Consider the following 72,089-nt stretch of genomic DNA (forward strand, 5'->3'; position numbering starts at 1 on the left):
CCCACCCAACAGGTTCCTCTCCCAGGCCACTGGATCTGGAGAGTGGGGGGCGCTGAGACCCTGCCTTCCAACAGCGAGTGGGATATGCGGGAGTCTAGGAGCCAGCATCTAACCCACTCAAATCTTGAGCCAGGCACCCTCCAGCTGGGAATCCCCAGCAAGACAGCACCAAGGGGCCCCCCACAGTCACAGACTCTTGGCTAAAATGGTGGAAACACAGCAGGGAACTGGAGGGCAGACCAGTAGCCAAGCTAACTTTCTGAGAATCAGAAAGGCTCGGCTCCACCCTTGGAGCCCACGTCTTCGGCTGAACCCCGCCCCTGGGAACAGAGCAGAAACCAGTTGGTCCAGCTGGGAGCTCTTGGAACTTTCAATCTCCAGACTCTTGCCCGGGGGCCCGCCCCTGGAAACAGCGCAGGAAAACCAACCATCCACCCAGCGTGCTGAGACTGAAGTGCGCAGGCCCATCCCATGGCCATGTGAGACCACTGGTTGGGCTGAGAGGTAGTCGTGCAGCAGCACACAGCCTCTGGAAACAGGCTGAACACCTGCAAAAACGGTAAACTCTGACCTAGTAGCAGAGCAATCAATTTGGCCGAGAACTGTTGGGGACCGACTGTAGGGTCAGTGACATTGGACCTGCACAACTGAGTACACAAGGAAGTAAGCTCTTATCATGATTTTGGGCTGTGTCAATAGCTTCTCATTTAACCTGTTTGGGACTTGATAGCTTCTCATTCAACCTATTTGAGACTTGATACTGTTTGTACGAATGTGGCCCCTGGCAGTTCCCTAGTTTAAAGAAGTGTATTTAAGGTCAGAACTGGAAATAAACTGGGCTACAGTCTTGGGCTACAGGCTTCTTAAGCTGAGGCTCCTGATTTGGGCTATAGCCCTCCCGAACCCCATCTGTTTGTCTCTCTTTTATTTTTCCTAGTCCCTGCCCCCTATTTCAGGAATCTCAATTTGTGAACCCTGGTTCACTGTCAGCTGGCCCCGGCAAGTGACGCCCGAACAGGGACCCTGAAAATCTGCGATGATGGTGGAGGACCCCGCTGTGATGAGTGATGGATCATAGGACTCTTAAGAGAGGATCTTAAGAGAGTGAGAGAGCGGGAGGCTTTATAATCAGGAGTAAACAATTATGGGTCAAGACAGCCACAGGCTCTATGTGCAGGTCCTTAGGGACATACTTCAAGCCCGTGGAACATGGGTGGGACAAGGGCAGCTTGAGAGCTTCCTACAGTTTATCGAGGAAGCATGCCTGTGGTTTCCAGAGGAGGGAACCCTAAATTTAGAAACCTGGCTAAGGGTAGGGAAAGGAATTCAAGATTATTTTTGTATAAATGGCCCTGAAAAGACCCCTGCAGAGGCTATTACTTTATGGAATTTAGTAAATGAATGTTTAGATCTTCGACATGAGAGTGCCAAACTTAATCTTGAATTAAAGAACCCTTCTGAGAAAAAACCTGAGGCTGAGCCATATGCCACAGCCTGAGAGAATTTAAGTGAGATTGTGAAAAGGGAACAACAGCCAGCAGATATTGAGTATATGAATTAAGATTTGAGGGGCCGGGAGTTTGGCCTAGTGGTAGAGTGCTTGCCTAGCATGCATGAAGACCCGGGTTCGATTCCTCGGTACCACATACATAGCAAAAAGCCGGAAGTGGTGCTGAGGCTCAAGTGGTAGAGTGCTAGCCTTGAGAAAATCCAAGGACAGTGCTCAAGCCCTGAGCCCAAGCCCAGGACTGGCAAAAAAAAAAAAAAAAGAATTATTCAGATTTGAATAGCAAAGAGGAAAGATATGATGAGCCATCGGAGGACTGGCCGGCTAAGGTGGAGGAGATGTTTAAAGAAATCCTCCACCTACTATCTAAGACGGGGATAGAGCAGAGAGCCCCCCCAGAAGTAGGAAATAAATATGACCCTCCGGCCACTATTGTGTCCGATTCTAATCCTTACCCTTCACTCCAACTGCCTCCAGCTGCAGCCTTACAGCCCCAACCCCCTTTTCAACCTTTAGGCATGCCTGAAGGCCCTAGCAACAAGTCTCTCTTAACAGGCACTATGACCAGGCACAGTGCGTCGCAACTAAACCTGGCTCAGGCTGCTAAAAAGGGGGAAGATGTCTCCGGGTCTCGATGCTTCCCTATTTTAGTTGATCATGATGAACAAGTATACCACCAACCTGTTCCTGTTAAACTATTACGGGACTTAAAGAGTGCCTGCTCCCAATATGGACCAACTGCCCCTTTTACTCGAGTAACATTGGAGCCCATGTGTACTGACATTTTATGCCCAAATGACTGGAAGCAGCTTGCCAGAGCATGCCTTAGTGGGGAGATTACTTATTATGGACAACAGCGTTTACTGAACAGTGTCAAGCTATAGTTGAAACAAAAGGGGCTGAGAACCTGCCTTATACTTTTGGCCAATTGGTAGGAGAGGGAACCTATAGAAATACCAAAGATCAATTGGGCTATTCAAAGGAAGCCTATATACAAATAAATGCAGTGGCGAAAGAGGCTTGGAAAAAATTACCAAATTCTAACCGTACTGAAAATCTTGTTGAAATCAGACAGGGACCTGATGAACCTTATCAAGAATTTTTGTCTCGATTAATGGAGACTGCAGACCGCCTAGTACAAGATGAGAATACAAGCAGGGCTATAGTTAAACAAATAGCCTATGCAAATGCCAATGCCACCTGTCAGGCAGCTATCAGACCCCATAGGAATAAGGGAGGAATCACAGACTATATTAGACTGTGTGCTGATATAGGACCCTCCCATATACTAGGCGTCACATTAGCCGCCGCTCCTCAAGGAAAGACTGTTAGTGAAAATATAAAATATAGAGGCCAGCGGCATTCTCGGGCTGCTGGACTCCCAGGGAGTTGCTTTTCTTGTGGACAAATGGGACATTGGATGGCGCAATGCCCACGCCAGGCCAAGTTAGAGAGAGAAACCTCACCTGGCACATGTCCACGCTGTGGTAAAGGGAAGCACTGGGCTAAAAATTGCAAGTCAGTAACTGACAGAAATGGCTGCCCATTTTCGGGAAACTGGAAAAGGGTCCAGCCCCTGGCCCCTCAAAATTATGGGGCAGTCCCTCCCTCTTCTCAGCCACAAGTTCATCTTCTAACACCCCCACAAAATCAGTCTCTGACGTCTTCCGTGCCACCCCAGGCAGCACAGGACTGGACCTCTGTTCCTCCACCTACACAGTATTGACACCAGAAATGGGAATAGGAGCTCTCCCCATGGGGGTCTTTGGCCCCCTCCCCTCAAGAACAGTTGGATTGCTGCTAGGGCGTAGCAGCTCAGCCCTTAAAGGCATTCAGATAACACCTGGTGTGATTGACCAGGATTATACAGGTGAAATCAAGGTCATGGACAGTTTAAATTATCTAGAGAAGCAGCACAACAAATAGTTAAAACTTGCTCCAACTGTGTGCCTTTCTCACCAGCTCCTCATACAGGTGTAAATCCACGGGAACTGCTTTCTAATCACATTTGGCAGATGGATGTCATGCACATTCCATCATTTGGCCAGTTAAAATATGTTCATGTTACAGTAGATACTTATTCTAATTTTATCCTGGCCACCCCCCTTGCTGGGGAAGCTACTAAACATTGTATTTCCCACTGAGTTCGCTGTTTTGCTGTGATGGGGATTCCTTCACAAATTAAAACAGATAGTGGCCCTGGTTATGCAGGCCGTGCATTTCAATCCTTCTGCCATTCTTATAATATCACTCATATTACAGGCATTCCTTATAATCCCCAAGGTCAAGGTATTGTGAAGCGAGCTATTGGATTACTAAAACATCAAATTGTTAAAATACAGAAGGGGAAGTTGTATCCCGCTACCCCTGTGAATATACTTAATCATGCTTTATTTGTTTTAAATTTTTTGAATTTGGACTTAAATAATTTATCTGCAGCTCAGCAATTCTGGGAAAAAAGAGCAGCGTGCTTTTGCTTTAGTAAAGTGGAAGGATCCCCTAACTGGTGCTTGGCACGGACCCGATCCCGTTCTAACATGTGTTTTTCCACAGGAAGAAAATGATGTCCACTGGCTGCCTGAACACTGTGTTCAGATTGTGGAGAGTGACAGTTGCCATCCAAGCAGTGACTCATTCGACCTACATCCCTGACCCTCCAGTGGAGCATCCTGCGATGTGGGAAGGACCTGAGTTATATCCGCATGTCAACCGATCAGCATTTGGGACAATGACTCCATCCCAGGATGTGCTGAGATGCAGTCTATCAATAACTGCATATGGGTGCCAGATCAAAAGCAACCTTATCACCAATATTACTGGGACATCCTCACAGCTACTATACCGGTCAGGAGCCAATTCTACCCAGCTCCTCCTATCAAAGGAACATTATGAGCTTTGTTTCTCTTCCTTGTGCTATTATGTATGGACCTTTTAACATATCTATTGATTCTACACAATTTAATGTAACATGTGAGAATTGTTCTTTTACAAATTGTATGGATCAGCTACCTCTGTTATTATTGTTAAACAACCACCTTATATTATGTTACCTGTGAATATGTCTGTACCCTGCTATGAAGTTTCTGGTATCTTGGCTTTACAACTATTGAAAGACCTAATGCGCCCTAGGAGGTTTATTAGATTAATATTAGCAGGTATGTTGCTTTGACACAGGGCCTTCATAACCTAAAAGGCTTGCTGATGACCTTTGTTGGTCCAAGAATGTTGCCTGCCTTGTGTGGTAAAGATCTTGCAAAATTCATTGCTAAACCTTGCAGGACAACTCCACAGATCCAAGCCCCAGATGGATGAGTTCCTCCCCCCCACCCCCAGAGAGGAATCGCAGTCAAGGACGGGTAAGAGGGGATGCGCTCTGACCAACCTAAGACAGGGCCTTCAGCTTGATCTGAAGAAGTTCCCCATGATAGGTAAGGCAGAGTCAGCAATCCATCCAACCTAAGACAAGCGGGTTCCCATCTTTTAAAATAAAGACGGGGAGATGTTGGGGACCAACTGTGGGGTCAGTGACCGTGACTGTGGGGTCAGTGACCTTGGACCCACACAACTGAGTACACAAGGAAGTAAGCTCTTATCATGATTTGGGGCTGTGTCAATAGCTTCTCATTTAACCTGTTTGGGACTTGATAGCTTCTCATTTAACCTATTTGGGACCTGATCGATTCTCATTCAACCTATTTGAGACCAATGTAGCCCCTGGCAGTTCCCTAGTTTAATGAAGTGTATTTAAGGTCAGAACTAGAAATAAACTGGGCTACAGTCTTGGGCTACAGGCTTCTTAAGCCGTGGCTCCTGATTTGGGCTGTAGCCCTCCCGAACCCCATCTGTTTGTCTCTCTTTTATTTTTTCCTAGTCCCTGCCCCCTATTTCAGGAATCCCAATTTGCAAACCCTGGTTCGCTGCCGGCTGGCCCCGGCAAGAACCACAGGTATACACAGATTCCCAGAACCATCTGCCACAATCCAAATAAAGACCGCCACTTACTGACCACAGAGAGAGCTACAACAACAGTTCTTGATGCCTAGGAGAGAGCAAAGACGAATTACGACATACAGAAATAAAGTCCCACACAAAGCCCAAAAGGAAACAAAAACGAAGGGACGAGAGAGATGTCACCATCCCAAGAAATGACACCTGAAGACACATCAAATATGACTCAAATCAAGGCTGAAGTCCAAAAATATAAGCAAGAAATTTCCAAGGAACTCTTAGAATTCAAAAGAGAAGTGGAAGAAAAGTTCAATAGCTTCTCAGCAGACATGATCAGCTTAGTGTCCACAATTAGGCATTAAACAGAAGATTGACTGAGATGGAGAATAGAACATCAGGAACAGAAGATAAAACAGAAGAGCTGGAACAGAGAATCGACACCTTGGAAAAATCAGTCAGAATCCACCAGGGAGAACTACAGGACCTGGCAGATGCAGCAAAGAAGTCTAATCTTTGTATACTAGGGATTGATGAGGGTGCAGAATTTCAGGACAAAGGAATGCAACCTGTATTCACCAGAATCATAGCAGAGAACTTCCCCAACCTCAAAAGGGAAAATACATTATTGAAGGTTTCAGGACTCCAAACAGGAAGATCCTAGAAGGAACTCATCTAGACATATCATAGTAAAGACACTAGACCCGAATACCAAGGAATTGATCTTAAATGCTGCAAAAACAAAGAAAGAGCAATACTACAATGGGAAAAAATACTAATTATGCAGGTCTCTCCACGCAAACCGTAAATGCAAGAAAAGCTTGGAAAAACATCATTGATGTTCTGAAGACCAACAACTGCCAACCCAGACTGATATATTCAGCAAAACTATCATTTACATTTGAGGGAGAAACAAGAATATTTCACTCCAAAGAGAAGCTTTATGAATACGTGCACATTAAACCAGCACTGAAAAAATATTAATTAATTGAGAACAGATTGTAGAACATCAAGAACCCCCATCAAGAAGCAAATATCTATAATTCAAGAAACACAAAAGGGGGAAAAAGACAGAAAAAGAAACCTAGAAGTAAAAATAAATAATGACAATGGACACTGACCACTTCTCCATAATTTCCCTAAATGTGAATGGGTTGAACAATCCAATCAAAAGACACAGACCACAGACTGAATTAAGAAACACCACCCGTCCATGTGTTGCCTCCAAGAGACCCACCTCACTGCCAAAGACAGAAACAATTTCCAAGTGAAAGGATTGAAATGAATTTTCCACTCCAATGCACCATGCAAAAAAGCAGGAGTAGCAATCTTAATCTCCCACAAAATTAACTTCTCAGTAAAATCAGTACATAAAGATAGAGAAGGCCATTACATATTAGTAGAAGGTACAATCCATACCCACAATATTACAGTTATAAACATTTACTCCCCCAGCACAGGAGCACCCAAATTCGTCAAACAAACTCTCTTAGAATTACAGAACAACATAGATTCAAACACAACCATAGTGGGAGACCTCAATAAACCACTCTTAACAAATGACAGGTCAACTCAACAAAAGTTAAGCAAAGACACCACTGACTTAAACGACACCATAGCCCAGCTGGGCTTAACACATATACATAGAGTCTTCCACCCAATGTCGAAACTTTTTACATTTTTCTCAGCAGGACATGGAACACACTCCAAAATAGATCATATAATAGTTCATACAGAAAAACTTAAGCAGCTACAAGAGGACTGATATAATCCCATGCATTCTATCAGACCACAGTGGAGTCAGACTAATCCTGAACAATACAAAATCAAAAAACATTCAATCACTTGGAAGCTGAACAACACTCTGAATAACTCCTGGGTTACAGATCAGATCAGAAATGAAATTAAAAACTTCCTTGAGTGTAATGACAATCAAGAAACATCACAAAGGAACTTATGGAACACAGCAAAGGCAGTTCTAGAGGCAAATTTATTGCACTAGGAGCCCATATTAAAAAGACAGAAGAAGAGCATGTAAATAACCTAAAAAAACCTGAAACACCTAGAGGAGCAAGAAAAAATTAATTCTAAAACAGCTAGAAGGACAGAAATAACAAAAATAAAATCAGAAATTTCAGAGATTGAAATAAGATCCACTATACACAAAACTGATAAATCAAAACGTTGGTTCTTTGAAAGAGTCAACAAAATAGACAGACCCCTGGCAAGATTAATCAAAAAAAGGAGAGGGGAGACTCAAATAAACAAGAAAAGAGACCCCTACGGAAACAGTCACAACTGATTTCCAAGAAATTCATTCCATAATGAATAGGTACCATCAGGGCCTATATTCAAAGAATCAAGAATATCTAGTAGAAATGGATGATTTCTTAAATCATTTCTTTTTTCATTTTTTTCCATATATTTTTTATTGCATTTAATAGAAGGGTTACATTACATTTGCCAGATGGAAGGTGCATTATTTCACATACATTGATACCCTTTCTCATGTCATGGTTTCCATTTCCTTCCCCCCCCCACCCTCATCTTGTTTTCCTCCCTTTCCTATCCAATTTCAAGTAGCCAAACACGCATATATCCAATATATCAGATAATAAATACTGTAACAATATGAGATAACCAAGGGACAGCAAAAGAGATGAGAGATAACATAGTACATTAAGGACAACAATCACTCATTATATGGCTTTTGTTTCTATATCCTAGAGGTCCTTTCATTTAGCGTCATATTATATGGCCTTATGTATCTAGGTTTTGCTCTATTGTATATCTCTTCTAGAAGAATCCAAGGTTTCTACTGATTATGGCAAATGAGGGAAACCATTGAGCCTAAGTTCCTTTGAGTCTGGCTTACTTCACTTAATATGATTTTTTCTAACTCTTTCCATTTCCTTACAAATGGGGAGATGTTCTTTCTGACAGCAGCATTGAATTCGATTGTGTATATATACCACATCTTGTTGATCCTCTCATCAAATGAGGCACACCTGGGTTGGTTCCATATCTTTGTTATGGTAAATAATGCTGCAATGAACATCGTTGTGCTAGTGGATTTAGTATGCCCTTGTTTCTGGATGGTTGGGTAAATGCCAAGTAGTGGAATTGCTGGGTCATTGGGGGGCTCTATATTTAGTCTTTTGAGGAACTGCCATACTGCTTTCCATAGCAGTTGAATGAGTTTGCACTCCCACCAACAGTGTAGTAGTGATCCCTCCTGGCCACATCCCCTCCACCATCTGTTGTTATTTGTTTTCTTGATCCTGGCCATTCTAACTGGAGTGAGGTGGAATCTTAGAGTTGTTTTGATTTGCATTTCTTTTATGGCCAGAGATGTCGAGCATTTCTTCATGTGTCTATAGTCCATTTTGGTTTCTTCTTCAGAGAAGACTCTCTTTAAGTCTTTGGCCCGTCTTTTGATGGGATGGTTGTTTCTTTGGAGATTAGTTTTGGAGTGATTCAATTTATTGAGCTGTTGATATATTTTAGATATGGCGCCTTTGTCCATTGTATGGTTAGTGAAGATCTCCCACTCTGTAGGCTTCCTAATTAATTTACTAGCTATGTCCTTTGCCATACAGAAGCTCTGCAGTTTAATGCAGTCCCACTTATCCAGCCTTTCTCTGATTTGTTGTGTTTCTTGATCCTTATTGAGAAAGTTAACCTGTGCCAAGGATTCCTAGTGTGTCTCCTTTTCCTTCTTGTAAAGTTTCGATTGTGTCAGCTTTTACCTCGAGGTTTTTGATCCATTTGGAGTTAATTCTAGTACAGGGTGACAAAGAAGGATCCAACGTTAGTTTTCTGCAGGTGCTTAACCAGTTCTGCCAGCACGACTTGTTGAAGAGGCTGTCTTTCTTCCATTCTATTTTTTTTAGCTCTCTTGTCAAAGATTACATGGCCATAGGTCTGTGGTTTAATATCTGGGTCCTCAGTTCTATTCCATTGGTCTTTATGCCTGTTCTTGTGCCAGTACCAAGCTGTTTTGAGACTCTCCATATCAATGGACTTAACTCTCTAGTTAAATGGCATAGACTGTCTAGTTGGATCAAAAAGCAAGATCCATCGTTCTGCTGTCTTTCAGAGACACATCTTACACCAAAAAACAAACATTTTTTGAAAGTGAGAGGTTGGAAGAGAGTTTATCAAGCTAACAGCCCCTATAAACAGGCTGAAGTTGCCATCCTCATATCAGATAAAATAGACTTCAAACTAAAATTAGTGAGAAAATACAAAGAAGGTTACTACATACTACTAAAGGGATCTTTCCTCCAGGAGGACATAACCATCCTAAATATCTACACACCTAATCCTGGAGCTCTGAACTTCATCATGCAAACTTTACTTTCACTGAAACCATACATCGATCAAAACACAGTGATTGTTGGTGACTTTCACCTATGGACAGATCAACAAGGCAAAAACTCAACAGAGAAACCTTAGAATTGAACAACTGTATAGACCAACTAGATCTAACAGATATCTGCAGATTATTTCACCCAGCAACAACACAATATATGTTTTTTTTTTCAGCAGCACATGGAACATTTTCCAAAATAGACCACATTTTAGGGCATAAAACAAACCTGGGCAGATTCAAAAACACTGAAATCATTCCCTGCACTCTCTCGGACCACAAGGGCATCAAATTGGAGCTGAACACTACTCTCCATCAACAAAAACCCTGTAACTCATGGAGATTGAACAACACACTGTTGAATCAACAATGGGTCATTGAGGAGATCAGAACAGAAATCCAACAGTTTATGAAATTCAACAAAAATCAGCACACAAAATACCAGCTCCTATTGGACACAGCAAAGGCAGTATTCAGAGGAAATTTTACAGCTCTGAGTGCCTACAATAACAAATTGGAAAAATCGCAAACCAACAATTTAACGTGTCCCCTTAAGCGCCTGGAAGAAGACCAACAAACCAACCCTAATCCCAGTAGAAGGAAGCAAATTAAATAATTTCTGAATAATATAGGCTACCACACTGAACAACAATGAGGTAAACAAATTGAACAAAACAATCTTTTACAATGAAATTGTGGAAGCAATCAGGGAAATGCCAACCAAAAAGAACCCTGGTCCAGATGGTTTCACTGCGAAATTCTACAAGATGTTTAAAGAAGAAATAATACTTATATTCTTGAAACTTTCTGAGAAATAGAAACAGAAGGAGCAATACCAAACTCATTTTATGAAGCTAATATTACTCTCCTCCCCAAACCAGGGAAAGAACGAACAAAAAAAGAAAACTACAGACCTATTTCTCTAATGAACACAGATGCAAAACTTCTCAATAAAATATTAGCCAACAGAATCCAGAAACAAATTAAATAAATCATACACTATGATCAAGATGAAAGGCTGGTTTAACATTGGCAAATCAATCAAATACATCACATCAATAGAGCTAAGGATAAGAATCATATGATAATTTCTCTGGATGCAGAGAAGGCATTTGACAAAATACAACATCCATTCATTTTTTTTAATTAATGGGTTTATTTGGAGTTTTAGATGAAGCATTATGTTATTAACACCTTAATTTGAAACATATTACTTGCAGATCTGTGAGTCGCTACGTTTCAATGTCCTAAATAACACTTATTAATATTGCTATGTTATGTTATCTATTGGGATGATTTTATGTGTCATTGGCTACTTCAGCTGGGTATAAAGTTTGCTTCAAGGGAGGGAGATTTTGGAGTTTTGATAGCATTGCAACTTGGGAAAAGGACTTGGTCCCCCAAGCATCTCATCATTTCTTTTTTTTTTAAATTTTTTTATTGTAATTAGTAAAAGGGTTACATGATATTTGCCAGATAGAAGGTGCATTAATTCACATACATTGATACCCTTTCACATGTCTTGGTACCCATTTCCCTCCCCCCCCCACACCCCCCACCCGTCTTGGTTTTCCCCCCTTCCCTATCAAATTTCAAATATCCAAATACAAATAAATTCAATATATCAGATAACAAAGTGAGATACTATACCAATATGAGATAACCAAGGGACAGCAAAGGAGATGAGAGACAACATAGTACATTAAGGGCAACAATCATTCAAACAACATCCATTCATGTTGAAAGCACTAGAAAAAATAGAAATAAGATGTACAGTCCTCAAAATAGTTAAAGCCATATATGAAAAACCTATAGCCAGTATTATATTAAATGGTGAAAGACTGGAACCATTCACCTTAAAATCAAGAACTAGACAGGGATGCCCACTCTCTCCACTCATCTTCAATATAGTGCTAGAACACTTAGCCAGAGCAATAAGGCAAGAAAAGGACATCAAAGGGATCCACATAGGGAAAGAAGAAATTAAACTATCCCTATTCGCAGATGACATGATCCTCTACTTGAGTGACCCAACAAATTCCACTCCCAAATTTCTAGAATTAATAAACTACTTTAGTAAAGTGGCAGGATACAAAATTAACCTTCAGAAGTCAGTAGCCTTCTTGTACACTAACAATACTCAAACAGAAGGCCAAATCAAGAAAATGATCCCATTTGCAATAGCTCCCAAAAGAATAAAATACTTAGGAATATACTTAACCAAAGATGCAAAGGAATTATTCAATGAAAACTATAAAAGCCTAATGAAAGAAATTAAAGAGGACACTAGGAAATGGAAAGACATCCCATGCTCATGGCTAGGGAGAACCAACATAGTGAAAATGGTTATACTGCCAAAATTGATACAGAAATTCAATGCAATCCCCATCAAAGACATTATTTACTGAAATAGGAGATATAATCCAAAGATTCATATGGAACAAGCAAAGGCCTTGAATAGCCAAAACAATTCTAGGCAAAAAGAGCAATTCTGGTGCTATTACAATACCAGACTTCAAACTCTACTATAGAGCCATAATAACAAAAAACGCTTGGTATTGGCACAAAAACAGACCAGAAGATCAGTGTAACAGAATAGAAGACCCAGAAATAGAACCACATACCTACAGGCAACTTGTATTTGACAAAGGAGCCAAAGATATACAGTGGAACAAACACAGTCTATTCAATTATTGGTGCTGGCAAAACTGGGCAGCCACATGCAGAAAACTAAAAATTGACCCTAGCCTTTCACCATGCACGAGCATTAACTCAAAGTGGATCAAAGACCTCAACGTCAGACCGGAAACTGTGAAACTGCTACGTAATAAAGTAGGAGAGACACTGGAAGTCATAGGCACAGGCAAAAGATTCCTGAACAGAATCCCAGGGTCACAACAGATTGGAGAGAGACTTGATAAATGGGACTACTTAAAAATAAAAAGTTTCTTTACAAATAAAAACATAGTCACAAAAGTAGAGAGACAGCCAACCAACTGGGAAAAGATATTCACCAACAATACATCTGACAAATGCTTAATATCCAGCATCTACAGGGAACTCAAGAAACTAACCCCCCCCAAAAAAACCCAATAAGCCATTCACTAAATGGGCAAGGGAACTAAAGAGAGACTTATCAGAAGAAGAGATTAAAAAGCCAGAAAACCATATGAGAAAATATTCATCATCTATGGTCATAAAGGAAATGCAAATAAAAATAACCCTAAGATACTACCTTACCTCAACAAGAATGGCCAAGGTTTTGAACTCAGACAATGACAGTTGCTGGTGGGGTTGTGGAGAAAAAGGAACCTTACTACACTGCTGGTGTTAGAAAGCAGTGTGGAGGTTTCTTAATGAACTGAAAATTGACCTTCCCTATGATCCCGCCATACCACTTCTGGGCATCTATCCTGAACATCATGACCCCAAGATATTATAAGGACACCTGCTCAGCTATGTTTATCTCTGCACTATTCACAATAGCCAAGCAATGGAAACAATCCAGATGCCCTACTGCAGATGAACGGATACAGAAAATACGGTATATATACACAATGGAACATAGCCAACAGACAAGATAAAACAATGGCATTCACTGGGAAGTGGATGAATTTAGAGTGAATCATGTTGAGTGAGACAAGTCAAGACCTAAGGAACAAAAGGCACATGGTATCCTTAATATGTGGCTGTTAAATCCAAAGAGTACAAGAGCGAGGACTCAATAACTGCATACCCAATGCTATGGACATGGTAATGGAAATATAAACATAACTGTATACACACAAAAACCTATGACTCCATAGACATAATGTTTTATTTCATAAATTAATATATTTCTATGACATACAAACTGTTAGCCTAATTTTGATTAAGTTCTAAATACTAAGTCCCAGTGTTTGTAAATAGATAGTCCCTTCTTGAACACTTGTTTGTTAAACATCATTTAAAATATAATGTAATAAATTCTTTAATAAAAAAATGGATTATCAGGCCGGAGTTTGGCCTAGTGGGTAGAGTGCTTGCCTAGCATATATGAAGACTTGGGTTCGATTCCTTGGTAGCACATACATAGAAAAAGCTGGAAGTGGTGCTGAGGCTCAAGTGGTAGAGCTCTAGCCTTGAGAAAGTCCAAGGATAGTACCCAGGCCCTGAACAAGCCCAGAACTGGCAAAAATGGATTATCAACCCAGATAATACCCATTTCTGTCAGAATACAATTTTTCAACAGAAATTTTTCAGACAACGAAAATCCCAAACTACAAATTGAATTTAAATGAGTAAATCTTTTTTTCTTGAACTCAGGGCCTGGACATTCTCTGTCTTTGAGCCTTTGTTCTCAAGGCTAGCACTCTACCACTGGAGCCACAGCAGCACTTATAGCTTCTTCTGAGTAGTTTATTGGAGATGAGTGTCTCATTGAGACTTTTCTGCCTGGGCTGGCTTTGATCTGTGATCCTCAGATCTCAGCCTCCTGAGTAGGTAGGATTGTAGGCATGAGCCACAGGCACACAGCTAAGCAATTCTTAACAAAGGAACACAACAGGTATGAAAAGACATGACACCTCAAAAAAAGTCAACAGTCACACAAAAAGGATCAGAATCACAGTGAAGTAGAGGAGGACTGAATCACTGAGCTGAAGTGATAATAGAATGAGTAATGATAATTGATCATTCTCAATGGCATCAGAGAATACTGCCCATTTGAACCTTCTCTCCTCCTCCATCTCCCCTCCCCTCAGCTGCCCCTCCTCCCTCCTCTCCCTCACTCCCTCACTCTCTTCTTCTTCCCTTAGCTTTTCTCTACCTCCCACAATTTCTCTCTGGCTTCCACCCTCTTTAGATAAGCAGACAGGAGCCACTGCTTAGAGGAGTGTCTTACATGGCACATTGTATTTCTGGAGACAGTATGCAAGCTCCATCGGTCCCTTTCTGCTGTCTGTCCTGCATCTTCTCCAGCAGTAAAAGCAGCTTGGATGGGACACTTCTCTCTTGCTCTTCTGCTCCTTTTGGCACCGCTATCCTGTCAAGTAACTATAGCCAGGAGCCTCTACACCCCCACCATTCTCCTTGTGAGGCGAGCATTACATCACCTGGAAAAATTTCCATCTCCAGGCTATGCCCCCCTCCTAAGAATTACATCTGACAGAGGATGGGGTACCTTAGGTAACTAAGGTCGAGAAGGGCCCCACGAGGGCTGTACAGAGACCCCCCCCCAGCTCCATAGTCACATTACAGTGAAGGGTAACATACATTCTCAAGGGTAGAACAGAGGGGTGGATAAAATGTGCACTCAAGTGCAAAACAGGAGCAGCAGAGTGGGAACAAGCAGAGGGGGGCAGGGACAGAGTGAAGGAGGGCAATCCAGGCAAACTGGTTTCCGTGCATATATGAAAAGAGATTAAGGAAGCCTGTTATTGTTTAAAATGAGGGAGGGCATAAGAAAAGGAATAAAAGAGGTAAATCTGACCAAAGTATATTAAGTATGGTAATGCCATAATGACACCTTTTTATACAATGAAAATACACTAATAAAAAGGTTGAAATGGCTGGGTACATGGTTCACGCCTATAATACTAGCTATTCAGGAGGCTGAGATCTGAAGACCAAGGTTCAAAGCCAGCCCAAGCACAAAAGGACCTGAGACTCAAGGGGTCGGTAGCCTTGAGCTGAACAGCTCTGAGATAACACCAAGGTCGAGTTCAAGCCCTATGACCCATGGGAATAAAAGTTTTAAATGAGAAGAAAATAAATTAAGTCATTATTTATGAATATTTGTCTTGAATATCCAGTTCTTTACAATGACTTGGAGTTTATTTTTTTAAATTTTTTCCAGTCCTGGATCTTGAACAAAGGCCCTGGGCATTGTCCGTGGGCTTTCTAAAGACTAACTCTCTACCACTTGAGCCACAGTACCACTTCCAGCTTTTTCTGTGTATGGAACCCAGGGCTTCATGCATGCTAGGCAAGCACTCTACCACTAGGCCATGTACCCAGTGACTTGAACTTTCAAAGGCCTTTCAGAAATTTCCAAGTAAAGAATCTTTTTCAGAAGATTCTGGGCCTACATGTACCGCAAGCAGCAAAAAGTTCAGCCTGAAGCACTCAGGCTAACAAAGTTAGGTTCTGGAGAGAAAGGGCAACAGAAAAGAATAACAATGTATTTGGGCAGTGGTTCATTTACTTATGGGCATCTCTTACTTCTTGATTAAGTGGAGAAAAGGAGATAGGTCAGGGCCAAAGAGAAAGACTGCTGGAATTTTTCTATGCATACGCACATTGATATCAATGACTTTCTGCAGTACTGCTCTAGTTCCAACTCCCTTTTTATGAAACCAGTGCTGAAAATTAAAGCTGTAGGTTAAAAATCCCCAACCAAGTATTTCTAAAGTACCAGTGGCTAGACATAAAAGGTGTGTCGGCCTTGGCAAACTGAGGCAGTAGGAAAGGAGGGAAGAGGGGAGGGAAAGAGAAAGGAAAGGCGCAAATGCCCAGACCCCAACCCAGGCCACGTGAACACAGACAACTGAAGATGACACCAAGCATTTGTACATTTCTGAAACACTCCTGCCAAGTGCCAGTGGCTCACAGCTGTCATCCCAGCTTCTTGAGAGGCTGAGACCTGAGAACCGTGGTTCACAGTCAATCCCAGGCAGGAAAGTCTGAGAGATTCTTAGCACCAATTAACTATCAAGAAACTAGATGGAGCAGGACCCTTGAGTGCGCGCGCGCACACACACACACACACACACACACACACACACACACACACACACAGAAAAACCACTCAAGGGCAGCACCCAGGCTCTGAGTTCCAGCTCCAAGACAGACAGACAGACAGACAGACAGACAGACACACACACACACACACACACACACACACCCTTAAGTGATTCTAATTTGTAGCCCAGAATACACAGGAAAGTATTTCCCTATTCTGGCAATTCATGACAGAAAGCTCTAAAAGTCCATGTCACTATTTAAAAAAAAAACCTAATTCACAATTTTATCACTATGAATAAAAGTCTTACCTCTTCAATATCGTTGTGAAGTCCATGTTCGTAACGGATACCTGAATCAGGGCATTAAGACAAGTCTCTCCAATGTTGTGTAAACCAAACCAACTGGGCCTGTAAAGGAGCAAGAAAATAATGCCAAAAAAGATAAAGCATTCGTCAAAAATCAGATGTTTTTCTACAGTCTACTAAGGCCATGAAATGTGAAATTCTCTCTGAGACAGAAAGAATTCACTAGGGAATCTTTAAATAATTAAGAGGGATGATATCAAGCATGAAACTTTGGAATGCTAACTGATGAGGTAAGTTTGAATAGCCTATTAGGAAAAAAAACAGATGTCACAAAAAGAGTATTATTGATTGAAAAGAAGTAGTGGTGTAAGCATTTACAGAAAGAGAAAATTTAAAAAGCAAACATTAGGGCTGGGAGTTTGGCCTAGTGGTAGAGTGCTTGCTTAGCATGCATAAAGTCCCGGGTTCAATTCCTCAGTACCACAGTACCACAACACTTCAGCACTCAGAACAATGGTCCTCACAGAACAAGTACTGGCAGTGGGGCTGAGGAGGGGAAGAGGAAGGAAAGAAGACATAGCCTGGCACATGGATTCCATGTAGTGGATGTGATTTCCTCCTCTGAAAGGCTGTGATAGGCCTTTCCTACAGTATCTAGAATATACATGGAATGAATGGTAAGAAAAACAGAGACCCCTCACAATCAAAGCCAGATCCAAAGGATATAGTTGTTAAAACATTATAGAGACTCTAATAAAGCCATTGATTTAAATGAATAGATGTCTCTGCCTAGAAGGGTCCAGTAAATACTGGAAACACATATGATCAGAATGTAAGGATTTAGGGTGACATACCCACTTTTGAGCACTAGGGGGAGCTCGTGGCCAGGCTTCCCTCTCCTCTGTCACATTGAGCTCTTTCTTTTTAAACAGATTCCACGTCTTTTTTTTTTTAATTTTTTAATATAATACCCAAAGTACTCAGTGATAAAATGAATACTTGACATACTTTTTGTATTTAACAGCTTGAAAATTAACTTCATCCCGTAAACAATTTATTCTAGTTCTCTGAAACCTGACTTATATTTTATTTTTTGTGCCTGTATTGAGGCTTGAATTCAGAGCCTGAATATTCTCCATGAGCTATTTTGCTGGAGATCTGCTACTTGTGCCACAGCTCCATTTCCAGCTCTTTGCTTATTAGTTGGAGATAAGAGTCACAGGGACTTTCTGAGAAGTCAGTGAAATCTTGGCATATTTCTCAGTAACTTGCCTCATTTGAACTTAGCCTAATGCTAAGAGAGTTTTTCAGATCCAGTGTCATGAGAGACTGTTATGTATCAGTAACTATCATTCCTTTACCAGCATTCAGTACCTTTTTAAAACCCAGACTTAAGGATTCCTAGTGTGAATGTATTTTAGCGTAGAGCCATTACTACAGAGCTAGGAGGATATAATATAGTCACAGTCCATTAGAATGTCTTGGGTAACAGAGCTCTTTGTTACCATCCTCTCCTCTACAGGCCTACCCTTAGCCATAGGCTTAGACCTCTAAATTAGTCTATTCCTTTCACTGCTTCCCATATTTCTCTTCTATGTATTCTGGGTTTGAGTATTTATAAACTTGAGATTCTCCCTTATCTATTTCCTCCTAATCCATGCTTTCTTCTTGTATTCCTCCCTGGTCAAGAATCACTGTGGCCATAGCCAGGCTGATCTCTTTCCATCAAAAGGAAATGTCTGTTCATGAGTTCAAGACCAACCTGGGTTACATTGTGCAACTCTGTCTTCAAAAACAAACAATAAGAACCACCAAAAATGTTTCTTCTAAAACAGTTGAGAATGTTTGGAATTGCCTGGGCTCCCACACAAGGGATCCACACAAGCATCCAGCCTATACTTTTTTTTTGCTAGTTGTGGGGCTTGAACTCAGGGCCTGAGCATTGTCCTTGGACTTTTCTCAAGGCTAAAGCTCTACCCTTGAGCCACAGCATCACTTCCAGCTTTTTTATGTATATGGTGCCAAGGAATCGAACCCAGGTCTTCCTGCATGCTAGGCAAGCACTCTACCACTAGGCCAAACTCCCAGCCCCCAGCCTATCCTTTTTTTGTGTTACCTCTGCTTGTCTCTGAAGCTTCGATCTAGTCTACTGCCTATACTTAACTTGTTAATTGCCTGACAGGGCAAATTCGTGTCTCTCTCTTTCTTCCCATTTGCTGTTTTTCTGTTCCCACAAAGTTGTCCACCTAGAGAACTCATTTCTCTCAAGAATTTGCTTCCATGCCATCTTTCCCATGATGCCTAGCTGCTTCATGACAAATGAGCCTGTCATTTGTTGTTTCTACCAAATGCCAGGGCTTCACCTCAAGGCCTTTGCTTGGCTTTTTCCCTTAAGGTTGATACTCTTTCAGTTGAGCCATGATCTCCACTTCTTTTATTTTTTTTGGCAGTTGTGGGGCTTGAACTCAGAGCCTGGACTCTGTCCTTGAGCTCTTAGTGCTCTCCTACATGGAGCCACTGCTCTACTTTTGGTTTTTGAGGGGTTAAATGGAAATAAGAGTCTTACTGGGGCTTTCCTGCCTGGGCTGGCATCAAGCTATGATCCCCAGATCTCAGCTTCCTGAGTAGCTAGGATTACAGGTGTGAACCATGGGTGCCTAGCTACCTATAGTTTTTCTTTTTTTTTTTTGCCAGTTGGGGCTTGGACTCAGGGCCTGAGCACTGTCCTTGGGCTTTCTCAAGGCTAGAGCTCTACCACTTGAGCCTCAGAACCACTTCTGGCTTTTTTTTATGTGGTACTGAGGAATTGAACCTGGGTCTTCATGCATGCTAGGCAAGCACTCTACCACTAGGCCAAACTCCCAGCCCCATACTTATAGTTTTTCACCTCCTCTTCATAGAACTTCAGAATTAGGTTGTGCTTGAGGTTGAAAATTCAGTCTACAGAGAGAATCAAGCTCTTCTGCATTTGCTCTGTGCTTATTCTCTCTTCCTATTCACTAGCATCTCATATTGTAGAGAAATACTGAGCCCCTGGTTCTTCTAGACCTGCAAGAGCAGAGATACAAAGGTGGTAGTGTGTCCCTGGGGGATGAGTCCTCACTGTGATGCCTCATGCACACTTACTGAAGGACTGAACCCATTTTATTTTTTAGCACAATTCTAATTTGGATAGGAAAACTGACTTTCAATTATGAAGATTCTTATGATCATCGTGATTAAAGTGACTAATTCAATATAACTTATTGTAATATATTGTAATGTAATGCCTCAATTATGGCTGAAGACATAATTGTCAGTAAGGCAAGATCTGTACTTATAATTTCAGTAGGTGATTCCATGATTCTATTCAAAGCTGTTAGATCCAGAAACCAGTTTCATCCTAGCTACTCAAGAGTCTGAGGTCTAAGGATCAAAGCCAGCCTGGAGAGGAAAGTTCATGAGACTCTTATCCAGTTAATCACCAAAGTGCCAGAAATGGAGTTGTGGCTCAAGTGATAGAGTGCCAGCCTTAAGTTAAAAAGCCAAAGTTCAGTACCTAGTCCCTGAATTCCCTCATACTGGCCAAAAGAAGGGGGGCTATTAAATTGGACTCTTTAAAGATTAGATTCTGTCGTTGAACAATGTAACTTTCCCTAACCCATAGAATCTGTCTGTCCTTGCATTAATTCAAACTTAAATGCAGGGTTACTTTTTGTCAGTCTTTGGAAGTATTCTGAGGGAGACTGGTCTATAAATACTGTGAGAGAGGCATACAGTAGCAAGGATTTGGATGCTGTTCAATGTTGTATGAGTTGGCTTTAACTCTTTTATTCTTAATCTCTTAGCTTTTCTCTTCAGTTAGATATGAGTAGCTAATGGCTTTTGAAGTAAGCCTTTGGTAAATGTTTCTTTCGAGCCCATCACTTACTGTGAAGGTCAACTTCATTACTACATTTATTTTATTAGCCAAGAATTTGTATATTGGAATGAATAGACATAATGTCAACTATGTATACCTGAATGAATAGACTTAACTGTATCCTGGAAAAAGACTCTTCTGATGCAATTGCATGCTGCATGTTTTCTGAGCCTTCCTGCAGTGGAAAGTTCTGGGTATCATAGCCTCTGTTCTGAGTCTTTACAGCAGTGAGTAGTATTAGGTGATAGAGTAAATATAAACATGTATGGCTATCATCTAAACCCAAACACCAACCCACAAGCAAATGATGGAAATTTACCTCCACTAAGCCCTGTAGGAAATGTTCCTTTAAGGTAGATCACAAATATATAGCTGGTATATTGACACCAAGCTTTTATACCCCAGATCCAAAGTCCGGGGGTCACCCTTCTAACAAATAAAGAGATGTGGTGAAAGGCAGAGAAGTATTTGTCATATGGAAAGCAGGGGAAAATATCACTTTAGTTCATCTTCAGCCATCTTCAGATTTACAGATCTCAACTTCAGGTTGAGTAGAAAGAAAAATAAGGACAGCAGGTAAGAAAGGTATACACACATGTCATCCCTTTATTACCAAGAGAGAGCAAGAACAAGTATTTGGCTTTTTCTTTCTTTCTTTTCTTTTCTTTTTTGTGTTGTTGTTGTTGGTTGTGGTCATGGGGCTTGAACTCAGGGCCTGGACTCTATCCCTGAGCTCTTTTGCTCAAAGCTAGTAGTCTATCACTTTGAGCCACAGCACCAATTCCGATTTTCTGGTGGTTAATTGGAGATAAGTCTCATGGACTTTCCTTCCCAGGCTGCCTTTGAACTGTCATCCCCAGATTTCATCCTCCTGAGTAACTAGGATGACAGGCTGAGCCTCCAGCACCCAGCTCTAGCTGGTATTAAGCAAATCAAAATTAAGACACCTACCATCCTTGCTACTTAGGAGGATGAGATCTGAGAACTGAGATTAAAAGCCAACTTGGGCAGTCTGTGAACCTCTGATTTCCAGTTAATTAAACAAAAAGCCAGAGTAGAGGTATGGCTCAAGTGGTACAATATCACCCTTGAGTGAAAAAGCTAGGCAAGAGAACAAGGCCCTAATTTCTAACCCCAATACTGGCAAGAAAAGAAAAATCAAAATAATTAAACAAATGTTTAGTAAAAAAACCTTAAATTCTATTGTCCCCTATTTAATGCACTTACTTCTTTTCTAAAATACATTTAATAGATTTCTTTTAATAGATTTAGCATACAGAAATATTAGTATCATACAAAAATATTAATACAATATAAATATGTTACCAAGTCCATTATTTTTAACACTAATATTATATCTCAAAATATTTATAGTATATGTTTTTAATATGTTTACTATGCTTGCTTCTTTTTTTTCATACTCAATATAGTCCTGGGATTACAGGTATGAGCTGTTATATGTAGCAAATGTATTTTAGAAGTATTCATTTAATCATATTCATAATTATCTTTACATAACTTTTATCTTTCTATTTTAAACAAGATAGAAAGTCTCTGCACCTTTATTCTTTGCTTGGAGTAGTTGTATCTTAAAGTTTAAACAACTCACACATGCAACAGATTCCATTTTTTTTCAAAGCATAACTGGGCTTTGCAGTGTTTGAATTGTGTTTTGACCTCCTTGTGCCATAGCTCTCAAAGTGCAAGACTGAAGTTAGTACATAATTTTTTTTCTGTAGAAAGGACATCCCATGGTCAAGGGAATATGACAAAATCATTATAATTACCTCACATAAAAATAATCTTTTGTGTGCCTTTTCTGTAGATACCTGCACTCAGCCATGCTTACATACTGAGACTTGAGGCCCCATAATGTGTTGCTCTTCACCTTGTACCCCAATGTGGCCATCATTGCAAAGATCACAGACTATGGGATCACTCAGTACTGCTGCAGGATGGGGATAAAGACCTCAGAGGGTACACCAGGTAAGACAGACATTTCCCTGCAGCTTCTCTCTTCAACCAGTGTCTTCACATGTGGGCTCAGGAGACACATATTGCGAAGAGATGGTTATTGTTTTAGTAATGGCATTGATTTGTGTGTGTGTGTGTGTGTGTGTGTGTGTGTGTGTGTGTGTGTGTGTGTGTGTGTGTGTGTGTATCGGTACTGGGGCATGAACTAAATGCTTGGGCTTTGTTCCTTAGCTTTTGTCACTCAAGGCTGGCACTACCATTTAAGCCACACCTCCACTTCCAGCTTTCTGTGGTTAACTGCAGATAGTCTCATGGGCCTTTGCCTGTAGGCTGACTTTGAACAAAAATCTTCACATCTCAGCCTCCTGAGTAGCTAGAATTACTTAAGCCTACTTGTAATTGGCTCAGCTTTTTTGTCATTGGTTGTGGGGCTCAAACTCTGGGCCTAGACGCTATCCCTGAGCTCTTCAGCTCAAGGCTACTGCCCTACCCCTGAGCCACTGCCCCACTTTCTGTTTTCTAGTGATTAGAGATTAGAGTCTCTCTTTAGTGTCCAGACTGGCTTTGAACTGGAATCCTCAGATCTCAGCCTCCTGAGTAGCTAGGAATACAGACTTGGCTCAACTTTTGACTAGTAAGAAACAGTCAGAGGCAACACTCTTTATGAATGTTTTGTTTTTGTCTGATTTCAGTTTGAGCTGAGAATGGTATTCAAGAATTGATATCTGAGGGTAGAGGAATGGGGGGAGTAAGGGTGAACAAATGTAGTCATAGAATTCAGTATATACTATGTAAAAAATGACTTGTACAACTTATGGGCAAGGATGGGATAGGGAAAGTGGAGGAAAATCCAAGGGAGGGGTACATTGTCCAAGAAGCATTGTACTCATTAGTTATGGAATCATAACTCTTTTATACAGCTCCTTAATTTTAACAAAAAAGAAATAACTTTCCCCAAACTCAGGAACAAGTACAATAAAGAACAAAAACCCAAATAAATGACCAAATAAAAAAATTAGTATAGAGCCTGGAGTTTGGCCTAGTGGTGAAGTACTTTCCTAGCATGCATGAAGAGCCCGTTTTGATTCCTCAGTACTACATACATAGAAAAGCCGGAAGTGGTGCTGTGGCTCAAGTGGTAGAGCTCTAGCCTTGAGGAAAGCCCAAGGACAGTGCTCAGGCCCTGAGTTCAAGCCCCAGGACTGGCAAAAAAAAAAAGTTGGCATTAAAAAAGGTTGATATCTCTTACAAAATTGAACAGTTATTTGTAAATAAAGTTACAGTGTCTTGATGTCATCCTGATATTTAAATACTATGTATACGGCAGAAGAAAATATATTAGAGAATATCTCAGTGTATAAAATAATTCTAGTTTGTACTCTTTTCTTCCAGGTTCCCCAGATTCCAGTGCCTGGTTTTTATCTTTGCTCCAAATATGTATTTTCCCTTTTGTCTTAAATAAATGTATCTTAGAAGTAAAATACTTCTCATAAAACTTCAGAGTAAATCTTCTGGCTGGAAATATCGCTGGATTATTCGATATTAACTAAATACTATTTCTTAGAGACTTCCTGTGTGCCAGACTCCATACTGGGAGCATTAGAGACAAAGTCTTTTCTCTCTCCATGCCATGTCTGAGAGCTGATTAGTATTTTCTCATTTGTAAAATGAAAATATTAAGCCTAGTAAGGTTGTTGCTAAACTAATAACTCAATCGAAATGAAAACTGAATCCAAAAGGATATCTAATAGGTTCTCCTCTGGGCCATATGTAACTCTGATATGTCCTGGAAGAGATTTAGATAGTCAACTTAATTACAAAACTATCAAAAGATATAAAGGAGCAATAAATAGAAACTGCTATCAACTAGAGGTTTGAAGAAGTCTTCTATGGAGATGAATTCCACAGGCCTCCTACCTAGTGTTCCACTGCATTACCCACACCTTCACTTCCAGCTTTTTGGGGGTTAGTTGGAAATAAATCTCCTCCATCTAGGAAAAAGTGGAAACAAAAGTGTGACCTTCTCTTGGAAGGCCTGCACATAAGTGCCACGTGATACTCAGGTGGGCTGACCATTCAGCTGGGTCTTGACTTTTTATTCCCTTGCATTCTCCAGTGTAGAGGCTGTGTTTACCAAATGGGCAATCTTCTGTCTGCTTAGGGGGCCTGTACATCTCTGTAGTCATGGCCTGTGTACTTCTAGATTAGAACGCTTTTTGTACCTTCACTGAGCCAGGACAGCTAGGAGTTAGCTCAGTTCATCATGCTTCAGGGCTGCAGTCTGGCAGGATGTCCATCTGTATGTCCAGGGGTAAATATTGATGGAAGATTTCCATTTTGAGTGGCTTGGAGAGTTTCAATACTCAACAGGGTAATTTCAACAGGAAATCCATTTGTAGCGATGAATTTTTAGTAATTTTTAGTGAGAGTTGTGTGGTTGACTCAAGTTGACTAGTGACTAGCTTCAGCTCTGTGGTCATCTATATAAATATAGCCATCTTTGGGTAAATACAATGTTATTCTTGCCAGATCCTGGTGACCCCATGACTGACAATAAATAAACAAACAAACAAATTGTGTGTGTGTATGTGTGTCTGTGTGTGTTTGTGTGTGCTGACACTGGACTTGAACTCACGGTCTAGGTGCTGTCCTTCAGATTTTCCACTCCAGAGTCTACCACTTGAGCCACACCTTCTCTGCTGGTAAACTAGACATAAGAGTCTCATGGACTTCCTTGCCTTCCTGGCTTTGAACAACAGTCTTCAGATCTCAGCCTTCTGAATAAGATTACAGATGGAAGTCTATGATATTTCTGCAAAGAAAAGCTATCCATCCTTTCTCCCTGTTTATTCATGCATTCAACAATAATTTATTAACCCAAGTACTAAACAGACTCTGTCACTTAGTACTACAAGGTACTCATGAGCAAATTTCTAATATAGCTAAGGTCAGGGGATACAGTGGATGACTTTAAAGAATCATTTGAAGGTTGTTATACTTTACATATTTCCTGAATGTATGAATAAAATAATATTCACTTCCCACACTCCAAGTAAAATATTTTGGAAGCAAGAAGAAAAGGTTAAAATCATTTCCATATTGAAGTAAATAATTGGGTGTATTTACCATCATCTTTCTTATTGCCTTCTGAGTTGATGTGAAAAAAATAAAACCAAACTTTGTGGGCAATTCTCATTTGTCATTGATGCCAGAGGGGTGAAAACCATTATAAATGGAAATGTGCATTGGGTGAAGATTTAGAAATTAGACTAATTGACCCCTTGAGCTTCCTCCTCTATGAACCTGTGATTTCAAATTCTAATAGCGAATTTATCAAGGAAAGAAAGACACTGAGTAGTTTAGTAGTCTTTGAATAGTACCTTATATAATAGATACCCAATTAGTGTGCTGAATGAATAACAAATGATTGAAAGAGACTCAAATCAGCTTCCCCTTTTTAAATTCTAAGAAGGTAAGCATAAAGGCTGCTAATGAACTAGCTAATGGGTTGGAGCTCATGATTTTTAAGTACACTTGGCTCTGATTATATCTCTGGTTTTAAGAAAACAACCAGAATAGTTTCAAAAGATACATGTGCCATTAGTAAAAGAGAGAGCCTCATTTGTCTACCACAGGGGATGGTTATGTGCAACAGATGGCATTTTCAGGATGTAGTGACAGAAATGACAACGACTGTGGTTTGTTTGCATCACATCACTGCACATCTTCGTGGGGATCTGTTTTAGAACTGGTAATGATGGGCACGAGTCATTGGTTTAGGTTTTGAGAATGGTGTGATGGTGAGTCAGCTTTCATGCTGGTGACAACATGGCTGAGAAAATCTACTTCAAAGGAGTCAATATTTCTTTTTGTCTCATGTTTTCAGAAGTGTTCATCCATGGTCAGCTGGTTCCATTGGTTTGCACTTGAAGTGAGGCAGAGCATCATGGTGGAAAGCATGTGGAAGAGGAGATGGCTCATGTCATGACAGCCAGGAGAGGAGGGGGAGGGGGCGAGAGTCAAAGAGACACAGAGAGAGAGAGAGAGAAAGAGAAAGACATTTCAAGGGAACATCTTCAGTGGTTTACATTTTACAGCCGAACCCTACTTCTACGTCCTACAGTTTCCCACTGTCCCAAAAGTCCAGTCAGCTGTGAGTCCAGCAGTGGATTCGTCTGTTGATGTGACCAGGGCCCTCATCCTCCAAATACCTCTGAACACTGCTGCAGTTAGAATCCAGGCCGTCAGCACATGATTCCTTGAAACACAATCGATATCCAAAACATAACAAAAGAAAACAATACCTGATTCAAAGGAAATGTACAATATCTTTCTTTTTTATTTTCAGGATAATGTAAAGATGGGTTACAGTTACATTCTTCAGGTAGTAGGTACATTACTTCTTGCACAGTGATACCCCTTCTCATGTTTTTGTCCCTGTGTCCCTCCCCCAACCTCTCTCAATCATCTTGTTTTCCCCCTTCCCTTTCCTATTTCAAATAAACAAATAAACATATATACCAGGTAAAGTCAGATACAGTAACCACATGAGATTAACCATAAGGGCAAAAAAAGGGAATAGAAATAACATAGCACATTAAGAACAACAATCACACAGATAAAGCTCATGTTTCCATATCCTAGGAAACATTCATTTAGTTCCATCCTATATGACTTTATGTACATAGGTTTTGAGCTATTGTAATCCTCTGCTAGGAGAGTCCTAGATGTGTACTAATTATTATAAATGAGGGAAACCACTGAGCCTATGTTCCTTTGTGTCTGGCTTACTTCACTTAATATGATTTTTTCCAAGTCTTTTCAGGAAATGCATAGTATCTTTAGGACTAAAATACTGTATCAGTAGCACAGTCTTACTGTGCTACTATGTAAATAGCATGTAAATACATATATGTAAATATATAGCATTATTAAATGAATATATTCCATATTATCAGTGTTCATGCATATCAGCCTATTATCTATTTGTCTATCTATCTATATCTATCTATCTATCTATCTATCTATCTATCTATCTATCTATCTATCTATATATCTACCTATCTATCTTCTATGTATCTATCTTTTTCCATCTATTTATCTATCTTCCAGGAATCTATCTGTCTGTCTGTCTCTTGAGAGATGTTTGTATGTTAATAATTAGTACAATGGAGACTATCATAACTCAAATTTGTCCTCTCTATCCTTTTGATATTTCTCATCCCTTCAACCAGGAACGTTTCCTGACTTCACCTTGCTGGGAGACTCTGCTTAAATATAACTGTCTCAATTAGGTCATTTATTCCTTAAAGGCCATGAACTCAGACACTGTTGAATTTTCCTGGCTACATATTTAGGTTACAGGAAGTATCAGGAATAAGAAAATTGTGTCAGGTGTCAATGGCTCATTTCTGTAATTTTAGCTATTCAGGAGGCTGAGATATGAGGATCACAGTTCAAAGCCAGCCTGTGCAGGAAAGTCTTTGAGACTCTTATTTCCAATTAAACACCAAAAAGTTAGAAGTGAGCTGTGGCTCAAATAGTAGAGCACTAGCCTTGAGCAAAACTGCTCCAAGACAGCATCCAGACTGTGAATTCAAGGCCTAGGACTGACATAAATAAAGAAAAACAGGAAATTATAAACCATTTTTCCCTATGAGGCTTCATTTCTTTCATTATACATTTTATTCAATAATTTGTTATTGAATGTTTATCCTTAATATCCTTCAGAGTAGTCTTAAAATTGAAGATTGTAACAGATGCTAATCCTAGCTACTCAGGAGGCTGAGACTTGGGGATCGTAGTTCAAAACCAGCCTAGGCAGTAAGTTTATAAGACTCTTACCTCCAATTAATGAGACAAAAGTAAATGTTTTAGATCCTGTTAAAGAATATGGCTGTACCCCATGGCCTATGGTTGAGAAGCTAATTAAAAAATGTTTGAAAGAAAACCCTCAGGAAAGGCCTACATCTGCCCAGATATTCTTTTTCTTAGGTCTTTTGTATTTCTTTTTTCCATATATTTTTATTGTAATTAATAGAAGGGTTACATTATATTCGTCAGATGGAAGGTACATTACTTCACATACATTGATACCCTTTCTCATGTCTTGGTCTCCATTTCCCTCCCCCCCACCCCCACCCTCATCTTGTTTTCCCTCCTTTCCTATCCAATTTCAAATAACCAAATATGCATATATCCAATATCAGATAACAAAGTGAAATACTGTAACAATATTAGATAACCAAGGGACAGCAAAAGAGATGAGAGATAACAGTACATTAAGAACAACAATAACTCTTTATATGGCTTTTGTTTCTATATCCTAGAGGTCCTTTCATTTAGGTTCATACTGTATTCTGGCCAGATATTCTTATGAGCAAATATGTTAGCATATTGTAAAGAGCATCATATATTGTACATATATGTGGGTATACATATGTATTAGAATATTTATGTATTTATATATGTATATATAGTCTAATACATAAATGAACATATACCCACACAGAACGAATAATGTTTATAAAATAAAAGTAATATTATGGTACACAAACCAAAATTAGACAATACCCTAGAAATGTTTGTATGTCTTTCTATAATTACTATATATATATACATATACACACATATATATATATATGTGTGTGTGTGTGTGTTTCCTTATCAGTGAAATGCTTGTCCATAGTTTAGTGCATTTGTGTGTGTGTGTGTGTGTGTGTGTGTGCGTATGTGCGTGTGCATGTGCATGTGAATGTATGCGTATGTGTGTCTTGGGGTTTGAACTCAGTACCTGAACTTTTCTTTTTCCTCTCAGGGCTAGTATTCTAACACTTGAGCCACAGCTCCACTTCTGGCTTTTGAGTAGTTTATTGTTTTGTTTTGTTTTTCCAGTCCTAGGCCTTGAACTGAGGGCCTGAACATTGTCCTCAGGCTTTCTCAAGGCTAAGAGCTCTACCACTTGAGCTACTGCACCATTCTGGCTTTTTTTTCTATGTATGTGGTACCGAGGAATCGAACCCCAGTCTTCATGAATGCTCTACCACTATGCCAAACTCCTGGCCTTGAGTAATTTATTGGAGATAAGAGTGTTATAGCCTTTCCTACCGAGGTTGGCTTTAAATTGAAATTCTCCGGTCTCAGTGTCCTGAGTAGGTAAGATTACAGGGGTGAACCATTGGTGCATGGGGGGGTGTTATTTGCTCCTAAATTGCACAAGATATAGATATTTTAAGGGTATATGAATCTTTGTTGTTTATATATATTGAAAATTTCTGAGGTTGTGTGTCTTGCCTTTTAAAAATATTTCCCTAAGTGACTAGGGTTATGGATCACATGATACAGTACCTATCTAATAAGTAAGGCCTTGAGTTCAAATCCAGTATTACAAAACAAAAACAAAACTCAAGCCAGGCACACATGGCTCATGCTTGTAATTGTAGCTCCTCAAGAGGCTAAGATCTGAGGATCATGATTTGAAGCCAGCTGGAGCAAGAAAGTTGATGAGACTCTCATCTCCAATTAACCAGCAAAATGCCAGGAATGAACCTATTGCTCAAGTGGTAGAGCACCAGCCTTGATCAAAAAAGTGAATGGACAAAAAAGTGAATGGACATCTCTTAGGTTCTGAGTCATAGACTTTTCTTCAGGTTTAACTTTGAACTTGATCCTCATATGTAAGCTGCCTGAGTAGCTAAGATTACATATGTGACCTACTTGCACCCAGCTAGTTTTTCCATTAAAAAGGGTTTATTTTTATTTTCATTTTTTGCAATCCTGGGTTTTGAACTCAGGGCCTTAAATTTACTAGAGTAGATATTTTACTACTTGAGCCACATCTAAAGCACTATATATATATATATGTATATATATATATATATGAGCCTGTATATATATATATATATATATATATATATATATATATATATATTGGGGCTCCAGGCCCCTTTTATTGTTATTTTTAAGGAGTTGGGCAAAGAGCTTACAATTTCTTAAGTCAGGTAATGAGTACACTGCTTCTTGGGCAATGTCCATCCTTCCTTTGTTTCCCCCCATTTTTCTTCCCCCTTTCATTCTTACTCACAAATTACATCATTCATTTTTTTACAAAAGGCATTTCAAATACAATGACTGCATTTGCCACCAGTACAGATGCATTCTAGATAGGAAAGCTTTATTTGCTAGGCAACTTGTATCTTGAAAATTTAAACTGGCATTGTTTTCTAAAGTAAACATGCAAATATAATGAGTTACATAGATTGACAATTTTATCTGAATTAAGTACTAGTCAATAATCGAAAACCCAAGCTGGTTAGATTGTATTTTCTTTTTTCTACCCGCAAGTTACCGATAGTAGAATATTGTGCATGGCCTTTGTGCATCTCCCTGCTGAAAAGGAAAGCTGGATCATGTCAGGAACACAGTCTGGTGTTCTTATGGTCATTGATGCTAAAGACTGGACCAAGAGACATACCCTTGAAAGGATGACCGATTCCATCACTTGTTTGTATTGCAGTTGCTTCTCCAAGCAGAGGTATGGCTGTCACTTAGGGGAAAATCATAGTCCTTTGAGACAACTTAGTGGTGTGCAAAATGGTTGCTTCATCTACAGAAATGACTCCTTTTTGAGATACTTCTGAATGGCTTACCTTTTTAAGGGAATTGGGACAGGCTGTGTTAATTTTTTTTCCTGTGTCTAGATTTAGCTGAATTAAACATAAAACTAGTGAATTATTTTTTTGGGCTATCACCTCCATCATGGCTCTATCTATTCTTTTTTTCAGTGCATCTTGGTAGGGCCTCTCTGTATTCATTCTTTAAAATATGTGTGTGTGTGTGTGTGTGTGTGTGTGTGTGTGTGTGTGTGTGTGTGTGTGTGTATTAACAGCTCATTATATTGCCAGTCTCTAATCCTTTTTTAAAATCTAATTACTGCACTGGGAAACAATTTCAGAAATCCATAAGTTACAAATAGATTTTGAAAATTACTGAGCCCTTGTCACTTACCAAGATTCTAGTCAGAAAATACTCCTAAATGGCAACGTTTCAGTCATCAGATGGCACTTGTTACATTTTGGGCAGGATAATTTTCTGGAGCTGTTAACATTAGATCTTGGCTGCGTACTGGTAGCTTATGACTATAATGTACTCTGGAGACTGAGATTTGAGGATCACAGTTCAAAGCTAGTCCAAGCAGGAAAGCCTGTGAGACTCCAGTTAACAGAAAACACTGAAAAGGGAGTTGTGAGCTAGAGTTGTGGAAAGGTATTTGAGGATATTGTGGGTGATGGAATATTGTTCATGTCTTTTCTAATTATCCCTTATTGAAGGTAGACTTCTCCCTTCCCCCCTGAGTAAGACTGGGAAACCAAGTCAAGTCTTTCTTGAGAATTGCATTGCAAAATGATGGCTTTTAATCCTTGAGGAAAACTTTCCTACATCCTAAAATTGATAATAGGTTGGATAGAGTAATGATTTACACTTCAATGACAAGTTGGTGGCTCCCTCCTGTAATCCTAGCTACTCAGAAGATTGAGAGCTGTGTTACACAGTTCAAAGCTAGCCTGGGCAGGAAAGTTTATGAAACTCTTCTCTCCATTTAACTAGCAAAAAGCCAGAAGTGGAGTGTGGCCTTTTAGAGTGTCAGTCATTAGTGCAAAGGCTAAGGAACAGTGTCCTGTCTCTGTTCAAGCTCCAGTACTGACATTACTTTAAAAAAAAAAAAGAAAAGAAAAGAAAAGGAGGAGGCAGCAGAAGATGGCGGTGGTTCAGTTTGAGTCTTTCTGAGCTCTTGCCAAGATACCAGTTCTGGCAGCGTATTGGACAGTTCATGCCTCAAATCGATCCTAAGTAAGCTTTAGCGACACAGAGATCTCAGTCACAGAGGAAAAAGGCAGAAATCCGGCCCAAAGAAGACAGCGGGGACCGGTACCAGCCGCGGAGACAAAGCTGCTCTTCTGAATCTGAGCAGCAGCACTTCTTGGTGCCTCAGACCTGCTGGCTGCAGACAGAGCCACACAGAGCCTGCGCAAGCCCAGAGCCAACACCCGGCCATGCAGAGACCTGCCAGCTTCACAGGACCGGAGAATCCAGCAATTTGTGAGTACTTCCAAGGAGAAGTTTCCACCTCTGCTCGCAGAACGGCATTGAGAGGGTATCCCGTCCCCCCTCCCAAGCTGAGAGTAGCACCATCTTGACTGCTGGCAAAACCCGGCCAAAGCAATTGGAGCCTGAGAGGTGTTGCTGACAGCGCCATCAATCTATAGGGCAAAGGATTTCCCAGAGATACCTTAGCTGGAAATCTGGCCCCAGTGCTGCTGAAGTCCATCCCCTGTGTCAGGCCACAAGCCTGGTAAATAAACCCCCCCACGAATCTTTCAGCTTTGTTTTCCTAAACAAGCAATCGGATCTGAAAAACCTCAAAGCCAAATCAGAAGAGAAAAAGACTTTCTGAAGTGTTAGGATCCTGAATTTAGTAGACACACAAGTTTCCTATCCTGCCCTGCCCCCGCCCTCCCAAAAAACTAAAGAATGCCCCTTTTTGTTGTTCTTTTTCTTGGTATTTTTTTCTTTTTTTCTTCTCCTCCTTTTTTATTTGCATTTTTAGGTGTTGTTATTTTCTCTTTACCATTTTACCTACACCTTCTTTTTAATTTTAGGATTCTTTTCTTTTCTTTTTTTTTGTTTTTGTTTTTCTTTTTTGTTTTCTTTCCTTTCCCGCATCCCTCTGTCACTTTGGTTGTTCCTGGAAACATAGTGACAGCTCGGGGTAGAGTCTGAATGCAAATGATATCTATATTGATACAGTCACCTGCTTTTTAATCTCCTGTTCTTAACCCTAGTATTTCTTAGGTAAGACCGCATAATAGTGAGGAATCTCCCCCCCCGCCTTTTTCTTTTTCTTTTCTTTTTTTTTTTTTTTGGTTTTATCTTGGGGGGATTGTTGTTTTTGATTTTTTTGTTTTTGGATTTTGTTATTCTGCTTTTCGTTCCCTATTGTTTTTTTGTTTTTTTTTGTTGTTGTTTTTGTCTTACTTTGCTTCTTTTTTTCTTTCTTTCTCTTAAAATTTTTTCATCACTGAAATCTCCTATATCTACCTCCCTCTTTTCTCGATATATTCTTCTTATTACCCTTCTTACTTTCATAAGTTTTATCTACTCCTTACCAAATTTTGTACTCAAATACTCTACCCGCTTATCAACTTAGGTCAGTTATCCTTATGTTATATCTTTTTCTACATTACTATAATAATCTTACACTCCTACGTTATTCTTTTCATACCTCCCCTGTTGTCTCTCATACTATTTTTCTATCTTTGGTCCTCTGTTCATCCTTCAACTCTTATAATGCATGGATCTACATTTGATGGTTGTTGAACAATACTGTATATCTAGGTATTCAATTATACTCTAGGGCCAGAGAGACTTAAATACAATAGAGATTGGATTGAGAGGCATATTTTTTTGGTCATAAATCACTTATAAGTGGTTGTACTAGATTGCTCTGTAAGTGCACAAAAGGAAAGAGAGAGTAATAATACCAATCAAAAATTGTGAACATCTAGTGTCAGCCAGCTAAAGAGGTCTATGTTGGTTATATCTGAAAAATTATAATTGTGTTTAGTATTAATCTTGCTCCCATTTTCAAATGGGAAGAACAAGAAACTCAAGAAAAATGTCAAATCAAGGAATAACAGACACCACCCAATATAAACAGAAAATGGAACAGTCACTGGCAAACCTAGAGGAGAGTCTTCCAAGTGCTATACAAATGCAATTGATAAACATCATGAATGAAAAGTGTGAACACACAAAGAAAGAGATAAGGGAAGAAGCCATAGCTAAATAAGAGGAAATCATAAACAATGTGATATGTGAAAAAGGAGAGGCCATAAAGGAGGCCATAATAAAGGTTTTTGAAAGGAAAATGGATGAATTCATAGAATCCACAAACAAAAAGGTGACCGAACTCCAGTAAATGTCCAAACAAAATAAAGCTACTGAGCTAACCACTCAAATGGAAATCAAGGAGTTAAATCCATACATGATCTAAAAGAAGAGATGCAAGGCATGAAAAATGAGCAATTAGAAGCAAGGGAGATGAAAAATAAGTTGATAGCTTTGATAGCAGGTTAGACAATGCAGAGGAGAGAATTTCCAGGGCTGAAGATAATTTAGTTATTATAGAGAAAGAACAGAAAATGAGTCAATCCAAATCTAGGAAAAATGAGAGAGTGCTTCAGGAGGTCCAAGATACAATTAGGAAGCCTAATTTAAGGCTAATTGGTATTAAGGAGGGCGTGGAGAAAGAGGTCAATGGTATTGGAAATATACTTCAGGGAATCATCTCAGAGAATTTCCCAAATATCCGGAAGGGCAGGCCCATTCAGATACAAGAAGCTTTTAGAACCCCAAACAGACCTGACCAGAAAAGAACATCCCACCCCCCATCGTAATCTGAACTGGATCAATAGAAACCAAAAAAAGGATCCTAAAGGCAGCCAGGGAAAAGGGTTCAGTAACCTATAAAGGAAAACCAATCAGAATAACCCCAGGTTTCTCAGCAGAGACCATGCAAGCAAGAAGAGATTGGAAGCATATATGTCATGCCCTTAAGTCAAATAAGTATCAACCAAGAATACTGTACCCAGCTAAGCTCTCATTCATAACTGAGGGAACAATAAATGTATTCCATTCCAGGGAAAAGCTGCAACATTATGTAGCAACCAAACCAACATTACAGAAAATCCTCAAAGATGTTCTACTCATAGAAAACCAACACAAATGTAATACAGAGAAAGGAATGGCACCTAAACATCATACCATCTAAGTGCCACAGGAACTCTCAAGACACTGGTCCTAATGAAAGCTTTTAAAAATGGTAGGAACTAATAAATATTTCTCAATCCTAACTTTCAATATCAATGGACTTAACTCTCCAATTAAATGGCATAGAGTGTCTAGTTGGATCAAAAAACAAGATCCATCGTTCTGCTGTCTTCAAGAGGCACATCTTGCCCCAAAACACAATCATCTTTTGAAAGTGAGAGGTTGGAACAAAGTTTATCAAGCCAACGGCCCCCATAAACAGGCTGGAGTTGCCATCCTCATATCAGATAAAGTAGACTTCAAACTAAAATTAGTGAGAAAAGGCAAAGAAGGTTACTACATACTAATAAAGAGATCCCTCCTCCAGGAGGAAATAACCATCCTAAATATCTACACACCTAATCCAGAGCACCGAACTTCATCAAGCAAACTTTACATTCTTTGAAACCATAAATAGATCAAAATACAGTGATTGTTGGTGACTAATACACCACTCTCACCTATGGACAGATGAACAAGGGAAAAACTCAACAGAGAAACCCTAGAATTGAACAACTGTATAGACCAACTAGATCTAACAGATATCTGCAGATTATTTCACCCAGCAACAACACAATATACGTTTTTTTTTTCAGCAGCACATGGAAAATTTTTCAAAATAGACCACATTTTAGGCCATAAAACAAACCTGGGAAGATTCAAAAACACTGAAATCATTCCCTGCACTCTCTCGGACCACAAGGGCATCAAATTGGAACAGAACACACATCTCCACCAACGAAAACCCTGTAACTCATGGAGATTGAACAACACACTGTTGAATCAACAATGGGTCATTGAGGAGATCAGAACAGAAATCCAACAGTTTATGAAATTTAACAAAAAGGAGCATACAAAATACCAGCTCCTTTGGGACACAGCAAAGACAGTATTCACAGGAAAATTTGTAGCTCTGAGTGCCTACAATATCAAAATGGAAAAATCACAAACGAACAATTTAACGTGTCACCAACCTTAATCCCAGTAGAAGGAAGCAAACTATTAAAATTAAAGCAGAATTAAATGAATTGGGAGTCCAAAAAAAACTATAGAAAAAATCAACAAAACAAGGAGTTGGTTCTTTGAAAAAATTAACAAAATTGACAGGCCCTTAGCAAATCTTATCAAAAAAAGAAGGGAGCATATCAAAATAAACAAAATCACAGATGAGAATGGTAATACCACGACAGAAATTACCAAAATCCAGAGGATCATGAGGGAATATTTTATGCCAACAAATTTGAGAATCTAGAAAAAATGGATGAATTTCTAGCCAATATTAACATACCCACCCTGAGCCAAGAAGACCTAAACCAACTAAACAGGCCTATTTCAAGCACTGAAATAGAAATGGCAATTAGAGAACTTCCACCTAAGAAAAGCCCAGGGCCAGATGGATTCACAGCTGAATTCTATAAAGTCTTCAAAACAGAGCTCACACCAATACTCCTCAAGCTCTTCCACGAAATTGAAAACGAAGGCTCTTTGCCAAACTCATTCTACGAAGCCTGTATAACACTCATCCCCAAACCAGACAGAGATTCATCAAAGAAAGAGAACTATAGACCCATTTCCTTGATAAATATTGATGCAAAAATTCTCAACAAAATCCTGGCCAACCTTCTACAACAACTCATCAAAAAAAATTTTCACTATGATCAAACAGGATTCATCACAGGGAGGCAAAGCTGGTTCAACACACACAAATCAATTAATATAATTCAACACATCAACAGGAGCAAGGACAAAAATCACATGATTGTCTCAATAGATGCAGAAAAGGCACTTGACAAGATCCAACACCCCTTTATGCTAAAAGATCTGGAGAAACTAGGAATCCATGGAACATTCCTCAGTATAATAAAGGCAGTGTATGACAAACCCACAGCTAGTATTATACTTAATGGCAAAAAGCTAAAACCATTCCCTCTAAATTCAGGAATGAGACAAGGATGCCCATTCTCTCCACTCCTCTTTAACATAGTATTAGAATTCCTAGGCAGAGCAATAAGACAAGAAGCAAGCTTAAAGGGATCCAAATAGGGAAAGAGGAAGTGAAACTCTCCCTCTTTGCAGATGACATGATTCTGTATTTAATGAACCTTCTAGACTTCACTCCCAAGCTCCTTGAGCTGATACAAAACTTTGAAAAGGTAGCAGGATATAAAATTAACCCTCAAAAAATCAACTGCCTTCCTCTATGCCAACAGTGAAAGGAACGAGGCAATAATCAGGAAAGCAACTCCTTTTGCAATAGCCTCAAAGAAAATAAAGTACCTAGGAATTAGCTTAACTAAGAATGTAAAGGACCTTTTTGATGAAAACTTTAAAACACTAAAAAAAAAGGAAATTAAAGCAGAACCAAGGAAATGGAAAAACCTCCCATGCTCTTGGATTGGAAGAATCAACATTGTGAAAATGACAATCTTGCCAAGGGCTACCTATGAATTCAACGCAATACCCATCAGTACCCCAATATCATTCTTTAAAGAAATAGAAGTGGCAATCCAAAATTTCATATGGAATAATAAAAGACCCTGTATAGCAAAAACACTTCTCAGCAGAAAGAACAGCGCAGGAGGAATTTCAATACCAAATTTTAGACTCTATTACAGAGCTATAATAATCAAAACAGCGTGGTAATGGAACAAGAACAGGCTTAAAGTCCAATGGAATAGAACCGAGGACCCAGATTTTAAACCACAGAACTGTGGCCATCTAATCTTTGGCAAGGGAGCCAAAAAATAGAATGGAAAAAGACAGCCTCTTCAACAAGTGGTGCTGGCATAACGCGTTAAGCACCTGCAGAAAACTAACATTGGATCCTTCTTTGTCACCCTGCACTAGAATTAACTCCAAATGGATCAAAGACCTGGAGGTAAAAGCTGACACACTGAAAATTTTACAAGAAGGAATAGGAGACACTCTAGGCCTCCTTGGAACAGGTCGAAACTTTCTTCATAAGGACCAAGAAACACAACAAATCAGAAAAAGACTGGATAAGTGGGACTGCATTAAACTGCAGAGCTTCTGTATGGCAAAGGACATAGCTAGTAAATTAATTAGGAAGCCTACATATCTCAAATATATCAACAGCTCAAAAAATTGAATCACGCCAAAACTAATCTCCAAAGAAACAACCATCCCATCAAAAGATGGGCCAAAGACTTAAAGAGAGTCTTCTCTGAAGAAGAAACCGAAATGGCCTATAGACACATGAAGAAATGCTCAACATCTCTGGCCATAAAAGAAATGCAAATCAAAACAATGTTTAGATTCCAACTCACTCCAGTTAGAAAGGCCAGGATCAAGAAAACTAATAACAACAGATGCTTAAGGGGATGTGGCCAGGAGGGACCACTACTACACTGCTGGTGGGAGTGCAAACTCATTCAAGCACTATGCACAGCAGTATGGCAGTTCCTCAAAAGACTAAACATAGAGCTCCTCTATGACCCAGCAATTCCACTACTTGGCATTTACCCAACCATCCAGAAAGTATGGCATACTAAATCTACTAGCACAACAATGTTCATTGCAGCACTATTTACCATAACAAAGATATGGAACCAAACCAGATGTCCCTCAGTTGATGAGTGGATCAACAAGATGTGGTATTTATACACAATGGAATTCTATGCTGCTGTCAGAAAGAACGACATCTCCCCATTTGTAAGGAAATGGAAAGACTTAGAAAAAAATCATATTAAGTGAAGTAAGCCAGACTCAAAGGAACATAGGCTCAATGCTTTCCCTCATTTGCAATAATCAGTAGAAACCTTGGACTCTTCTAGCAGAAATTTGCAATAGAGCAAAACCTAGATACATAAGGTCATACAGTATGATGCTAAATGAAAGGTCCTCTAGGATATAGAAACAAAAGTCATATAATGAATGATTGTTGTCCTTAATGTACTATGTTATCTCTCATCTCTTTTGCTGTCCCTTAGTTATCTCATGTTGTTACAGTATTTAACTTTGTTATCTGATATATGCATATTTGGTTATTTGAAATTGGATAGGAATGGGTGGGAAAACAAGATGAATGTGGAGGTGGGGGGGAGGGAAATGGGGACCAAGACATAAGAAATGGTATCAATTCATGTGAAGTAATGCACCTTCCATCTGGCTAATATAATGTATCCCTTCTATTAATTACAATAAAAATATATGAAAAAAACTGTAAGTGGAAGGGTGGCTCAAGTCACAAGACCCCAACTCCAAGCCTCAGTATGAGCACAAAATAAATTAATTAATAAAATAAATGATGATATTATAATAATAACTAAAAGAAAAGAAAATGTTCCAGGACTCAAGTCTGCAAACGACGTGCTATTTGGAATCCTGAGTTGTACGTGAAATCTCAGGCTGTTCCCCATCTGTTTTCCCAGTCCAGAATGACACTGGACTGTGGAGAACATGAATCATTACATTGCCATGGGAGAAACAGAGGAAAACGCTGCTTATTTTCTGTACACCCAGAACACAAACAGGAACAGAAGCGCAGCCACGCCATGCTCCAGGAGGTTTATGTAGACACCCGGACTCTCACCTCGGAGCCACGGTGAGGGTGAGGCCTGTTTATTGTGGCTGGGAGATATTTAAAATTCCAAAGAATGATTGGTTTCTTATTATCAGCTATTTACAACTAATTTGAGCACGAGTTGTTGTTTTAAATAATATGAGCCCAAAGGCACATGGCAAAAAAAAGAAAAAACAAAAAGATTTACAGACTAATTGACAATGGTTCACACCTATAATCTTAACTACTCAAGGGGCTGAAATCTGAGGATCTTGATTCCAAACCAGCCTGGACAAGTGGAGATGATACTCATCTCTGCTGAACTAACCAAAAAAGCCAGGAGCTGTTACTCAAGTGGTAGAGCACCGAGCCTAGCTAGGGAGATCTAGAATGTCTTAGTCACACAAATGTTCTCTTTAAACTATTTTTATTTCTTTCTTTTTAGCAAGCAGAAAAATTTTCTTTTGGTGAGAACTGCTAATGGTAACTTAGCAATTTTTGAAGATAAAGCTGTTAAGGTAAATGTCAAAATTCCTTACAATTTTTTAAAATTTTAAACATTGATTTCATGTGTCTTAGGTAACTTCTGTGTAACTATCAACTCCCTGACAAGTGATGAGGATCAGACATTATGCTTTTCCATGTTTCTATTGCTTAGTTATATTTCAAGCATAGTAAATAATTGGAAAAAACTACTTACCAATGTATGTTATAAGGATGAGCTGATATAACATGATAACTGAAGTTTAATTTATAATGTTAGATATGGAAATATTGCAATTTATATGAGACAGGCAGGTAATTTCTTATAAATATACCTTATAAATATTCCTTAAGTTTGTAATCAGAGCACATGCTCATTGTGAAGGTGGCTGTGGGTTCAATTCCTAGAAAAACACACAAACACATACACTTACACAGGACAAAAACTATAACATGCCATGAACTTTTTCTTTAATATTGAAGAACTCATCTAACATTCTGTTTTCTTTCCTGTTTAGTCACTGAAGTGTTTATTCCTCTGTCCATTCATTCAGCCATGGTTCCATTTTTACCGATATACATATATATATATATGTTTACTGATATATATATATGTATATATATGGCTGTTTTTCTTTTTGTACTTTTCCTTGGACTTGAACTCAGAGTCTGGGTGCTGTCCCTGAGTTTTGTTTTTTCTTTTCCTCAAGGCTAGCACTCTGCCACTTGAGCTACTTGTAGCTTTTGATGATTAATTGGAGATAAGAGTTTCATGGACTTTTCTGCTTGGGCTGGCTTCAAACAATTCTCAGATCTCACCCCCCTGAGTAGCTGGGGTTATAAGCATCAGCCACTGACACCAAACTCCCATTCCTAGCTTTTGATGGATACCAAAAATCTGATGAGACCCAGAAGTAGAGTCTAACCATTAGGTTATTTTTTTTCAGTCCTGGGCTTGAGCTCAGGGCCTGAGCACTGTCCTTAGACTTTCTCAAGGCTAGAGCTCTACCACCTGAGCCTCAGCACCATTTCCAGCTTTTTTCTATGTATGTGGTACGGAGGAATCAAACTGGGTCTTCATGATGCTAGGCAAGCACTCTACTACTAGGCAAAATTCCCTGCCACATTTGGTTATTTTTGTACAATTGTTTTGCATGAAGTGACAGGATTAATTATAAGGATTATATTTTGAATATTTCTTTCATTGAATCCTGCTTTCACAGACACTTCTAACAGCATGTTGAATTGGTAACATCTCTAATCACTTAAAATCGAAAGTGGTGGTAGAAGGCTCAAAACAGATAGTATTTGACTGTGCTTGCACTGATACCTCAGTTGCTGACTGTGTTTTGTCTTTGTTGTAGAAGTGTAAAGGAGCAGCTCCCTTAAAAACCCTGAGCCTGGGAGATACCAACACTCCACTCACGTGCTTGAGTGAATCCACGAATTCCTCTGAGAAGCGTGTAATGCGGGGAGGATGTGACATAAAGGTTTTCTCATTCTCCAATGACTTTTCCATTCAGAAGCTCATCGAGACAAGGACAAACCAGCTGTGAGTCATTATCCTTCTGAGCAACTCCATGCTTATTTGTCAGTGGATGGTTCTATTGGAAGGATCATATGAGGGGGTTAGAATTGGACATGTCCCTTTATAGATACAATGCATCTTGACCAGTTGAAGTCTCCATGATTTTGCTCCCTCTTGCCTACCAATGACATCAAGTTTCCTAGTTCCATTTCCACATGTGTACACTGGGTCTGTGACTGTATTTACCTCCCCTTCCTTTCTCCATTCATTAAACTCCACCCCTGCCATCAAGACATGTTTCCACTACCTTTCCTAAATTGGCTTTTCTTTGTTTGATGGAATCTCACTCCTCCATACACTGAATAAAGTCAGCTTGCTTATCTATGCATATGATCCTCTATGGTTTAAATATATGTCTGTGTTTTTTTACCCCTGATCTCTTTAGCTCACTTGAGCCGCAACTCCACTCCCATTTTTTTAAGTAAACTGGGTCTCACAGGCTTTGTTGCCTGGACTGGCTTTGAACTGTGATCCTCAGATTTCAGCTTCCTGAGTAGCTAGAGTTACAGTTATGAGCCACCAGTACTCAGTGAAAGTATGAGAACCTTTCAAAAGAGAAGCCTATAATTATTTTATTTCATAGAGAATTTTGTGGGATGATAGGTGTCAATAATCCTTTTACAATTCTAAAAATGGCTTACAATATAGTGGGGTTTTTTCCTGGTCTTGGGCTTGAACTCAGGGCCTGATTGCTGACCCTGAGCCTGTTTGTATTGTAGGCTAACACTTTACTGCTTGTTTTGTTTTGTTTTGTTTTGTTTTTTGCCAGTCCTGGGCTTGAGCTCAGGGCCTGAGCACTGTCCTTGGGTTTTCTCAAGGCTAGAGCTCTACCACTTGAGCCTCAGCACCACGTCCGGCTTTTTTCTATGTATGTGGTACTGAGGAATCGAACCCGGGTCTTCATGCATGCTAGGCAAGCACTTTAACCACTAGGCCAAACTCCCGGCCCACACTTTACCGCTTGATCCACAACACTGATTCTGGTTTCTCAGAGTGCTTTATTGGAAATAAGAGTCTCACAGACATTTCTGCCTAGCCTAGAACCACGATTTTCAGTTCTCAGCCTTCTGAGTAGCTAGGATTACAGGTGTGAGCCACTAACATGCAGATCTGACAGATTCTTTCTCTTTCTTTTTTTTCATTCTTTTTTTCTTTCTTTCCTTTTTTTGTGGGTCATGGGACTTGAACTCGGTCTGGGTGCTGAGATTTTCAGCTCAAGGCCACTCCCCTACCCTTGAGCCAAGCCCCACTTTCCATTTTCTAGAGATTAACTAGAGATAAGAGTCTCAGGTCCTTTTGCACCCGGGCTAGCTTTGAATCTTGATCCTCAGATCTTGAGAGTTTAAAATGCTTGTTATTATTTTTTTTCAGATGATATGGCAACCACTGTACTTTATATTTGGATGATGCAAAATCATGACTTGACTGACTTATATTCATGCAAAGATATCCTATGCAATTTATTTTTTTTCTGAGTCTAGATGTAAATGGTACTCTTAGTTTTCCCAACATTCATGACCAAATTTTATTATGCTATCTAAAACTTACATATATAATGGTATTTCATCTAGAAGTTAAATATAGCATACCATTGTATAAGGAATCAGTTAAAAATCTGGACACTGGTGGTTAATGCTTGTAATCCTATCTACCCAGTAGTCCAAGATCTGGAGATCACAGCTCGAGCCAGCTCAGCCAGACAAACCTGAGAGACACTTATCTACAACTAACTAGCAAAAACCAGGAAGTGGAGATGTGGCTTAAATGGTAGAGTAGTATCCATTAAAAACAAAAAAGTCAGAATTGGAGATCATTAGGCCTTGATTCAAGACTCAGCACTAGCACAAGGAAACAAAACCAGATAAAATCTAGGCATTGTGAATCACACCTGCAATGCTAACTAGTTGGGAAACTGAGATAGGGAAGATTGTGGTTTGAGGCCAGCCTGGACAAAACAACTAGTGAGACTCCCCTTTCAACTGAGGCTAACATTGGAAAGATCATGGTTCCAGGGAAGCTCTAGCAAAATAGTTTGAAAGACTCCATCTCAACAGGAAAGGCCAGGTATGGAGACGTGCTCCTGTCATCTCAGCTACAGCAGGAAACATAAGTAGGATTTAGATATAGGTATGGGCAGAGAGAGACCCTGTCTAATTCTGCAAAGATCTAGAGGTATGACTCCATGGTAGAGCTGTCTTATAACACTAGGTAAAAAGAAATTAAATAATTAAAATTAAAACTCCACCCAAACAAACATTCGCTTTAATCTTTATTAATATCATCAAGAGGAACCAACATTGAGTAGCCCAAGGTAAGTAAATAACAGTTATATATATTCAATTTACACTGGTTTGAATGGGAAACAAGTGCAAAACGTAGTTCATGTTTTCAATCAGTGCCAGTGTTTTACATGTATAAGAACTAGTGTAAGGTTCTGTTTTATGTGCTTCAGGTGTATGTGTATGTGCATGCATCAGTACTGGGTCTTGAGCTCTGGGCCCTGCACTCTCTTCTAGCTTTTTCTTTCAAAGTTAGTACTGTACTACTTGAGCCACTTAGGCTTTTTATTGGTTAATTGGAGATGTAAATTTCACAAATTTGTCTGCCCAGGCTAGCTTTGAACTGAGACCCTCAGATTTCATCCTCCTGAATAGCTAAAATTACAGGTGTGAGGTACCAGAGTCTGACTTTTGTATGCAATATCAACATTCTTTCTCCTCTCCAGGTTATCCTATGCAGCTTTCAGTGATTCAAACATTATCGTGGTTGCCGTGGATACTACGCTCTATGTTGCAAAGAAAAACAGCCCTGTTGTGGAAGTGTAGGACAAGAAAACAGAAAAACTCTGTGAACTAATAGACTGCATACAGTTTTTAAAGTAAATTTCTCATTCATTTTATATGTGTAAGAGATGTCTTTACAAGTCAAGTTGCATCGAAGGAAGACCTGTGGCTTGCTGCTCTTGTGGCTTACTGTTCTTCTTTTTTTTCAACAAAATGTAAGAACAGAGTTATTCATATTAGCCAGCACCATCTTTTGGCATCATGCAAATTTTATTTTGGGAAAATAAAAGAATCAGAGTGTGATACACTTGATTTCTTCATTATACGACATAAATATTCTCCAATGAATAAGTAATCGCTGTTACAAATGGACACTGAATTGTGTATGGTACATTTAGTTATTTCATAGTATTAACCGTTAATACATGAGCCAGTGCTGCTGATGGCTCATGCCTATAATTCTAGCAACTCAGGAGGCTGAGAGCTGAAGGTAAAGTTTCAAAGCCAGCCAAAGTAAAAAAGTCTGTGAGATTCTTATCTCCAATTAATCAGTTAAAAAGCCAGACAAGGAGCTGTAGTTCAAGTGGTAGAATACCAATCTGAGACAAAAAAGTTATGAGGCCTTGAATTCCAGCTCCAGTACTAACACACAATTTTTTAAAGATATTATTTAAAGAACATAGGAAGCTGTATGTAAGTTGTCTAGAACTTGAGATTTTGGTAATTACAGTGGGTGGTTAGGACTTGGAATCAGTACCCCTGCATATTAATGCATGACTTATGTTCTGTGTTGGTAATTTCAGATGTTAATACACGTGAATATGTTTTAGGTACTTATTCTAATCTTGTTGATGTTGATCATTAATACATGCTCTCTTTATGATTCTAGGGAAGTCATGGTAAAAATAAGCAAGGAATCAGAGTACAAGCTATGTTATGCCGGGAGAGTGAGAGCACTCTGCCTTCAGAAGAACACGGCCCTCTGGGTAGGGACTGGAGGAGGCCATACTTTACTTTTGATCTTTCCACTCGGCAAATTATAAGGATAATCAACAACTTCTGTGATCTGATTAGAGTCATGGTGACAGCACAGTTAGGCAAGTTTCTTTCCTTTACATTGTTTCTATATCTTCTAAAATGGTAAAATATGTATTATTTCTTTTTTAAAAATCTTAAAGTTTCCATCTACACTGTTATTTGTAGTGTCTTGTAAGTTTCCATAAGAAGACATAGTACATGGATATTTAAAAATATATTAAAATATTTTAAACATATAGATGCCCCTCCATCTCATGAGAGAAGCAAATGACTATAGCTGAGCTGTAGTCATGTCACAAGCATGGAAAAAACAAATCAACAAATGCAAAGAAACTTCCTGGTCAGCAAGTACTGACTCATTAGCGAGCTGCCAGGTGCCACCTTATAATCTTACTTCCTCAGGAGGCTGAAAACAATGGTCTCCAACATCTCCCCATTTTTATTTTAGAAAAGAAAGAAAGGAAAAAAAGAAGACCTAGGATATGTGGGGCTACCATCATATCAGATCGACTGTGCCTGTCTTAGGTGTCTCCAAGCTCATTAGTCTTCTTACCCGTCATGGGATCACCAAGTACTCTTTACTTGGCTCCTGTCTTAGGTTGATAGGCTAACAACTGGGACTTACTCGTCTCTGACTACCAGCCGTCCATTTAAGCAAGCCAGACCTGAGGGGAGGCACCTGTTTCCATGGCAGCAAACACCTGTCGTATTAGCATTCACTGTCTACGTTGTCTTTGCATTATTTTACACAAGCAGTATAGACATATTACAATTTTAACACATAAAAAAACAAACCCAAGCCAATCAATCCTACCCACCTTTGACCAAATCCCAAAACAGTCTGAAATAAACATGACCAATCACCCAAGGTTGGAATATCAACATGTGTCCAATTATTTGTGTACATAGAGAGGCAGTCAAGTTATCAACATGAGCATTCTATGTTATGTCCAAGTTCAAACTCCTGGAATAGGCAGCTACACAAGAGGTGCTCATCACCTGCTCCAGAATATTCAATTGTTCTTGTGATGAATCAACTCGTTGATTAAGCATAACAATTCCAGTCCTCAGTTGGATTTCGATAAAAGATGACTGAGCCACAAAATTAGCTCTTGAGGATCCTTGACATCCAGTTCAGGAGGGTGGCCAAGATTGTTCAGGTTCCCAGCAGCATGGTCCTCAGCAATGTTGATAGGGTTGTATATCATTGGCCTGTGGATTCATTCCAGGAACTGTACTCATGGTAAGTAGAAGAGCCTTCATCTTGACCGACATGCTTCTGAGGAGCCTCCACCATCTGACGTATCAGTCTCTCCGGCACCCAAATGGGACTGTCTGCATCCTGTGGAAAAACACAAACACTTCCTTGCCCCCAAATGAGAACAGGGTCTGGTCCTTTCCAGTTTCCAGAAAAACTATCTTTCCACAATACTAAAGGTTTACGACTTCTAGAAGGATTAAAATGTCTATCTCCTGCAGAACATAGCAATTTGAATTTTTTGTGGCTTAATACATGTATCCATAATTTGATACCCCAAATAAAGAATGAAAAACCTGATTGTACCTTTTCCTCAGCTATACGAAGTCCATGACTCTTTAACATATCCAACATCAAGCCAAATAGTTGTAAATGTAAATTTAAATTTGGGTGTGCTAATAAGACGTCATTCATATAATGTATTACTGTTATGTCAGGATAGCTTTCTCTAAGGGGATTAATGGCCACATCAACATATACCTAACAAATTGTGGGGTTGTTAGCCATACCTGAGGTAGGCCTCAAATACTGGAAAACTCCACCCATCCCCCATTTCTAACACTTCTACTCTTTTAGCTAACTTGGGGACAGATCTGAGGAGGCTCGCTGTTGGCTCCTCCCACTGAGGCACAGACTGCTGAACTATGGGCCGGTGGCCCCCTGTCTTGCAATTCCAACCCCAGCACAGGCTTTCTAAATAGCTACCACTTAATTCTTCCTCTTCCTGTTTACTCGATTCTCTCTCATCTATCTCTCTGAGCGTCTCTGCGCTTCTTTCCACCTGTTGTTTAACTCTTTGTTTGGACGAAAGCAAGCACTCCCGGATAAGATGCCACATAGGAAATGTTCCTCGTGGGAGGTCTCCCTGTCTTAGCGCTTTTTCTAAATCTAACTTATGTAAATTCCACTGTGGTACATTAAGAAGTCCTTCATTCAAAGCCCAGTGACTTACTTTCGCTATCTATCCACATAAGCCTTAACCGTGGATTCTTTTACAACAGTACCGTTAACTTTAAGTAAATCTCTTATGACTCTAATCATCTAGTCCTTGGAGACTTCTGAGCCCAATATTCACATTTAACAACTGCACAAACCTTTGCTTTGACTACAACATCTGGTTTTTGGAATCTCCTGAACCCACTATTCCCGGTTCTTTACTGAACCCCTTATTACCTCACCCTTTCCACCCTGGCCAGAGACTTCTGCGAGGTTCCTCAATTTCCCCACCATGCCGAAGTGACCTGTGCTTTGGAGGTGGACTGGGAATGACTATTGCCTCACCCCCACGAGTTTCCTTAGTTTCCCCACCGTGCTGAAGTGTGCTTCGGACGGGGACTGGGAATGATTATTGCCTCACTCTCCGCGAGGCTCCCCAGTACTTACCCACCGTGCTGAAAAAATGGTCCCCGTATGGGCCACCACTTGTGGCTGCCCGCAGCAACGACACATCACTTCGGAGGCTTACTGGGAATGATCACAGACTCAAATCGCTGCAAACAGAGGTCGTTTCTCTCTTCTTTCTTCTTTGCCTCTCTCCTGTCTCCTCTCCCTTCTCCATCTTTTCTCCCTTCTCCATCTTTTCTCCCTTCTCCGTCTTGCCTCCCTTCTCCGTCTTATCTCCCTTCTCCGTCTTCCCTGCAAACCCCACACTATTTATATCCTCAAGCAGCCAATCACAGTAAAGGTCATCGGCAAAGCAGCAGGTGCCATCTTATAATCTTACTTCCTCAGGAGGCTGAAAACAATGGTCTCCAACAGAAGAGAATAGTAAGGAACCAATATTTCTCTTGCTCCCTGGCTACCTTTTCTTTGTGGATGATAACCTGGCACAGGAGGCAGAATTAGATGCTCTGAGTGATTGTGAGCTGTTGAGATGTTGTAGTGGATCCCAGCAGGCTCTCCTCCAAGTCTGTTTCCAACAATCTAGGTACATCTTTAAATTGAACATCATTATATGTTCAGACCCTAAAGGGTTTGGTTGCTTATAATTGGAATTATGGAGATATTTAAATGGATAATGATTTTTTTTCCTGTAATTGTTTATTTGTCAAACATCCAAGTATTTCTTCATCTATGAATACATGCTAAAAATGATCTTTTTAAAAAATGTAATTAATAGAAGGGTTACATTATATTCACCAGATAGAAGGTGCATTACTTCACAAATGTTGCTACCCTTTCTCATGTTTTTGTCCCAATTTCCCTCCCCTCATCTTATTTTCCCTCCTCCCTATCCTTTTTCAAATAAACAAATAAACATGCATGCAATAGATCAGATAACAAGGTAAGATACTGAAACAATATGAGATAACCAAAGGACAAAAGAAGAGATGAGAAATAACAGTACATTAATAACAACTTTTTTGTTGGTGGTTTTGAGGCTTAAACTCAGAGCACTGGGCACTGTCCCTGAGTCTTTTTTTGCTCAGGGCTACTGCTTTCCCATTTTGAGCCACAGAGCCACTTCTGGTTTTCTGATGGTTAGTTGGAGATAAGAGTCTTATTTTTATCTAAAACAAACAGAAAACCAGACAATTTGGCTAACCTTGCATGGTGAGTTGCTTTAGCAGTGTAGATTAGACAGTAGTGAAATACCAGAAAAAGAGCAACAGTAATTCACAATTCTCACAAGAGATAGAATGTTGTGTGAGGTATCCAGATCATCAGGATAGCAGAAGCACTGCCTCCTATAAGCTTTCTGTTTTATGAAGTCCCCTTGAGGTATGCATCTTGCTTACCTGGCACTCTGCTCCTTTGTCTTTGGCATGGCTATGAAGTATGGGGATTCTCTATCGTCAAGATCACGTAGACAACCTGATCCGTATTTTGGCCATGTCTCTCACCTGCTATTTCCTCTGCTCCTTCCTATTCATTGGACATTCCAGCACAGGGGTTCTGTGAGTAGCAAGAGGGCCCTAGGGAAGCTCCATTCTCTAGCCTTCCCTTGTAAGGTTGAACAGAACTGCACCTGAACAAACTGATGACTGACAAGGAGAATCTGATGAAGCAATGGTTTTAGCTCTCGAAGGCTGCTGTATGGGAGGAATCCTATAATTAGGTTAGAGGAGTCAGCTGTGGGACATTGATGCCTTGACCACCATGTGTGGCAGATAGCCCACTAATGTGTAACCACTGAGATCCTTCATAAACCCTCCAACCTTCCCTACCCCGCTACCTTGCAAGGTGGGCTCTGACCAGACTCCTTCTTCTTCTTAATTTTCTTTTTTGTTTGCCTTATTTAAAAAAATTATTCTTGCACAGTGGGAATTGAACCCAGGGCACTGCACTTGCTAGATAAGCACTCTACCACTTGACCTATGGCCAATACTCCAAGGTATTTCTTTAATAACTTACATATTTCTGTATGGCATGTGTTTCTTTGGCATTTGTTCCTGTGAACAATTAATGACATCTATGAATGCCAAAAGTTTGAGTGTAATTCTCCAAACAACTTGAAGCTTAAAAATCTGCATGTGCTACAGATTCAAATCATTATTATCCTTGTTGTTGTTTGTGCCAGTACTAGGACTTGAAATCAGGGCCTTGGGTCTATCCCTTAACTTTTTCACTACATATTGGTGTTCTACCATTGAGACACACCTCCAATTCTGACATTTTTACAGACATGTCTACTGAGACTGACTTAAACTCTGGAACTTTAGATCTCAGGCTCCTGAATAGCTAGGATTACAGGCATGAGTCAAAGATGCCTGGCTTTGAAATGTATTTTTTTCTTCCAAGAAGAATCCTGACTATATAGGGAGGGCTAAAACAATTTCATCTTCCATGTCTCTAATGACAGTGTTCTTGTGAGCTTCCACAGACACTTGTGGAATTCTTTTTCCAAATTTCCTGTTCTAAATTCCATGTTCATCTGTAATCGCAGGGAACTTCCTTCTGTCAAAATGACAGTTGCAAGCCCAGTACCAGTGGCTCATATCTGGAATCCTAGCTACTTCTGAGGGTGAGATGAGATCTGAGGAATATGGTTCAAAGACAGCCTCTGCAGGAAGGTCTGTGAGACTCTTTATAGCCAATTAACCAGCAGAAAGCCAGAAGTTGGAGCTGTGGCTCCAGTGATACAATACCAGCACTAAGGAAAAAGCTGAGGAACAGCACTTAGGCCCAGAGTTCAAGCCTCACTACCCAGACCAAAAAATATGAACAAAACTAAAGTGTGAAATAAGGGAGACCGATAGAGGGGTGACTGATCAATCTGTATTGTTCTCATAACCTGACTTACTGATGACTGATAAGGAGAATCTGAGGAAGAAATGGTTTTCACTCTTGAAGGCTGCTGTATGGAAGGAGTCCTGTGATTAGGCTATAGGAGTCAGATGTGGGACATTCATGCACCGACAGCAATGTGTAGCAGGTAGTGTGTAACCACTGAGATCCTTCATAGACCCCCCAAACTTCCTTACCCCACCACCCTGCAAGATGGGCTTTACCCAGAGTCCTTTATTTTCTCAATTTTCTTTTTTGTTCTCTTTTCTTTATGAAACATTCAGAATTGAACTCATGGCATTGCATTGGCTAGACAAGCATTTTATCATGTGAGCTATGACCCAAGCCCTTATTTTTGGTTGTTGTTGTTCGTTTGTTTTTGTTGGGGTCTCAAGAGTCTTTTCTGTGCTGACTTCAAACATGCATTTCTCCTGCATCCACACCCAAAGTAGCTGGGATGACTAGCATGTATCACCTCTAAATTCTGGGAACTCTTTTTGTCTTTTGTTACATGTTTTAACTTTATTGGGGATTGAACTTAGAGGCTCACTTTTGAAAAAGAAGCACGGTACTACCTGAGCCATGACCGTAATCTTTGATTTTGCAGTGAATTTGTGTTTCTGGCCTCCACCCCATGTCTTTTTTTATGAAATTGGAAAACAGCGGGGTGAATTTCAGGATTTAAATCTGATGCCAATATAATGCATTCACAATTGAATCTAAAGCAAGCTGCACGCAAGACCAGATACAAGAAATTTCATGCTGGTTATATGCATTTTCCTTTTGGGTTATTGACATTGGCATGCAAAGAAAATGGCTTTCCAGGGGCCGGGAGTTTGGCCTAGTGGTTAAAGTGCTTGCCTAGCATGCATGAAGACCCGTGTTCGATTCCTCGGTACCACATATATAGAAAAAAGCCGGAAGTGGTGCTGAGGCTCAAGTGGTAGAGCTCTAGCCTTGAGAAAGTCCAAGGACAGTGCTCAAGCCCAGGACTGGCAAAAAAAAAAAAGAAAATGGCTTTCCAGGATATCATCACATAAGTTGATTTGTAAATCATTTAATAATTCATATTACATTTATATTTTGAAGATAATGTAAACCAAATAAAAATGACAGGACTTTAAAAGATTGAGGATTCTTTTTTTCTCTCTCTCTTTTTCTTTTTCTTTCTTTAACTGGTCCTGGGATTTGAACTAAGCATCATGCTTTTTCACTCCCAGTTGGCAATTTACCACTTGAGCTACAACTATATGTCCAAGTTTTTTGGAGATAGAGTCTCATGGATTTTTCTTCCCAGGCTAGATTTGAACCATGATTCTCAAATCTCAGCTTCTCAAGTAGCTAGGATTACAGGTGTGAGCTATCAGTGCCCAGTTCAGAGGATGTTTATGTAACACAATTACACATTGTGGACAATGTAAGGGAATACTCAGTCTAAAATGTTAATTACTTGCTGGAATAAATTCAAAAGTCCATGGGAAAAACTCTCTTTATACAAGTACACAGGCAGAGAGAACTAATGTTTTTCTCTCTGTTGGGTAAGTATTCCTGCTCCTAATTTTGCCACATTAATCTCTTTGCATCAGTGTCCTCAACAAAGAAAAAAACTTGCTAGCACATATTCCTCCTTACAGTATTTTTGAGGTACACAGACTTCTCAGATTTTCCTTATTCTTTTCTCCAGGCTAACTTTTAGGCCTTTATATTTGTTATTAGAAGGAATGAGTGTTTTCTTTGGGGGCTATACTAGAACTTGAAAAGCTCAAGCTCTGTCCAACTTTTGCTCTTAAGGCTGATGCTCTGCATCTTGAGCCACAGGTCTACTTCAGGATTTTGTTGGTAAATTGGAGATGAGTTCCTCAGATATATTTTCTTGTGTTGGCTTGTGTTGTGAGGCTCTAATCCCCAGATCTTGGCCTCCTGAGTAGCTAGGATTAGAGGCATAAGTTGCTAATACCCAGAGGAAGGAGTACTTTGAAACTTGAAGCTCACAGATGGGTCTAATATTATTCCAAGGACCATCTGAATGAAGACTATGGGATCCAGTTTATAGGCTGGGTATCAATGAGAAAGATCTAAGAGCTTGGAAGCATATTAAACTACTTTAAATAACCATTGACATTTGTGTAGAAATTTTGTGATAATAAATCCACCGAGCACAGGTGGTTCATAACTGCAACTCTAGCTACTCAGGAGACTGAGCTAGCCCAGGCAGGAAAGTCTCTTATCTCTAATTAGCTGTGGTTCAAGTGATAGTGCAGGCCTGAGTACAAAAGCTCAGAGTTTAGTACCCAGGCCCTGAGAACAAGAGTCAGGACTGGCACATACAGACATGTAATCAAACTGTTAAAAAGTTATATTGGCTTGCATTAATTACATATTAATGGAGATCGAACTGATTTTTACCCGTAGATTGTAAATTGATTGAATCCAGCTTCACATATTACATTCTCTTATGTACTTCTCAATGTTTAGAAACTGCTATTCTACTTTCTTTTTTTTTTTTGTCAGTCCTTGTGCCGGGGCCAACCGGCAGCAAACCAGGGTTCGCAGATTGGGGTTCCTGAAATAGGGGACAAGGACTAGGAAGAAAAAGAAGAGAGACAGACACACCGGGTCCGGGATGTCCGCAGTCCAGGCAAAGACTGCCGAGACTGCCGCGTTTATTTTCCACTCCCCCTTCTTCCCTCCTCCTCTCCCAGGGAACCTCCAGGTGTTACATTCATATGGTAATTCTCAGGTCATTTACATAGAATAGGGCCAGAAAGCAATAAGACAATATAGCCATCGTCTGATGCAAGTCAAGGTACAGTTTGATTCCACTCTGGCTCCCAACATCCTTGGGCTTGAACTCAGGGCCTTAGCAATGTCCTTGGGCTTTCTCAAAGGCTAGTGCTCTACCATTTGAGCCACAGCACCACTTCTAGCATTTTCTATGTATGTGGTACCAAGGAATCTAACCCAGATCTTCGTGCATGCTAGGCAAGCACTCTACAACTAGCCAAACTCCCGGCACCTTTAATGAAGTTTAAGATTTTGCAAATGAGTGAGAACATTCAGTATTTATTATTCTGTGTCTGCCTCAATACAGTATTCAATTTTTCTATAAATGAAAGGATTCTTTTTTAAGAATCATTTACCATTTATCCATTCATATAGCTATCATCTATCGATATTATCGATCATCTACCTATCTATCATCTCTCAATTATCTGTCCTCTGTATCTCATCTTATCTATCCTCTGTATCTCATCTATCATCTCTATCCATCTATTATCTCTCTAGTTTGTTTCATAAGAGCTTATTATTGGGGTGAAATGGTATGTAATTGTCATTTTGGGGGTACCAGGATCTAGGCACTGTCCCTGAGCTTCTGTGCTCATGGCTAACACTTTACTACTTGAGCCACAACTCCACTTCAGTTTCAGGGTGGTTAATATGAGTCTCATAGACTTTCCTGCCTGAGCTGGTTTTGAACTCTGATCTTCAGATGTGAGCTTCCTGAGTAGGCAGGACAAGAAGTATAGGTCTAGCTTATTCAATGGTTCTTGCAATTGTGAAGCTTCAGCTTAAAGAGATGAATATCTAAATGGTGGAGTTTGAGTATTAGTATTGCAAACATTGCCTATGTAATTTCTATGTCCAGCCAAGGCTATATGCTACTCTGCTGTCTTGAATTTCAAAATACTAGAAATGCTTGTGGAATGTAATTATCAAAGCTCATTTACTATTAGTCATGGCTGATTATTACATTCATGTCCATATTCTAACTGCTAGAGTGGGAGAGGCCTAAAACTTAAGACTGCAAGATATATATATATATATACACACACACATATATACATGTATATATACACATATACACACATATATATACATGTATATATATGTACATATATATAGTATATATATATATATATATATATATATATATATATATTCAAGCCCCAGGACCCATTGGGTCCTGGGGCTTGAATTCTTCAGCTCCAGGCTACTGCCCTACATCTTGAGTCACAGCCCCGCTTCCCCTTTTCTAGTGATTAATTAGAGATAAGAGTCTCACATTCTTTAGTGCCCTGGCTAACTTTGAACTGCAATCCTCAGATCTCAGCTTTGATTTTTAAAATTTTATTGTCAAGATACTATATAGAGGAGTCACAGTGACATTTGTGTAGTAGGTACAATACTTCTCACACAATGATAATCCTTCTCATGTTCTTTGTCCCTGTTTTCCTACCCTCACCCCCTCCCAACCATCTTGTTTTCCTCCCTTCCCTTCCCTTCCCTATTTCAAATAAACAGATAAACATATATACAATATGCCAGGTAACAAAGTCAGATATAGTAACAACATGAGATTAACAATAGGGCAAAAAAAGAGAAGAGAAATCATGTATAAAGATAAACTTCTTGTTTCCACATCCTAGAGATCCTTTCATTTAGTCTCATCTTATAACACCTTATATACCTAGGTTTTGTACTATTGTAATCCTCTGCTAGGAGAGCCCTAGATGTGTACTAATTATTACAAATGAGAGAAACAATTGAGTCTATGTTCCTTTGGATCTGTCTTAATTAATATGATTTTTTCCAAGTCTTTCCATTTCCTTATGAATGGGGTGATGCCATTCTTTCTGATGGCAGCATAGAATTATATTGTGTATAAATACCATATATTTTTGATCCATTCATCTAATGAGGAGCATCTGGGTTGGTTCCATATCTTGGCTATGATAAATAGTACTGCAATGAACATCATTGTACTAGTGCCTTGTTTTGGGACATTTGCGTAATTGCCATGTAGTGGAATTGCTGGGTCATAGGGGAGCTCTATGTTTAGTCTTTTGAGTAATCACCGTACTGATTTTCAGAATTGTTGAAGGAAGTTACACTCCCACCAACAGTGTAGTAGTGATCCCTGCTAGCCTCATCCCACCAGCATCTGTTATTAAATTCCTTGATAGTGGCTATTCTAGCTGGAGTGAGGTGGAATCTCAAAATTGTTTTGATTTGCATTTCTTTTATGGCCAGAGATGTCAAGCATTTCTTCATGTATCTATAGGCCATTCCTATTTCTTCTTTAGAGAAGACTCTCTTTAAGTCTTTGCCCCATCTTTTAAGGGGATGGTTGTTACTTTGGAGATAAGTTTTGGAATGATTCATTTTTTTAGCTGTTGATATATTTTAGATATGATGCCTTTGTCTGTTCTATGGTTAGATCTTCTCCCACTCTGTAGGCTTTCTAGTTAATTTGCTAGCTATGTCTTTTGCCAAACAGAAGCTTGGCAGTTTAATGTAGTCCCACTTATCCAGACTTTCTCTGATTTGTTGTATTTCTGGGTCCTTGTTAAGAAAGTTTCGACCTGTGCCAAGGAGACCTAGTATATCTCCTATTTCTTCTTGTAAAATTTTCAGTGTCTCAGCTTTTACCTTGAGGTTTTTAATCCATTTGGAGTTAATTCTAGTGCAGGTTGACAAAGTAAGATCCAACTTTAGTTTTCTGCAGGTGCTTAACCAGTTCTGCCAGCACCACTTGTTGAAGAGGCTGTCTTTCTTCCATTCTATTTTTTTTTGCTCCATTAACAAAGATTAGGTGGCCATAGGTCTGTGGGTTAATATCTGGGTCCTCAGTTCTATTCCATTGGTCTTTAGGCCTGTTCTTTTACCAGTACCAAGCTGTTTTGGTCACTATAGCTCTGTAATAGAGTCTAACGTTTGGTATTGAAATTTGTCTTCTGCTTAGAATTTTTTTGCTATATGGGGTCTTTTATTATTCCATATGAAATTTTGGATTGCCTCTTCTATTTCTTTAAGGAATGACATTGGGATATTGGTGGGTATTGCATTGAATTTGTAGATAGCCCTTGGCAAGATTGCCATTTTCACTATGTTAACTCTTCCAATCCAGGAGCATGGGAGGTTTTTCCATTTCCTCATTTCTGCTTTAATTTCCTTTTTTCAGGATTTTAAAGTTTTCATAATAAATGTCCTTTACATTCTTAGTTAAATTAATTCCTAGGTACTTCATTTTACTTGAGGCTATTGCAAAAGGAGTTGCTTTCCTGGTTTTTGCCTAATTCCTCTCATTTTTGACATATAGCAAGATGGTTGATTTTTGAGGGTTAATTTTATACCCTGCTACTTTTCCAAAGTTTTGAATCAGCTCAAGCAACTTGAGAGTGGAGTCTATAGGGTTCTTTTTTTATTGTAATTAGTAAAACGGTTACATGATATTTGCCAGATAGAAGGTGCACTAATTCACGTACATTGATACCCTTTCACATGTCTTGGTACCCATTTCCCTCCCCTCTCACACCCCCGACCAGTCTTGGTTTTCCCCCCTTCCCTATCAAATTTCAAGTAACCAAATACAAATAAATTCAACATATCAGATAACAAAGTGAGATACTATAACAATATGAGATAACCAAGGGACAGCAAAGGAGATGAGAGACAACATAGTACATTAAGGACAACAATCATTTGTTATATGGCTTTTGTTTCAATATCCTGGAGGTCTTTTCAATTAGCTTCATACTATATGGCCTTATGTATCAAGATTTTGCTCTATTGCAGATCTTTGCTAGTAGAGCCCAAGGTTTCTACTGATTATGAGAAATGAGGGAAACCATTGAGCCTAAGTTCCCTTGAGTCTGGCTTACTTCACTTAATATGATTTTTTCTAAGTCTTTCCATTTCCTAACAAATGGGGAGATGTCATTCTTTCTGACAGCAGCATAGAATTCCATTGTGTACAAATACCACAACTTGTTGATCCACTCATCAACTGAGGGACATCTAGGTTGGTTCCATATCTTTGCTATGGTGAATAGTGCTGCAATGAACATTGTTGTGCTAGTGGATTTAGTATGCCATACTTTCTGGATGGTTGGATATATGCCAAGTAGTGGAATTGCTGGGTCATAGGGGAGTTCTATGTTTAGGCTTTTGAGGCACTGCCACACTGCTTTCCATAGTGGTTGAACGAGTTTGCACTCCCACCAACAGTGTAGTAGTGATCCCTCCTGGCCACATCCCCTCCAGCATCTGTTATTATTCGTTTTCCTGATCCTGGCCATTCTAACTGGAGTGAGGTGGAATCTTAGAGTTGTTTTGATTTGCATTTCTTTAATGACCAGAGATGTTGAGCATTTCTTCATGTGTCTATAGGCCATTTTTGTTTCTTCTTCAGAGAAGATTCTCTTTAAGTCTTTGGCCCATTTTTTAATGGGATGGTTGTTACTTTGGAGATTAGTTTGGGAGTGATTCAATTTTTTGAGTTGTTGATATATTTTAGATATGAGGCCTTTGTCCGTTGTTTGGTTGGTGAAGATCTTCTCCCACTCTGTAGGCTTCCTGATTAGTTTACTAGCTATGTCCTTTGCCATACAAAAGCTCTGCAGTTTAATGCAGTCCCACTTATCCAGCCTTTCTCTGATTTGTTGTGATTCTTGGTCCTTATTAAGAAAGTTTTGACCTGTGCCAAGGAGGCCTAGTGTATCCCCAATTCCTTCCTGTAAAGTTTTTAGTGTGTCAGCTTTTACCTCCAGGTCTTTGATCCATTTGGAGTTAATTCTAGTGCAAGGTGACAAAGAAGGATCCAACTTTAGTTTTCTGTATGTGCTTAACCAGTTCTGCCAGCACCACTTGTTGAAGAGGCTGTCTTTCTTCCATTCTATTTTTTTGGCTCCCTTGTCAAAGATTAGGTGTCCATAGGTCTGTAGTTTAATATCTGGGTCCTCAGTTCTATTCCATTGGTCTTCAGGCCTGTTCCTGTGCCAGTACCAAGCTGTTTTGAGAATTATAGCTCTGTAATAGAGTCTAAAGTTTGGAATTGAAATTCCTCTAGCGCTGTTCTTTCTGCTAAGAAGTGTTTTTGCTATACGGGGTCTTTTATTATTCCATATGAAATTTTGAATTGCCTCTTCTATTTCTTTAAAGAATGACATTGGGATATTGATGGGTATTGCGTTGAATTTGTAGATAGCTCTTGGCAAGATTGTCATTTTCACAATGTTGATTCTTCCAATCCAGGAGCATGGGAGGTTTTTCCATTTCCTTAGTTCTGCTTTAATTTCCTTTTTTAGGGTTTTAAAGTTTTCGTCAAAAAGGTCCTTTACATTCTTGGTTATGATAATTCCTAGGTACTTTATTTTCTTTGAGGCTATTGTGAAAGGAGTTTCTTTCCTGATTATTGCCTCGTTCCTCTCTGTGTTGGCATAAAGGAAGGCAGTTGATTTTTGAGGGTTGATTTTATAGCCTGCTACTCTTCCAAAGTTTTGAATCAGCTCAAGGAGCTTGGGAGTAGAGTATATAGGATTTTTTAAATACAGAATCATGTCATCAGCAAAGAGGGATAGTTTTATTTCCTCTTTCCTTACTTGGATCCCCTTTATGCTTGCTTCTTGCCTTATTGGACTGGCTAGGAATTCTAATACTATGTTAAAGAGGAGTGGATAGAGTGGGCATCCTTGTCTCGTTCCTGATTTTAGAGGGAATGGCTTTAGATTTTCACCATTAAGTGTAATGCTAGCAGTGGGTTTCTCATACACAGCCTTTATTACATTGAGGAATGTTCCATGGATTCCTAGTTTCTCCAGAGCTTTTAACATAAAGGGGTGTTGGATCTTGTCAAATGCCTTTTCCGCGTCTATTGAGACAATCATGTGATTTTTGTCCTTGCTCCTGTTGATGTGTTGAATTATATTAATTGATTTGCGTATGTTGAACCAGCTTTGCCTCCCCGTGATGAATCCAGTTTGATCATAGTGTATAATTTTTTTGATGAGTTGTTGTAGCCGATTGGCCAGTATTTTGTTGAGAAGTTTTGCATCGATGTTCATCAAAGATATAGGTCTATAGTTCTCTTTCTTTGATGAATCTCTGTCTGGTTTGGGGATGAGGGTTATACTGGCTTCATAGAATGAGTTTGGTAAGGAACCTTCATTTTCAATTTCGTTGAAGAGCTTGAGGAGTATTGGCGTGAGTTCTGCTTTGAAGACTTTATAGAATTCAGCTGTGAATCCATCTGGCGCTGGGCTTTTCTTAAGTGGAAGTTCTCTAATTGCCATTTCTATTTCAGAGCTTGAAATAGGCCTGTTGAGTTGGGTTAGTTCTTCTTGGTTCAGTGTGGGTATGTTAATATATGCTAGGAATTCATCCATTTCATCTAGATTCTCAAATTTGTTGGCGTAAAGGTTTGAGAAGTATTTCCTCATGATATTCTGGATCTTTGTAATTTCTGTCATGATTTTACCATTTTCATCTGTGATTTTGTTTATTTCGATATGCTCTCTTCTTTTTTTGGTAAGATTTGCTAAGGGCTTGCCAATTTTGTTAATTCTTTCAAAGAACCTACTCCTTGTTTTGTTGATTCTTTCTATAGTTTTTTTGGATTCCAAATCATTTAATTCTGCTTTGATTTTAGTTATTTGCTTCCTTCTACTAGGGTTAGGGTTGGTTTGTTGCTCTTTTTCCAGGAGCTTAAGGTGAGACATTAACTTGGTAGTTTGTGATTTTTCCAACTTGTTGTTGTAGGCATTCAGCGCTATAAATTTTCCTCTGAGTACTGCCTTTGCTGTGTCCCAAAGGAGTTGGTATTTTGTGTGCTCCTTATTGTTAAATTTCATAAACTGTTGGATTTCTGTTCTGCTCTCTTTGATGACCCATTGGTGATTCAACAATGTGTTGTTCAGTCTCCATGAGTTACAGGGTTTTCGTTGGTGGAGATGTGTGTTCAGTTCCAATTTGATGCCTTTGTGGTCTGAGAGTGTGCATGGAATAATTTTAAGTGTTTCTGAATCTGACCAGGTTTGTTTTATGGCCGAGGATGTGATTTATTTTGGAAAATGTTCCATGTGCTGCTGAGAAAAACGTATATTGTGTTGTTGATGGGTGGAATATTCTGCAGATGTCTGTTAGATCTAGTTGGTCTATATAGTTGTTCAGTTCTAAGGTTTCTCTGTTGAGTTTTTGCCTTGTTGATCTGTCCATAGGTGAGAGTGCTGTGTTAAAGTCACCGACAATCACTGTATTTCAATCTATGTATTGTTTCAGTGTAAGTAAAGTTTGCTTGATGAAGTTCGGAGGTCTGGGATTGGGTGTGTAAATATTTAGGATCGTTATGTCTTCCTGGAGGAAAGATCCTTTAGTAGTATGTAGTAACCTTCTTTGTCTTTTCTTACTAATTTTAGTTTGAAGTCTATTTTATCTGATATGAGGATGGCAACTCCAGCCTCTTTATGGGGGCCGTTAGCTTGATAGAGTTTATTCCAACCTCTCACTTTCAAAAGATGGTTGTTTTTTGGGGTAAGAAGTGTCTCTTGAAGACAGCAGAACGATGGCTCTTGCTTTTTGATCCAACTAGACAGCCTATGCTGTTTAATTGGAGAGTTAAGTCCATTGATATTGAGAGTTAGGATTGAGAGATATTTATTAGTTCCTACCATTTTTAAAAGCTTTTATTAAGGCCTGTGTCTTGACAGTTCTTTGGTCCTTAGATGGTATGCTGTTTAGGTGCCATTTCTTTCCCTATATTGCATTTATTTTGGTTTTCTATGTATGGAACATCTTTGAGAATTCTCTGTAGTGTTGGTTTTGTTGTGACATATTGTTGCAGCTTTTCCCTGGAATGGAATGTTTTCATTGTTCCCTCAGTTATGAATGAGAGCTTAGATGGGTACAGTATTCTTGGTTGGTAGTTATTTGACTTCAGAGGCTGACATATAGGCTTCCAGGCACTTCTTGCTTGCATGCTCTCTGCTGAGAAATCTGGGGTTATTCTGATTGGTTTTCCTTTATAAGTTACTGAACCCTTTTCCCTGGCTGCCTTTAGGATCCTTTTTTTGGTTTCTAATGATCCAGTTCAGATTACGATGTGGCGGTGGGATGTTCTTTTCTGGTCAGGTCTGTTTGGGGTTCTAAAAGCTGCTTGTATCTGGATGGGCCTGCCCTTCTGGATATTTGGAAAATTCTCTGAGATGATTCCCTGAAGTATATTTCCAATACCATTGACCTCTTTCTCCACGCCCTCCTTAATACCAATTAGCCTTAAATTAGGCTTCCTAATTGTATCTTGGACCTCCTGAAGCACTCTCTCATTTTTCCTAGATTTGGATTGACTCATTTTCTGTTCTTTCTCTATAATAACTAAATTATCTTCAGCCCCGGAAATTCTCTCCTCTGCATTGTCTAACCTGCTGTCAAAGCTATCTACTTTATTTTTCATCTCCCTTGCTTCTAATTGCTCATTTTTGATGCCTTGCATCTCTTCTTTTAGATCATGTATGGATTTCTTTAGCTCCTTGATTTCCATTTGAGTGGTTAGCTCAGTAGCTTTATTTTCTTTGAACATTTGCTGGAGTTCAGTCTCCTTTTTATTTGTGGATTCTATGAATTCATCCATCCTTCTTTGAAAAACCTTTATTATGGCCTCCTTTATGGCTTCTTCTTTTTCACTTATCACCCTTGTTTATGGTTTCCTCTTGTTCAGCTATGGCTTCCTCCCTTATCTCTTTCTTTATATTTTCACATTTTTCATTCATGATGTTTATCAATTGCATTTGTATAGCACTTGGAAGACTCTCCTCTAGGTTTGCCAGTGACTGTTCCATTGTGTGTTTACATTGGGTGGGGGTTGTTGTTTCTTGATTTGACATTTTTCTTGAGTTTCTTGTTCTGCCCATTTGAAAATGGGAGCAAGATTAATACTAAACACGATTATAGTTTTTCAGATATAACCAACCTAGACCTCTGTAGCTGGCAGACACTAGATGTTCACAAGTTTTGATTGGTGTTATCACTCTTTCTTTTTGTGCAGTTACCGACCAGTCTAATACATCCACTGATAAGCGAATTATACCCAAAACAATAAGCCTCTCAATCCAATCTCTATTGTCTTTAAGTCCCTCTGAGCCTAGAGAATAATTAAACACCTAGATATATAGTATTCCTCAACAGCCATCAAGTGTAGCTCCATGCAGTATAAGGGTTGAAAGACAACAGAGGTCCAGAGATAGAAAAATAGAATGAGAGAGGTCAGGGGAGGTACAAAAGGTTTAACGTAGGAGTGTAAGAATATTGTAGTAATGAAGAATAGGTATAGCGTAAGGATAACTGACCTAAGTTGGTAAGTAGGTAGCATATTTGAGTACGAAGTTTGGAGAGTATTAGAATAAAACTTATGTGTTGCTGCACGACTAGCTCTTAGCCCAACCAGTGGCCTCACAGTGGACCATGGGATGGATCTGCGAGCTTCCGTCTGAGCGCGGTTGGCGAACGTTTTCCTGTGCTGCTTCCAGGGGCGGCCCCAAGCCAAGGGTCTGGGGATTGAGAGTTTCAGGGGCTTTCAGCAGGACCAGCAGAAGACCCCTTTGTTCCCAAGGGTGGGGCCCAGCTGGGGAAGTGGGCTCCAAGGGCGGGGCCGCGCCTTTTTGGTTCTCAGAAGGGGAGCTTGGCTGCTGGTCGGCCCTTCAGCTCCCTGCTGTGTTTCTACTGCTTTGTCAGAGTCTGTGACTGTGGGGGGCCCCTTGGTGCTGTCTTGCTCAGGATTCCCAGCTGGAGGATGCCCCGCTCAAGAATTGAGTGGGGGCAGATGCTGGCTCCTATTTTCCCACTCCCTCTACCCGCTGTTGTAAGGCAGGGTCCCAGTGCCCTCCACTCTCCAGATCCAGTGGCCTGGGAGAGGAGCCTGGTGGGCGGGTGGGAGCTGGGACAGCTCTGCCTCCCCTGGTGCGGTGCTGAGTCTTAGGGTCCGCCCACTTGTCAGTCTCCAGTCAGGGGGCTGGGGGTTGAGCCCGTTGGGCGGGTGGGAGTTGGGACAGCCCCGCCTCCCTTGGTGGGGTGCTGGGTCTTAGGTAGTCGCCTGTCAATCTCCAGTCAATGGCCTGAGGGAGGGGGCTGTTGAGGGAAGGGACAGGATTCTAAATTCCTTGCCCCCCTGCTCCCGCCAGTCTTTCTCGGGTGAGTTGGAGGGGTCTGAGTTAAGTTCTATTGCTTGGCACCAGCTTTGCTTTCCCGATGTGTTTGGGGACGCGCTGTATTACTCACGCCTCTGCGTCTGTCTGCGGGTGTTCCATGGTGGTGGGGAGTCTTTCACTCCCCTCGGGTCTCAGCCGCTGCCTGTGTTCTGCATCTGGGTCTCTATAGGTTTCTTTAAATACAGAATCATGTCATCTGCAAAGAGGGAAAGTTTCACTTCCTCTTTCCCTATTTCGACCCCCTTTATGCTTGCTTCTTGCCTTATTGCTCTGGCTAAGAATTCTAATACTATATTAAAGAGGAGTGGATAGAGTGGGCATCCTTGTCTTGTTCCTGATATTACAGGAAATAGTTTCAGCTTTTCGCTATTAAGTGTAATGCTAGCTGTCAGTTTGTCACACAAAGCTATTATTGCACTGAGGAATGTTCCATGCATTCCTAGTTTCTCCAGAGCTTTTAGCATAAAGGGGTTTTGGATCTTGTCAAATGCCTTTTCTGCCTCTATTATGACAATCATGTGATTCTTGTCCTTGCTCCTGTTGATGTGATGAATTATATTAATTGACTCTGTATATTGAAGCAGCTTTGCATCCCTGCGATGAATACTGTTTGATCATAGTGTATAATTTCTTTGAGTTTTTGAAGTTGATTGGCCAGTATTTTCTTGAGAAGTTTTGCATCAGTATTCATCAAAGAAATGGGTCTATAGTTCTCTTTCTTTCAGTCCCTGTCTGGTTTTGGGATGAGGGTTATGGTGGCTTCATAGAATAAGTTTGGCAAAGAGCCTTCTCTTTCTATTTCCTTGAAGAATTGGAGGAGTATTGGTGTGAGCTCTTCTTTGAAGGCCTTATAGCATTCAGCTGTGAAGCTGTGAAACCATCAGGTCCTGGGCTTTTTTTTCTGATGGGAGATCTCATATTGCCATTTTTATTTTAGATCTCACCCATCTGATTAGCTAGGATTACAGGCATGAGCCACTGTGCCCAGTAGAGATTTTTTTTCTTAAACGCAACAGAAATGCCAGTATTTTCTCTGACACAAAGGGAATCAAATCAAGCCCTCGAATATTCCTTGGATTGTTTTCTAACAGTGGGGGAGGGAATGAATTTGTAGGATTAACTAAAAAATAAGCGTCCTGTGGCTTTTTGCTTGGGGTGGCTTTGAGCCTAGATCCTCAAATCCCAGCCTCCTAGTAGTGCATAGATGTGATCCACCAGCCTTTGTTTCACATGTTTTAGGAAGTCATATCCAAAAAGTAATGGCATGCAGCAATCCCTATCTGGTTTTTCCTTGTGACAAGGGCATGGCTTCTTTTCATCTGCCTAATTGGAGATAAGAAGCTCATGGACTTTCTTGCCAGAGCTAGCTTTCAGCCATGATCTTGAAATCTCAGCCTCCTGAGTAGCTGGGATTACACATATGAGCCGCTGGCACTGAACCCCCTGAAGCAACTTTATTAGTGAGTATGTTCTTTCTCCAATGGACATTTATTTGGTAATTTTATAAATAATTAATTGAATTTAGATGGGTAAGATCATTTCGGGGGTCTCCATTCTGTTATACTGGTCTATATATCTGGTTTGGGGATAATATCATGACATTTGATTACTGTAGTTCTTTAGTACACTTTTAAATTAAATTGTGATGATACCAGCTTTTTTTCCCTCAAGATTGTTTTGGCTAGTCAAGGCCCTATTAATTTCTGTGTCAAGTTTAGCATTCTTTCCTTTCATGTTGGCTGGACCTCAGGGCCTGGACACTGTCCCTGAGCTCTTTTGTGTAAAGCTAATGCTCTACCACTTTTAGCCACAGCACTATTTCCGGTTTTCTTGTGGTTAAATGGAGATAAGAGTCTCAGAAACTTTCCTACCTGGGCTGGCTTTGAAACACGATTCTCAAATCTCCACCTCCTGAGTTAGATGTTAGGGTTACAGGTGTGAGCCACAAGCACCAGGCTTAGCATTTTTTATTTCTAGTTTTGTGAAAAAATGTCATAGTATGGCAGTGGGAGTTTGGCCTAATGGTAGAATACTTGCCTAGCATGAACAAAGACCTGGGTTCAATTCCTCGGTACCACATACACAAAAAAGCAAGAGTGGTACTGTAGCTCAAGTGGTAGAGCTTTAGCCTGGAGAAAGCCCAAGGCCAGTGCTCAAGCCTGGAATTCAAGACCCAGGACTGGCAAAAAAAATGTCATAGTATTGTACTGAAACTGATAGTATGGAAATTTTACCAATATGAACATGGGAAACTTTTCTGTCATTCTATATTTTCCCATTGATTTCCTTATAGAGATCTTTTACTTCCTTAGTAAAATATATTTCCAGGTATTTGATTTTATTTTTGTACCTAATGTGAATGAATTTGCTTTCATGACTTCTCTCTGAGAAGTGTTTATGGTATATAAGTACAGATTTTAATGTAATTTGTAGTTGCCACTCTACTGAGTTCACTTATTACCTCAAATATCCTTTAGATCATTCTTTAGTCTTTATACATACAGTTATATTTTCTTGGGCTTGACCTCAGAGCTTGGGTGTTGTTGTAAGCTTTTCCACTCAAGAGTAGTGCTCTCCCACTTGAGAGCCATAGCTCTACTTCTGGGTTTTTAGTGCTTAATTGGGAATAAAAATCTCATGGACTTTCTTGCCTTGGCTGGCTTTGAACCATTATCCTCAGATCTCAGCCTTCTGAGTAGCTAGTGAGCCACTAGTTCATTTTCATAACTTTAGTTGTACTATCAGAGTGCTTAATGGCCTCATGGTTTAATTTAGGTAAGGTATGCATTCATATGCATAACATCAGTCAGTATAATTGGGAAGAAAGCATAGAGACTTCTTGCACAATCCCTGTCCCTGTGCATACAGAAATCCTCCCTGCCTAACTGCAGTTACATTACATTATTAATTTTTAGATTAGTAGCCTTTTGTTTTTCATAATATAGCAAACTTTTAAACTGGGCATGTGATTTCATCCTGTAATCCTGCTTAGGAGGCTGGTAATAGAGGAGTGCCATTGGATGCTAAACCAAGCTGTGAAACTTCATCTCTGTCAATAAGCAGCTGGGAGTGGTAGCCCATGCCTGTCATCCTAGATACGCCAGAACTAAAAATACTAATAGTTCAGTCCAGCTTAAACAAAAGTCACAAAATCTTGGCTTTTAGACTGGACCATCATTCTTATATTTACACCACCTTCATAGCTTCGATAACAAACAGATTGTAGGCCTACTATATTACATTTGTTGATTTGAGTAGGTTGAACCATTTTTGCATCCTGGGAATAAAACCAAATTACTCAAAGTATATGGTCTCTTTTAATGCTGTTGAATTCAACTCACAATTATTGTGTGGTTAATTTTGGCATCTATGCTCATTAAGCATATTTGCCTACATTTTTTTCTTTTTGCTATTGTTGTGATCTTATTTTACCTTGGTATTGGAGTTACATTGGCTTCATAGATTAAGCATAGGAATTATTCCCACCCTTTGCATCTTATGAAATAAGGTGAGGAGTACTGAAGTGAGGTTATCATTAAAGGTCTCCAAGACCTTTATTCAGCCATGACTCTGGCTGATCCTAGGTTTTTCTTTGAGAGCTTGTTTATGACTGTTTTAATCGTGTTGCTAGTTTTTCATCAGCTTAGGTTTGTTTGTTTGATTTTTTTGCACATTCTGTGTATGTTTAATTTTCAAATATTATAGTCTAAAAATGGCCAGATTCTTTTTTTAACTTTCAAAAGAATCTTTTATTATTTTGAAAACAAATTCATTGTGTAGAGTTTGTCATATTATCAGAAAGTTTATAAATAGATTCTCCTTCAAAGCACTTGTTGTAAGCCCTCTGTATGTAGCCTTTTTTGCCAGTCCTTTGGCTTGACTTCAGGACCTGAGCAGTGTCCTTGGGCTGTACCACTTGAGCAACAGCACCACTTCTGGCTTTGTTTTTTCTATGTGTGTGGTACCAAGGAATCAAACCCCGGTCTTCATGCATTCTAGGCAAGTAGTCTACCACTAGGAAATGGCTAGATTTTCTACATTAGTGGAATATGTTTTCCTAGTGACCTAGAATGGTTCTCTGAATTGCAATGATATTTTTGTAATATCCCTAGTCTCATCTCTAATTTTGTTCATGTGGGTGGCTCTCTGTCTTGGTTAGTGTGGCTAAGGACTTACTGATTGTTATCATTGCAAAAAATGAACTTGGTGTTGCAAAGAATGAACTTGGTGTTTCATTAGTGCTTCTTTCACCTACTCTTGCCTTCTCTGCCTGCTGCTCAGGCAATCTTTCTCTTTTTGGGTCTTTCTCTTCTAATCTCCAAATCTTCTTATGTTCTTTCCACATCTTTGTTTACAACTAAACCAATATCTTTACCACAACAGTGTTCTCACTGTTCTGACTTGGAGAATCTGCCAAGAATCCAATCTCCTGCTTCCAATCTGCCATCTTGGTGTGCCTCCTTTCACCCCAACCCCACTCCTTTATTTCTTGACTTGGTTCATGGTTCTGTGGATACTTGCCATGTCCTTAAATTATGTGCATGCCCTTATATACTTACTCATGTACATCTGTCAATTCAAAATGAGTCACAGATTAACTACTACTGATATGAACATGATTGTCTTGAAAATACTGGGCAAAACATTATTTTTACTTTGTGGTACTGGAAATTGCTGATGTCTACCATTTGAGCCACATGCTAACCCTTTCGAAAATTAGTTTATTTTTCAAATATGTTGTAGGTCATCTGCCCAGGCTGTCTTTAGACTGTGATCTTCCTATCTCAACCTCTGGCAAATTGCATCCTGGGACTACAGGAGGGGACTGCAACATGTGGCTTCTTTCTACAATATTTGGAGTTCTTCTCACATCTCTTTTAGCATATGATTATCTATATAATTTAAAGTATATAATTTAGAATGAATAAGAAGCTCACAGATGTTATAAGCCTTCATTTTCAGTTACCATCATGATATAATGTTTTATGCAGCTTCAACATCTCCATTAAGACTGTCAGCTAATGCTGCCACTTTGAGCTCTGCTTGTTGAATATTCAGTATGGGAAGGAAAACAGATTAGCAAGAAAGATGCAAATGATTATTTAAATGCTTGACATGTTTATTTAAGTTTTCTGTAAAATATACAGATGGAAATGTTCTCTGGGCAGTTTTGAACACTGATCCAAAACTTGGAAGAGATTGTGGGATCAGAGGTGGCCTTGTAGTTTTTTAGCAGCTGCCATAGGTTAAACTGGATGACCTAAATTAAGACGTTGACTTTTCTCAGGGTTCTACATGTGAGAAATCTCAGATCAAGGTTCTTTGCTGAGCTGGCCTCTTCCAAGACTTTGATGCCACGAAGGAAGCGTTTCACAGCCTCTCACCTTGGTTTGCAAATGGCCACTATCTCCCTCATCAATTTTCTTCTGTAATGTATTGCATAAGGATCCACTGTTGTGACCTCTTTTTGGTTTAATGACCTCTTTAACAATTCTCTTTCCAAATAAGATTACATTCTGAGATCTTGAATTTTGTTTGATGGAAGTACAATTCAGCATATTGCCACCATTCTTTGAACATGGAAATACTGGAGGCAACCAATTAAAAAAAGATAAAACAGAGCTCTGCAAAACAGAACAAAAAATCCATATTCAGAAAAGATAGAGAAGGCTGAGTTCTGGTGATTCATACCTATAATGCTTAGCTACCCAGGAGGCTGAGCTCTGAGGATCTTAGTTTGAAGCCAGCCCTGGCAAGAAAGTCCACAAACCTCTTTATCTCTAACATACCACCAAAAAGCCAGAAGTAGAGGTATGACTGAACTAGTAGAGCACTAGCATTGAGAAAATAGGATATTAAAATCTGGAGGAGGGGCTGGGAGTTTGACCTAGTGGTAGAGTGTTTTCCTACCATGCATGAAGACCGGGGTTCAATTCCTTGATACCACATACACAGAAAAATCTTGAAGTGGAGAGAACAAGTGGTAGAGTACTAGCCTTGAGAAAGCCCAAAGACAGTGCTCAGGGTCTGAGTTCAATCCTTAGAACTGGCAAAAAAAAAACCCAAAAGGATGGAGTATCAAGGTTCTAATTTAATCTGGGAAGGAAATCCTGAAGACTCTGATCTGTCAGTAAAATGTGCTGAAATTGTGGATCAATGGCAATGCACAAGCTGTAAGCAAGTAAATGTGCACGCGCACCACACACACACACACACACTCACTCACTCACAGACACACAAACTCACTCTGAAAACCTAAGAAACAATAATATAAATGCAGAGAGAAGTTGGATACAGAATTGTGAAAACAATAAGAATTTATACCTATTCACTAAAACAGTATTCAGAACAATTAATAGGACAGAAGTTAGAAGCAATATAATTAATGTTCTGCTCAGAAGCACAGCACAATTTATTAATTACTCTTAATAAAATCAATATCTGAAAGTCTAACGTGGTCCATTTCGTCAGCCTACTCTTCTATGAAAATGATAAGTTAATGAAATAGGAGATGGTACTCTGCTATTGAAGATGATATGGTAAAAATGGATTATGTTTCAAACAGTCAAAACTTTACTTCCTATCTCCTCAGTAATTTAATTATATGTTTGTTTCCTCTGGAGTGAAACTCACCATATACTAACACTGTTTAATTTGCATAAACTCAGTTTTTATTTTAATGCATGATCTAAAATGACAGTCAAGAACTTCTTTTTCCTAACAAATGGGGCCATATCATTTTTTCTGACAGCAGCATAGAATTCCATTGTGTACAAATGCCACAACTTGTTGATCCACTCATCAACTGAGGGACATCTAGGTTGGTTCCATATCCTTACTACGGTAAATAATGCTGCAATGAACATTGTTGTGCTAGTGGATTTAGTATGCCCTAGTTTCTGGATGGTTGGGTAAATGCCAAGTAGTGGAATTGCTGGGTCATAGGGGAGTTCTATGTTTGGCCTTTTGGGGCACTGCCATACTGTTTTCCATAGTGGTTGAACGAGTTTGCACTCCCACCAACAGTGTAGTAGGGATCCCTCCTGGCCACATCCCCTCCACCATCTGTTGGTATTCGTTTTCCTGATCCTGGCCATTCTAACTGGAGTGAGGTGGAATCTTAGAGTTGTTTTGATTTGCATTTCTTTTATGACCAGAGATGTTGAGCATTTCTTCATGTCTCTATAGGCCATTTTTGTTTCTTCTTCAGACAAGACTCTCTTTAAATCTTTGGCCCATTTTTTAATGGGATGGTTGTTACTTTGGGGATTAGTTTTGGAGAGAGTCAATTTTTTGAGCTGTTGATATATTTTAGATATGAGGCCTTTGTCCCTTGTATGGTTGGTGAAGATCTTCTCCCACTCTGTAGGCTTCCTAATTAATTTACTAGCTAATCCTTTGCCATACAAAAGCTCTGCAGTTTAATGCAGTCCCACTTATCCAGCTTTTCTCTTATTTGCTGTGATTCTTGGTCCTTATTAAGAAAGTTTTGACCTGTGCCACGGAGGCCTAGTGTATCTTGTATTCCTTCTTGTAAAGTTTTCAGTGTGTCAGCTTTTACCTCCAGGTCTTTGATCCATTTGGAGTTAATTCTAGTGCAGGGTGACAAAGAAGGATCC

General features: G+C 39.6%; 1 pseudogene; it reads left to right on the top strand.

Moving 5' to 3' along the window:
* Nucleotides 1–22,708: 22,708 nt before the first annotated feature.
* On the top strand, nt 22,709–50,167 carry LOC150066700 (leucine-rich repeat serine/threonine-protein kinase 2-like; annotated as a pseudogene).
* The last annotated feature ends 21,922 nt before the right edge of the window (nt 50,168–72,089 follow it).

This window comes from Megascapheus bottae, chromosome 2 (genome assembly GCF_031878675.1).
Source record: "Megascapheus bottae isolate mThoBot1 chromosome 2, mThoBot2.hap1, whole genome shotgun sequence".
In the NCBI taxonomy this organism is placed as follows: Eukaryota; Metazoa; Chordata; class Mammalia; order Rodentia; family Geomyidae; genus Megascapheus; species Megascapheus bottae.